The 72,089-nt window shown below is 33.4% G+C and overlaps 4 protein-coding genes and 1 non-coding gene across 10 annotated transcripts; 2 read left to right on the forward strand and 3 right to left on the reverse strand.

The window, feature by feature from the left end:
* The first annotated feature begins 1,607 nt into the window (after positions 1–1,607).
* On the forward strand, positions 1,608–16,109 carry LOC112798048 (isoflavone reductase homolog). Of its 2 annotated transcripts, none has more exons than XM_072237855.1 (4): positions 1,608–2,145; positions 15,066–15,306; positions 15,385–15,635; positions 15,748–16,109. In XM_072237855.1, exons 1-3 carry the CDS (start codon positions 1,714–1,716, stop codon positions 15,600–15,602), a joined length of 891 nt encoding a protein of 296 aa, XP_072093956.1. In that variant the 5' UTR covers positions 1,608–1,713; the 3' UTR covers positions 15,603–15,635; positions 15,748–16,109. The 2 variants fall into 2 exon arrangements, with proteins under 2 accessions (XP_072093956.1, XP_025696992.1); XM_025841207.3 differs by having other exon boundaries at positions 15,385–15,588.
* LOC112798037 (uncharacterized) lies at positions 16,057–19,860 on the reverse strand. Its single transcript, XM_025841196.3, has 9 exons — positions 19,369–19,860; positions 19,127–19,192; positions 18,801–18,981; positions 18,255–18,451; positions 18,070–18,120; positions 17,261–17,352; positions 16,989–17,053; positions 16,578–16,669; positions 16,057–16,459 (listed from the first exon to the last, which is right to left on the reverse strand). Exons 1-9 carry the CDS (start codon positions 19,585–19,587, stop codon positions 16,217–16,219), a joined length of 1,206 nt encoding a protein of 401 aa, XP_025696981.1. The 5' UTR covers positions 19,588–19,860; the 3' UTR covers positions 16,057–16,216.
* Positions 19,861–22,348: 2,488 nt separating this feature from the next.
* On the reverse strand, positions 22,349–33,477 carry LOC112798058 (DNA (cytosine-5)-methyltransferase CMT2). 5 transcript variants are annotated; one of them, XM_025841217.3, is made up of 23 exons: positions 33,039–33,474; positions 31,002–31,036; positions 30,214–30,901; positions 29,940–29,971; positions 29,734–29,836; positions 29,084–29,188; positions 28,884–29,003; positions 28,675–28,768; positions 28,254–28,396; positions 28,093–28,158; positions 27,763–28,008; positions 27,444–27,502; positions 27,300–27,366; positions 26,876–27,205; positions 26,670–26,738; positions 26,500–26,586; positions 26,344–26,431; positions 25,371–25,486; positions 25,193–25,294; positions 24,070–24,113; positions 23,244–23,313; positions 23,049–23,152; positions 22,349–22,893 (listed from the first exon to the last, which is right to left on the reverse strand). In XM_025841217.3, exons 1-23 carry the CDS (start codon positions 33,390–33,392, stop codon positions 22,707–22,709), a joined length of 3,309 nt encoding a protein of 1,102 aa, XP_025697002.1. In that variant the 5' UTR covers positions 33,393–33,474; the 3' UTR covers positions 22,349–22,706. The 5 variants fall into 5 exon arrangements, 4 of the variants coding, with proteins under 4 accessions (XP_025697002.1, XP_025697010.1, XP_072094045.1 ...); XM_025841225.3 differs by having other exon boundaries at positions 31,002–31,033; positions 33,039–33,467; XR_003199919.3 differs by lacking the exon at positions 23,244–23,313.
* Positions 33,478–35,976: 2,499 nt separating this feature from the next.
* Positions 35,977–39,475, forward strand: LOC112798092 (uncharacterized). The gene is made up of 2 exons (XM_025841267.3): positions 35,977–36,540; positions 37,947–39,475. Exons 1-2 carry the CDS (start codon positions 36,221–36,223, stop codon positions 39,256–39,258), a joined length of 1,632 nt encoding a protein of 543 aa, XP_025697052.1. The 5' UTR covers positions 35,977–36,220; the 3' UTR covers positions 39,259–39,475.
* Positions 39,476–49,374: 9,899 nt separating this feature from the next.
* On the reverse strand, positions 49,375–49,482 carry LOC112714514 (small nucleolar RNA R71). The gene has a single exon (XR_003159283.1). It is a non-coding gene; the product is annotated as a small nucleolar RNA R71 (small nucleolar RNA).
* Positions 49,483–72,089: the final 22,607 nt, after the last annotated feature.

Consider the following 72,089-nt stretch of genomic DNA (forward strand, 5'->3'; position numbering starts at 1 on the left):
ATTGAAAAAGTCTTCTTTTAGTATAATCAAAGAGAAAGTTCGAAAAAAATCTAAAGATAGAAGCACAATCTTCTATCATTAGGTGGTAGATAGGTATTGCTTAAAATAGTGAAAGAAGCTATTTTTATTTATACATTATTTTACTTCAAGTTGCCTGATATTTTAATTTCGAAAATTTACTCTCTACTTTCTTAGTTCTAGTGGAAAAAAAAAATTCTAAAAGACGGATGGCTTGAATTAGTTGGGACAATATGACCCACCCACAAAGAGAAGGAGGCCTTGTATTTAAAGATCTCAAAATTCAAAATATAGCGCTTTTAGGTAAATAATTTTGGTGGCCTGTAACACAACCTACTTCTTTATTATCTAAAATCTTAAGAGGTAAATAATTTGGTGATGGTAATGCTATACTGCAGAAATTGGAATCTTACCTTCTTGAAGATAAAGGAGCATACTAGAAGGCTGAAAGATTGTCGAAAAATGTCTTAACTAGACTGTGGGTACTGGAGAGAATATTCGAACCTTTGAGAATCCTTGGCTGCCTCTTTCGTATCCTTTAATGATTTCTAACATGCCAAACAAACATGATATTTATGAGTTAGTTCTAAGAGTTAAAAACTTAATTACTGAAAACAGAAATTGGAATTAGAATCTCATTTAAGAATTATTTTTCTAAGACGTTGCAGACATAATTTTATCAGTCAAAATTTAGCAAAATAGAGACAAATTACAATGGAATTTGAACAAATCCAAGCAATATAATACAGTTTTAGGTTCTAAAATTGGCTATTTATTTCACCATCCGTCTCTAAAACTTTACCCTAATTATATGCAGCAGAAAAGGCCATAGATTGATCTATGGAAGTTGAACTTACCTCACAAAATTAAGCTATTTATCTGAAAAGCTCTCCATGGTTGACTTCCGATGCTTTCTCAGATTCACCGCCACATCCCATTTATATCGCCAATATGCCCCTGCTATCATAAAGCAACAGAAACAATCACTCGTTGTTTGATCGATTACTCTAGAATTAAAAAAGTATGGTCTCAGAGTTATCTTCGGAATGTCAGAGCCCTAACGATTTTTGAACATAGTGGGCTGCATCAACAGAGATGCTTAACCCGTTGAAAAATTCTGACCGTAATTCTCAATTGTTAGCCATCATTTGCTGGAACTGCTGGAAAGCTCGCAACCATTTAATTTTTAAAGGTTCTACTTCAATAATGCCGTCTACCATTCTAGTAAACTCTGTTTAATTGTTCCGTGAAATCCAAAGAACTCACAGTTTAAATCGTCATCTCCATGAAACAAACTCTTAGTTTTATTCAATTTGACTTATTATTCTTTCTTTTCTAAGATTTTTCTTCATTTTTCGATCATGCACCGTTGGATGAATATCTTCAGTGTATTGTTTTGAGAAATTTCTATCTTTTATTATACTGTCTTGCTTTTGGACATTTTTATATTTCATTTTTCAATAATTAATGAAATATAATTTACTATTTTAAAAAAAATTTAAATACAAAAAACTTTACTTAAAATTGATATCTGAAAACTATTAAATAATTTGACTGGAGTTCCACCTTTTTATAATTAGCAATTGTAGTACACAAGTAAATAATTTATTAAAAGATGGCATTTTTTACAATAAATTTGCGAAATAACGACATATTGACACCCCCCCCCCCCCCCAAACAAAGGGTCAAAGAATAATGCTGATTTATTCGCCTGATATATATAAATTGGAAATATTGACTATAGGGTGGAAAGTAGAGAAGTTGGAAAACAGAATAGAAACGAAAATTGAAGGAGCAATGGAAAAGAGCAAGGTTCTGGTGGTGGGTGGGAGCGGCTACATAGGGAGGAGGTTAGTGAAGGCAAGCCTGGCAGAGGGGCATGAGACGTATGTGCTTCAGAGGACGGAGATAGGCCTCGATATTGACAAGCTGCAGATGCTCCTCTCCTTCAAGAAGCAGGGCGCCCATCTCGTCGAGGCCTCCTTCTCCGACCACCGAAGCCTCGTTGACGCCGTCAAGCTTGCAGATGTCGTCATCTGTGCCATGTCAGGTGTCCATTTCCGCTCTCACAACTTGCTCCTGCAGCTCAAACTTGTTGACGCCATTAAGGATGCTGGCAACGTTAAGGTACGAGTCAATTTTATACCAACTTAACACGTGTGTACTAGTTGGTTTTCATTTCTTTCATTTGATTTCCTTATTATAACTACTCTACGATCTGCATCATTATTTGACATGAGTAATGAACATAATTATTTTAAATGAGTTTTAAATGTGTTAAGAAGTTATTTAGTAAATAATATTATAATTTTAGATGTGTTTAATAATTATTTGTATTAAGAAAAATATAAACACAAATTTATAGGGATGAACACGGGTCGAATCAGATATGACTAAAATTTTGATTCTGATTCGGACTAAAATCATTAGATCGGATCGGATCCAATATCTGCAGTTTTTAAACTTGGATCTGATCCGATCTGCATATTTATAAATCGAATCGGATATATCTGTAAAACACAAAAATATTTTTAAAAGTTTATTTTTATTAAAAAAATATCAATAAAATTTATTTTTCTATTCTTTTAAATATGTTTATTCTTAAAATAATATTACACATACTTTTTTTAAATAATAAATTAAAATAATACAACATATATGATAATTATTGGTTGAAATAAAACATAAAAAGAATATTTACTTATTTATTTTTTTATTTTTGCGGATACGCGGATATCTATACAAAATCCGCAATGCGATCCTATTAGTGTGCAGATCGGATCGGATCCGATAGCTTGCGGATTGGATCTATATCCACAATTTTCGGATCGGATTCGGATAAAAATCGCGGATATGCGGATCGAATCTGATCCATGAACATCGCTACAAATTTAAACAATTTTTAAATGTGTATCAAAAATATTTTGTATGTTATCTTATTATTTTGAATGTGTTAAAAAATTATTTATATTAAGAAAAAGATAAACATAAATTTAAACGAATGTTGGATATATATCAAAAATATTTTATATGTTATCTTATTATTTAAAATGTGTTATATATATATATATATATATATATATATATATATATATATATAAAGTAACAAAAAATACCAACAAATTAATCACACAAGACAAAGTAAAGTTCAAATACAATATAACTTTTTATGACAAATGGTTAATAAAATTATTAAAAGAGATTTATCAAGTAATGCTTTGATACACGTTTTTTGGAAACAAAAGAAATTGAAGTAAACTTGTTGAAGTTATTTTTTTAGTTCACGTTATGTTGTTATTATGTAAAATTAGAAAATATTTTTCATAGATATACAAACAATGAATTATACGTTTTAGGAACTAATATGGTGGATTAAATTTTCATGGATATACAAAAAGAATTGAGAGAAGAGAAAATAGCTAAATTTGTGCATAAAAAAAGTATAAATAAGATTGAAATTAAACTGAACTCTTAAATATTAATTATCGAGAAATCAATTTAAATCACATTACGTCCTTGCATAAAATGTATTTAGTTACTTTAGGACATATAGAAAATTTGTAGAGTGGCACTTTTTTTTTCTTTTTAGTACAACTAGTTATATTACCATGATTTTTGTGAAAAAAACAGTATATTGGAGTTAGTTACAAATTTTAAGTGTTAAGTTTGAATAATTATAAATTTTAAATTAAATAAAATAATAATGGCTCCTTACAAATAAGGAACATGATTAATTAAAAAAATAAAATAATAAAATATTAAATTTAAAAGTTGAGTAAAAGATGAAATTTAAAATATGAGTAGTAATTTTGATATAACTAGTGTATGTTCCCGTGTCCTACACGGGATAATACATAAAATTATATAAATTTTTTATTAAATTTAAATAAAAAATGTACATAGTAATTATTATTATAAATATTTTACAACTTAAAAATATTAAAAATAATTAATATTTATTTTAATCAATTTAAATTTATTGAATGGTCATCTCATTGGCCCGCTTAAGTAAGTATTTGGAGTTTGAATTTCGCCTTGTGTGTATCACAATCCATTAGTTAGCGACAGACCCTTAATAAATAGAGTATTAATATGTGGTGGATTAATTCTCGACTTGCCAAGTTAGGAAATCCATAGAAAAAAATTGTATTTGTCTTTAAAATAGATTAATTTTTCATTAATAAAAATACTTATTTATTTTTGTCTTTGTTAAAATTTACTTGGGACAATTTTATTTATTGCTATCGTATTCATTCTTGAAATCAAAATAATATGATCAATATTATTACTTGTTAAAATTTTACATTTTATGAAATAATTTTTAAATTTTCAAATTCATAAACTTATGTCATTACAAAAGTTATTAGATCGATTAATATTTTTTGGTAATATGATGTATCGAAACACCATTCTTGAGTATTAGTTAGTGTGAAAAGAAATCGATAGCAACTTTTGTTATTCAATATATAATTTATTCTATTGAAAAATAAATTAATATGGTAATGAAGACTCAGGGCGTGAGAAACCCACTTTCCATTCCCATTCCTATTAAAAAAAATGTCCTTGTTCTTTCTCCATCATTGCAAGTTCCTGTTTAATCACCCCTTAGAGAACATAGATCTCTTCGGGTATCTACGAATATTCTTTGAAAATTTTTAAAAAAATTAACACAAAAAGACATAATATAATAAATCATAAAACAATCAATTCAATATAATTCAACACAATTTATAACATATTCGTTATGAAAAATAACATTTCAAAAGGAGAAAACATAAAAAAATAATCCAACATAATAATATAACATAATTTTTTAGGACGATACTGAGCGACATAGTGACGGACTTGATGAGAGGTAGAGAAAGTGAGTTAGAGAAAGAGAGGATAAAAGCTGAGAATGAGGCTGGAAGAAAAAGAAAAAATTCGAATTGGAGGCAGAAATTAGGATTACTAAATTCAAGAAATGGATTTACGTATATATAAATTAGGATAAATTAATAATTTTATATTCGCGTATATTTAATAAGTTTCATGGGACGAGTACTTATGTCCGTTCCCCTATTAGGAGTGGCAAACGGGAAAGTCCGTCCTGTCTCGTCAAAAGCCCGCCCCGCCTAGTAAGACGGTCCAAAATTTTTTCCCTGCCCGCCTAATGGTAGGCTGGCGGGATCTCCTTTTTTTTATAAGGCATTAAATATTAAACAATATATATAATTTCACAACAATTTCAATAAATTTATAATTTCTAAAAACATAAAAAATTATAATTTTTAAATTCATGTACATTAATGTCTTTATAATTCTAAATGTGTAATAAATATAATTATAAATATTTTTTTTGAACAAAATAATAAAACCAGCATTGTTCAAAGCAAAACAAATATTATCCAAAATATAACTTAAAACTTCTTTAATTATCATCTTCATCATTTTGTAGATCAATAACATCATAGAAATTTGTAAAAAAATGGCTCTACCAAAATAAAAGTTTGGCCCAGCGGGAAAGCCTGCCCCGCCCCGCTGAAACCCGCCAAATCCCGTGGATTAGGCGGTGCAGGATAGGCGGGATTTTTAAGTTTGGTGGCCATAAATTTCCGGCCCAACCCGCATTTTTTAGCGGGTTATACGACCAGCTCGACAGATTTTGACTCGTTTGTCACCCCTAGTCCCCATTCATTTTCACATGGGAGGATTTCAGGAGTTCCCATCTAGCTCCAAAACGCGAGTAATTCCTGCAAATATCTGTTTCGGCTGTTTTTGTGATCATCCTTATTGCTAGCATTCATTTGTTCGTGATGTGGAGCTATTCTAGCCACTCAATAAATTCTTAGATAATCAAAGTTTAGGTTATCTCATTTTTATAAAGTTACATGTATCATTGTTATAACAATATTAATAAAAGATAAATGGATAAACACTAAACTATTGTTTGGATATAAGATAAAAAAATAAGAGGAAAGAAAATGGAAAGAAAAGTATTTTTTTGTGTGCTGTTTAGATGAAAAAAGATGAATGAAAAGAAAATAGAGGAAAAAATTTCTTTTGCTTAAGTGGAAGGAAAAGTAAGAGGAGAAAAAATTATAATAGAGAAAATTATATTAATGTTTTTATATATTATATATAAATAACATTTCAAATGGTAACTCTGTATTTTTATCCATGTTTGCACTTTTGAATCAGTTTTCTTTGCAACTTCGAAGAAAAAAATTTACGTGAGTTTCATATACACTTTTATATTTTTCATTCAATTTCTTTGTTGAACCAAATAATGAAAAATTGATTTTTTCATCCATTTTCTTTCCCAGCATGTTATTTCTCTACAAATTCTTCTAATCTAAACAATACATAAATATGTCACATTTTTTATATATAACAATAATTAATATCACATATTAGACTAATTTACGTTGATAAATCAAAGTCACCTTAAAATTACCTGAATCCCCTAAATCCAATAACGTTGCCTAGTTGTCTCTGTTTAAATCGAATTTAATGAATTCAAATTAGGATAATAAGTAATAAATCTAATTTATATTTAATAATTTACCTCTAACTTATAGTAAAAATGTAAGATATGATACCAAAAAAAAAAGACTAAAGCGTCATAAATTTTTTACTAACAATTTTTTTTTTAATTTTTAGACACGTATCTATCTTTTTAAGTTATACATTTTGATTTATATAAATTAATGATAATTAAATGTAAAAAATACTAATTAATAAAGGAATAAAATTTAAGATAAACATGTCCTGAACAAATTGAAAAAAATAAAGATTTTTAATTATGATCATTAATTATAATTACATATATTTACTTCAAGATTTATACTTCGAAAACACAGTATATTAATATTTTGTATTTTTATTTTTTAATTTTATACTATCACAAATATTAGTTACTCTCCAATAATGACAATACTTTTAAAAAAATAAACATAACTAAATTATCTTAGAATTATATAATAATTTTTAACATAACAAAAAAAATATACAATTACCTAAAATATAATATTTGTGTAGTAACTGAAATTTAATTGTCAATATAAAGTAATATATAATATCATTTCATAATCAAATAAGTGTTTAATCGAAGAATTTAATATTTATATAATAATATGACAAAATAAATTAAAGTTTGAGTTTAATCATAGCAAGTGTTCAAGTTTAAATTTTTATAAATTAATTTATTTGTGTTAAAGTGAATTGCGCAATAAAAAATTCATAAAAATTTCATATATTGAAGTAGACAATAATTTATTTGTAAATACAAAAGGTGTATTGAATAAGTAAGAAATTATTTTATTTTAATTTGGTCCATAATTCACATGATTTGAATTTAGCTCAATATATATGATTTGATTTGATTTGATTTAATTATTAGTTGAAAATATCTCAATTATCTATTTTATTCATAGATTTATTATTTTAATGACTAATAAATTAATCAAATTAATTAATTAGTACACACAATAAATTTGGGTTAATAAATTTTAAAAAATAAATTAAAAATACTAACAGAATATTAAAATAAATAAATTAGAAAATACTACCAAATCAAGTTGATATAAATTACAATAAATTATATAATATTTAAATATTTAATCAAATTAATTAGTTGATATAGTTAATTTATCGTAATAACTTATAGTTAATGAGTTAAAAGAAATAAATCGAAAAATATTCTCAGAAGCATGCTACGTCAGGTTCATCATTAAGTACAAAAATTTAATTTTTATATAATAGAATATATAAATTTAAATGCGTAATATTATTCTTATTAAAATTATCTAATTATATTTATGAAACTTAAACTTTTAGAAAAGATTATTAATGACATCTTATTGGTCAAAAAACTTATTAATGACTCTAGAGTCTAGATAACTTGATGTGAATTTTTTTTATATTTTACATTAACTTTAGATAAAAAAAATTAATTCTGACATATAATTGAAAACTTAAAATGCAATTAATAAAAATTTTTTATCTATAATTATTAATAAGATATAATCTAGATATAATGAGAAATAAATCATATAAATAGAGATTTTGTATAATAGGTAGAGTTAAATTTAAGAATAACGATGTTTTTTAATTAATTTTTTTAATTTATTCAATAATAATAATAATAATAATAATAATAATAATAATATATTTGTCTAACTTAATTTAATTTTCTCGTAGACAATTCCTAATATATTTTATATTCATCTACATTAAAAAAAAAAAAGAAATGAAGGATATATAATCTTTAACACGGTGCTCTTTTAGGTATTTAGAAATCTGAAAAAAAAGCCTTGAAAAACCAAATAGCTACCTAACTTTTCTTGTCCTCAATTCTATGATCTCACTCCCAAAACCCCAGGAGAGTAGAATATTGCTTGACTTGCTTTCGAATGCAATAGAGAAGAATATGCAACTTCCATCTCGTCGCTGTTATTCTACCTGTCCAGTCACTACTGTTGTCGTGTCTGCTCTGTCGCCATGTGCGTTGCTATGTATCATCCAATTTAATAAATTTAATTAGAATAAATAATAAATTATTTATTTTATTTTAGATTTCATAAATGAAAAAAAAAACCAATTCACTGATATAATAAATTACAATTAACGTAGTCTAATTAATTAAGTAATATAAATTTTAATAAATTATATTAATATTTAAATATCCAATCAAATCAATTAGTTAATATAATTAAGTCATTGTAATAAATTGTATTTAATGAGTTAAAATAATTAAATCGAGAAACACTCTCTGGAGCATGCTACGTTAGTTCCATCATTAAGTGCAGAAACTCAATATTTATATAATAGAATAAATAAATAAAATAAATAAGTAAGTAAGTATTTTCACTATTATATTTATTGTTCTACATGATGACTTAAGATATTTGTTTTGTATGTTAAATAATATAAATAATATTTTGTATCTTATATTCATTAAATATTGATATTAAGATGAGAAAATTATGTAATAAATTTTATAAATAGTAATTATAAAAAATAAATAATTATTTATTATATATAATAATTCTTGGTATACATAGAATCGGATCATGTATATATTAGGATATCTATTTTAATTATGTGAGTAATTATTGTTATTTTTATTTTTTATATATTAGTAAATAATATTTAAAACTAAAAGAAAAAAATAACTAAAAATAAAATTTTCTTAATTTGAATAAAAATTCTCTTATAAATATAGTAAAAATATAAGATGTGATATAGAAAAAAAAGTTAAAGTGACATAAATTTTTACTAAAAATAAAAATATTTTTTTGTTCATTTTTTTAGACACATAATTATTTTATTCAAGGTATAAATTTTAATTGATATTTTATCAAAAAAAAAGCAATCAATACAAAAATAAAACTTAAATAAGACAAATATGTTCTGAAAAAAATTAGAATAAAATAAAAACTCTAATTATAACCATTAATCATAATTATATGTATTTATTTTAAGATTTATACTTCGAAAATTTAGAATATTAATATTTTATATTTTTTATTTTTTTCAATTTTAAACTATTATAAATATTCGTTATTCTCTAATAATAGTAATCCTTTTAAAAGAATAAACATAATTAAATAATTTTAAAAATATATAATGATTTTTAAAATAATAAAAAATGTACAATTATCTAAAATATATTATTTTTATGTAGCAATTGAAATTTAATTGTCAATATAAAAATTATATATAATATCCTATCATAAACAAATAAGTGTTTAATCAAAGAATTTAATATTTATATAATATAAAAAATAAATTAAAATTTAAGTTTAATCATAGTAAATGCTCAAATTTAAATTTTTATAAATCAAATTTTATCATTTTTTTTCTCGAAATAACGTATACAATAAAAATTTTCTAACGCATTATTGATACTCAAATAATAGAAATAATATATTAATAAATAAAAAATATTATTAAAAGTTAAATATACAGATAAAAAAATTATAACTTACAAAAATATCTCTAAAATTTATTACATAAATATTAAAAATCATGTATTTATATAAATTAAATTATATTAAATTGTAAGATATTTAGATATTTAATTAAATTTAAAAATAATTGGTATGCCAATTTAAATAATTTAGATTGAAGATAAAAAAAAACATATAATCAAATTATATCATATAACATAACATTTCTATAAGTTTATTTTATAAGAGATTTAATACAAAAATATTTATCTTCATCTGTTTAATATAACAATTTAAATTTAGGAGAATTATTTCAAAAAATATCTTTTTTGAATTATTTATTGTTAATATCATGTCAATTTCATAACATTCAATAATAACATAAATGATTATATTTGAACCACAAAGTTAACCTAAAATAAAATATAGAAATTGATGAGAACAAAATATTAAGACAAAAAATGATTAGAAGCGTAAAAATAGAAAAAAATATCAAATTTAAATAATGTCAAAAAGAATCTAATATATAAAGATGTGAATTGTAAAAATAGAGGATACATATATAAAGAAGAATAGCATGCATGCATAAACATTTTTTCACTATATCATAATTTGCTCAAACTATACGATGAATTCAGCGGCAGTCAGCAGCTCCAAAAGTTTGCATTGGTGCACCTCGAACATATGACCTGATTTCTTAAGCTGCAAGTATGCCGAGCACATTGTCGTCCAATTCTATTAGCAACGGTAATGCCTAAATTAAGACATTTTCGAGTTATAAACAAACAATCAACGAAATACTATTTATCCATACCTTTTCATTTATCCATAAAAGAAATTTTACATAAAAAAAAAAAAGAAAAAAGAAGAGTTAAAATAGCAAGAGCGATAAAAATGATGATTCTTATCATTTTGTTCGGCCGTCTATATATAGAAGACCATAAAATCATCATTATCTAACAAAATTAATTTGTATTTATTGCATTTAATTTGAATAAGTAAGAAATTATCATATTTTAGTTTAGTATTTAATTTACATGATTTAAATTTGACTTAATACATATAATTTAATTTGATTTAATTATTAGTTAAAAATATCTCAATTGCTTATTTTATTTATAGATTTATTATTTTAATTATTAATAATTTAATCAAATCAATTAATTAATATACATAATTTATACCTAATTTGATTTAATAAATTAAAAATACTACCAGAATATTAAAAGAAATAAATTAGGAAATACTATTAAAACAAATTGATATAAATTATATTATGTAATATTTAAATATCTAATCAAATCAATTAGTTGATATAATTAATCTCATAATAAATTGTATTTAATGAGTTAAAATAAATAAATCGAGAAACACTCTCAGAAGCATGCCACGTCAGCTCCATCATTAAGTGTAAAAATCTTATTTTTATATAATAGAATCGAATAGACGTTAATTCATATATAGTATATAAATTTAATTAGAATAAATAAGAATTTATTTATTTTATTTTAGACTTTATAAATGAAAAGACTAATTCACTAATATAACGAATTATAATTAATGTAGTATAATTAATTAAGTAATATAAATTATAATAAATTATATTAAGAAAAGAAATATTTAAATATCTAATCAAATTAATTAGTTAATATAATTAATTTAGTGCAATAAATTGTATTGAATGAATTAAAATAATTAAATTGGGAAACACTCTCCGAAACATGCCACGTCAGCTTTATCATTAAGTGCAGACATCTGATTTTTATATAATAGAATAGATTTATTCAAATTAAGAGAGGGAAGAAAGGTGAGTGTTGTGTTCAATAATTATAGCTTATAGCCTTAGGATGCTCTTATAAAAATGGATTTGGATCCTCTAAAGTTTGAATTTCATTTTAGAGAGTAAAGTGTGATCTCTCACCATTTATTTCATAGGTGGGACCAAGAATAAATATAAAAGAGAAATCATTCAAGGGTAGAAGATCACTTTTTATTCTCTAAAGTAAAATTTAAACTTTAGAGGATCCAAATCCTATAAAAACTCTTTAAAATGTCTTTTCGTAAAAACGCTTACGTTTTATATTATTATTGGACGTATTAATGAATCGGTTATTTTAAATTTCTTAATAAATTAGAATAAAATCAATTTTTTTATAACAATAACAATAAACCCATTTTTTTAGAGATTTAATTGTATTTTTAAATTTTTAGGGATTTAAATATCCACAAAACAAAAAATCAGAGATATATTTATCTTTTTATCAAAAAGTTTAAAGATATTCGGTTTAGATTGTATAATTCGATCGAATCAAATCGGATCTAATAATTATAATGCAAACAATTGAATTTATTATTATTGTTATAAAAAACCGATTTTATTCTGATTTATTGAAAAATAAATTATTAACCAATTTAATAAAAATGTCTAACGAACGTTATATCGGTATATAATGAGTAGAGCAATGCTAGGGGGACAGCAACTTTTGTGATTGTTAGTTATCAACTAGCCATCAATGATGATTTGATGGTGTGAGATTGGTATAAGATTTCATCCAATGACTCACATTTTTCTGCTGATTACATGCTGGCCAAAATTCAATAAAATTGCTGCCCCTAAACTTTCCCTAATGAGTAAGCACGCAACCCATATACTTCAGCTTAATAGGCATATAAGTCGTTTTTTCTAATTTTTTAAATTTATGGTTTTGAATAATGACTTTTGTAAACGTGAACAATGGACTTTAAAATTAACTCAATAAAATAAAAATATACTACATTTTTATAAAAATTACGAAAATTATATACGTAACTGCATTATTCACTAAATTTATTATTTCTTTATATTTTTTTTTAATATATTTAGGTAGCATAAGAAAAGAATGAGAATCAACATGATAAAAAGGGGAAAAAATCATTCCATGTATGTACCTGTTTCGCTTAATTTTGGTTTATATTTTATAGAAGGGTTGATTAAATTTGTATTTAAGATTTCAATTTAAATAGCAGATACAATTTTAAATACTGCACCAAATAAAACTTAAAAAATGTCATTAAAATATTTTTAAATAAATATGTAAATTAAATGAACAAAGCTGGATAAAAGAATATTAAGCAAAGGAAAAATCTGAAAAAACAAGACAATTAAAAGTAAACAATGAAAAAAAAATACTTAAAAAAAAAAGAAAAATAATAAAATAAATTGGCTTTAAACGTTTACATGCACTTGCATTTCTTGTGACCGGAAATTTGCAGGGTTTTATTCTAATATGAGGTTTTGAAAAATTCTCGTCTTTTTGAAATTCTGACTCTCTTGTTTATAGAAAAAGATTCTATTCTATGCTGCATGGTTACTAGTCTTCTACCCACCTTCTGGTTTTCTCACTCTCAATCCTAGATGTAATCTATGTAGACTGCATAAATCGCAATAGAGTATAACAGATACGTGTATATTTCAGTAGATCAAAACTACTTTAGGGTGTCGTTGTTTACAAATAAAAAAAAAAAAAACATAAATTGCTAGAGAATATAACCGTTTACGCACATAAAAAAGGAAATATAAAACTTAAACTGATTTTAGGGTTTATTAAGATTCGAATTTTTTTGACTTTTTGAATTTAGTGTTCTAACATAATGTCATGATACCACTCATTCTAAAAGTTTTAACTCATTAAAGAAAGTAACACTAATAATTATATCTCTAATACTCCATAAATCTCTATTGTATATATTGTACAAATATTCTATTAACTCTTCATTTTTCCATAATCATTTTGTAAAGAGTAATTCCTTAAATCAGTCCTAAGGATTTTAAAATTGGACATTTTAGTTCCTAAGAAAAATTAATACGCAGATCAATCTTTAAGATTTTATTGGCAGACAAATCAGTCTCTAATTCATTTTTCCAGCAAAGTGATTACCAGATCAGTTCTCAAGAATTTTAAAAATGGATATTTTAGTCTCCAAAAAAAATTAATGTACAAATTAATTCCCAATGTTTCTTTCCGTTAGAAAAATTATTATTATTAATTACATAATAATATTGTACTATAATTTTTTGTAATTTTTGAACAAAAATAATGATAAATTTATTCATTAGATTTTTATGTATATATATATATATTCACTTAATAATAATAATAATAATAATAATAATAATTATTATTATTAATTATTATTATTATTGTTGTTGTTGTTGTTGTTGTTGTTAGAGATTATTTTACAAGAAATTTAAAGTTAAAACTATTTGATATTTTTATATTTAATATAATAAAAAATTGTCCTATTTTAAAAAATATGTTTGTATTAAAAGAAACATGTATTTAGTATAAATCCAAATTAAAATATTTTCATATTATACATTTTTTTTAGTACAAACATATTTTTTTTTAAAATAAGACATCTTTTGATTATATTAAATACAAAAATATCAAATAGTTTTAACTTTGAATTTATTGTAGAATAATATCTAATAATTTTATTTATTATTATTATTATTATTGAGTGACTATATATATAATGAATAAATCCAAAAAATAGAAAAAAAATTATAGTACAATATTATTGTGCAATTAAGAATGATTTGTACATTAATTTTTTTTTATTTGGATAATCACTCTGCCGAAAAATGAACTAGTTCTGCCGGAATAAAATCTTAGAAATTGATATGGGTTGTTGCATGCATAAGGCAGGATTCGAATCCCCGACATTTGCTTAAGCAGACTAGTGAGCTAACTACTAGACCAATCCAGCTTGGTTGAATTAATCTACTATTTAAAGTGCTTGTTTGCACAATTGCACTATTATCTTGGAAAAAGATTTTTTTTTTAGCGTGTTTAATAAATTTTTAATAAGAAAAATAAAAGCACTAATAAAATTAAAAAAATATATATTTTTTAAAAAACTGTAATTTATATTTTTAATTTTTTTTTAAAAATATTTTTTATATAATAAATAAACTAAAAAAAGAAGCTGCATTTCGAGGGCACAAAAGCCCGGATTTTTGTAGAAGCATTAAAAGTCTAATTCATCGACTTTTCGTCTAAGGAATTTTCCACGTTGATAATAATATATTTCGAATAAAATTTAACTTGTATTGTTTTATAAATTTTCCTGTAGCGTTTTCTGCCTTCGGAATTCGGCACGGACCCAGCACGTATGAAAAATGCAATGGAACCAGGAAGAGTCTCTTTTGACGAAAAAATGACGGTGAGAAAAGCAATAGAGGATGCCAACATCCCTTTTACTTACATCTCTGCCAACTGTTTTGCGGGATATTTTGCTGGTAATCTCTCTCAGATGGGAACTCTTTTACCTCCAAAAGACAAGGTCCTTATCTATGGAGATGGCAATGTTAAAGGTAATCACTAACCACGACAGAAAAAGAACAACGACAAATACTCATCTATTTAATACTTGGTTCTATGTATGTTTGCAGTTGTTTATATGGATGAAGATGATATTGCGACATACACAATAAAGACAATTGATGATCCTCGAACATTGAATAAGACGGTGTACCTAAGGCCGCCAGAAAACATTCTCACCCAGAGAGAGCTCATTGAGATGTGGGAGAAACTCATACAAAGGAAACTAAACAAGTCTTTCTTATCCAAGCAAGAACTTCTTTCTTCTATGGAAGGTCAAATATATTAAAAAATCTCTTAATACCTTCGATACTAGAGGAAGGTGCATGACTCTTTGATCTTGACAAGAGTTGGTCCCTATAGGCTATAATAGTATAACACAACTCTTTCAAGAAATAACCTAGCTCACCATAGTTGATTGGCTAAAATTGCAGGTTTGGATTATGCAAGCCAAGTGGGAGTGGGCCATTACTACCACATATTCTATGAAGGGTGTTTGACAAACTTTGAAATAGGAGATGAGGGAGTAGAAGCCTCAGAGCTTTATCCAGAGGTGACATACACACGCATGAATGAATACCTAAAATTATACCTATAATAATAATTAAGGCCTCAAACATGGTATTCTTATTCCACGAGCAATAGTATGCAAAAAGTCCAATGAGGACCGCCTGTTGTATTGTAGGTGATTTTCATTTGTCTCAATTAAATAATGAGACATAAGCAGTGGTTACCAATAGAGATGGAACTAAAGCATCTTATGGTTTATTTTATGCAAAGAATACTACTTATCTAACTTTTGCTTTTACCTAAATATTCAAATATAAGATACAATATATATTTGTCTATCAAAAATCGTAAATCACAACATACACACAAAACATACACACAAAATAGACTAGACTATAGTAGACAACCTTTGAAGGCTTTTCTGAGGGCAGTTTCATCCAAGTTTCTTCCGATGAATACAAGCTTGTTAAGCCTCTTCTCATTTGGTTCCCATGTTTGTCCCGGGCAGCCATCCAACATGGAATGCACCCCCTGAAACACATATCGCTGATCAGAACCATCCACTGATAACACACCCTTCATTCTGTAAAGGTCCTCTCCTTTTTCTTCAATCAATCTCTCTAGCCAATCATCCACCTACGTCAACAAAGCATAAACTTGAAGCATTAACCGTGAAATCTACACAAAGCAATTCAGTAACTTTTGAGAACAAACACACAGTTCATGAAGAGTTTAAAACAATTTATTGACTCACCTCATCAAGATCAAGAGTTCCCTCAGCAACAATACTAATGCTAGAGACAGAAGAATCATGCACATGATCATCATGATGATGCCCTTTGTGATCTGTGGATAAATTTTAGAATCACGAAACAATGCAGAACCACAAGAGTAATGAGGGGGGAGGGGGGACTTTGGAAATACTTTCATCAATTAAGTCAGAGAGGCTTTGTTATTACTTCAAAATGGTAGAGTTTTTCAGACAAAAAAGAAATGTAAATATTTTAAGAATATAACGTTATGGAATAATGCAATTGCAACATTTGTCTACAACATAAAAAAAAGTAATGCCTCTGTTTTCCATTAGAAAATAATAGACCTTGTATTGCAGCAGACTCTGATAACCTCGTTTAAAAAATGATAATAAAGGGTTTAGAAAGAGTACCATGTCCAGAATCATTTTGATGGCATGCGGAAGAGGAACATTCTCCATGCACCGCAGAATCAATTCTGAAATATCAAGGCATTTTGATTGAAAAACAGATAAGGTTGCAGCTAATATGCATCTATAGATATTCATTATAACCATACCAATAGCCACATTATTTTGTAGGAAAAAGGGGAACAAGAAATGTATTAAGTACTAAAACAGGATCATAAAAGGGTAGATTTAAGTACCAATATTTCAAAGATACAAATTAACATGATACTTATTACCTCTCAAGATCATATCCTCCAACACCTAGAACAAAGTCAACATCCACAACTCCAAATGTAGCTTGCTTAATTTGTGCCATCCCATTGATGTGCTGGCAATAATTCACAAAAAGATATATGTATTTCCACGAGTATTACTTTTCTCATTGACCCAAGAACCTCTGTAAAAAAAATCTACAGAAGCTTATAAATGACAACAAAATTATTGGACAACAGTCTGATCTAATCATAGAAATTAAATGGAATCCCTTTATCATTAAAGCATTCATCATATCATGATAACAGCATGAAATCTCAATCATCTAGCACCAAATGTTAATTTGTTTTCGCCTTAGATCAAGATTCAAAAGTCAACACAGAACTACAGCTCTGCTCTACCCATATTCAACAAACCAAAAGGACAGGTGCAAACAGTATGATAAATGAGACATTCTATCCTCCTCCATGGAGTAAAAATCCTTATTCCATATCATTTCATGACCACTCACTTATCTCTCTATCTTTTTGTACTATATTTTCTCTCTCTTCTCTTAAATATTTGCGGTAATACATCAATGTTGACAAATCCAATCAACTATGAATCCATATCCATTCAGAAAAAGAAATTTTATTTAAAATAACAGAACACAGGGTCATCATCAGCATGGTATGCCTTAATAGGAAATTGTAGTAAAACTGACGTACATGTTCATTTCGTGGACTAAGATTGATGTTTGACCACATCATTATCTCTCCCTAGATTTCAATTACCATCCTAGTTCAATTAAGAAATAAAATATCTAGAGGATCCATACGTAACAAAAACATACCTTTATTTTCTTGGTCAGTATCTGTAACTCGGTTTCAGTAACCAAATCTATCTGCAAAAGCAATTAAATTTTATAAATAATCTCAATTCTCAATCCAGAAATAGAGCCACAACTATGTCATACTAAACAAAAGAAAAAGTAGATGAATGCAGATAAATAGGATCGCAGAATCTTAAGACAATAACCTTGTTCAAAATAATACGATCGGCGTATGCAACTTGCTCTACTGCCTCATTGACCACAAATCTTGGTTTCACTTCATTTAAGTGTCGCATAGCATGCTTGCAATCAACCAAAGTCACACATCCATCCAATTTCACATGCTGAGAAACCAGTTCATCCATGCAGAATGTTTCAATAACTGGAGCTGGCTTTGCAAGACCTGAGAAGGGTTTAAACTTGAAACAATATGCTCCATTCAACCTTTTCATACACCTAATAGATGCAGTTAAAAGAAACTGGGAAAAGATGTGGACTATAGAAGACTCATTGTGCTTCTCCAAACGTTCTCCATTTTGCAGAATCTCATTTACTGATTTTCTTTTACTTATTTTTTCCAACTATATCCTAGAAGTCACGAACAAAGAAAATTTGGTCTTTCTAGAATTATCTTTCTAGTAACTTAACGCATGGTGAATTTAGCTTTCACCTTGCAAGTAAATAGCGAGCCTCTAATGCCTCAATCCCCAGTGCTGCATAAGTCGTTCAAAAATCATGAACAATTTACATACCTGTGGTTTCAATTACGATATGATCAAAATTGTGTCGCTTTTTGGTGACCAACTCCAAGAGCATTTTAACCAGATCTCCTCGCACGGTGCAGCAGAGGCAGCCATTGTTAACCATGATAATGTCTTCGTTTGAGGAAGAATGACTAGCAACCAAGGATCCGTCAATATCCACCTCACCAAACTGCATTTTCAAGATGGTTTTCACAAATTAACAGCATAATCGATGATACATACAAGGGCAGCTTCTGTAAAGCTCATATCGATAAATTATAAATATCCAAGCAATTACTTGATTAGAAAATGATAAATATGTGGGAGGTGGATACCTCATTTTCAATGACGGCAATGCGCTTGCCATGTTGAGATGTGAGAATATGATTGAGAAGAGTAGTCTGCAAGCATTCCACATTCCACAAGTTATATATAATTTAAGTAGAAATTATTCATGCACAAAGCAGGTGCTGTCTCAAAGTGAAGAAATGATAGAGGTAACAGAGAATTCCAATTAGAAATTGTTTATTACGGTATTATATTGTACGAAGAGGGGGGAAAAAAGGAAGAGGGTTACCTTTCCAGAGCCAAGAAAACCAGTAATGACAGTAGCAGGAACGCGATGGTCAGGGGAGAGCGCAGAAGAAGACGAAGACGAAGAAAAGGAGGTCAGTCCAGTCCTCCTCCTACTCATGAGTGTCGCCAGATGAGAATTAGAATTAGAATTAGAACGGAGAAGCTGAAAAAGGGTGTTAGCAGATGATGTTAATACACTCTTCGCCCTCATCATGATCATGTATGTAACTGCCTTTCCTCGCCCTCGCTCACCTTCTTTAACCCCTAACACTTACCAAGGGTTTTAGTCTTATTTATCACTCCAAGTCCACCAACCGCATTCTCTTCTCTTCTGTTATGGCATGCCCTATGCACTTTCTTATTTATTTTTTATTTTTCAGGTTAAATTATTCTGTCAATGTCTCTAAGTTTTTCAAATTTATAATAAAATTTGAATTAAAAAAAAAAAACTAGAAGAGAGAGTGTATACGCAGGGGCGGAGCTTAGTTCAAACAAGGGGTGGCCATGGCCCCAAATTTTTATTAAAAAAATTAGTAATATTTTTTTAAAAAATAAAAAATAGTTCAGTTGACTCAAATATTTTATTATGACTTAAAATATCAAAGTTTAATCTCCATCTCTTGTTTTTATTGCACAATAATTTTTAATTTTAAACCTTCAAAACATATTGAATTTGGATTGAATTGAGTGTATTCGCATTTTGTAGCTCTCTATTCAATAAGCAACACTCCCTTTACCTTTGAGTTCAAATATAAAAAATTATGTATTTTTTATTTATGTAATTTAATATTATTTTATATTTTACCATTTATTTAATTTAATTTTTTATATGATAAAAAATATTAGAATATTCAATAAGTATTGATATTATTGTATGTGTATAAATTGATAAAAAAATTCAATAAATATTATAAATTTTAATATTTGTCCTTCTAATTTCTTTTTTACATATTTTACTGGATATATATTCAAATTTTTATATAAAATAGTCATAAAAAATCAAAGAGTTGATGCATTTTTCAAGAGGAAGGCTAATATTCAAGAAGGAAAATATATAACTTTTACAAATCAACACTTGTGGATAGTTCTTCTACTTTAATGAATCACGAAAAAAGTAAGATACAACCTTCAAAAGTTTAAAGAGTAGAACGATACCCTGAAAAATGGCTTTAAATTTGGCAATATTACCCAAATCAGAGAGATGAGGTTAGACGAGCTTATCTTAAATGAGATTCATATCAAAAACATATTGACAATTATCTTTCATCTAGCCTCCCAAAATTTCGTTTCAAGCTCTTGCCACTGTGCATACGTGCAGGTTCAATACAGCATTAGAGTGTCAACTCATTATTCCGTTTACCGACTTGTTGTTAAAAATGGGTTAATAAAGTATCTCTCCTAATTTAAATGACATAATTTTTCAATAATCATCATAGATCTCAGATTTGAATATCACTCGTAACTAAAAAAAAAAAAAAAAGGAGTTAATAGATCCCTATACTTCTATAGTATCTCATTAGTTCGTATCCAGTAAAAAAATTACTAATTAAGCAATTCCTTCTTTAAACGTATATAAAAATATTTCAATCCCGTTACCTCTACACCCTTTATAATTGGCGTTGTTTTGATACCAGAATTAATTAGTAACAACCGTATTTTTATACGGGTATCAAGAATATTTAGTATATAAATAGTTTTCTAAATATTTTAATGTTGTAAAAAAAAAACCTAACAAATATATATACCAAAAGATATTAGGATTATACTTCGTCGATAAATAAGTTGACAAGAAGGCAGTGAAATTAGGTGCTTTTGATCCGAAGTCACTCAAGACTTATTGATTAACGCCTGTGTATCTAAAGATTCAAATTACATGAAAAATGTAGTTTTATTCCAGGAAGAGGCACATCAGAGAGTATAATTCAATTCTAGCATTATCTTGCCTGACTTATCAAGAACAGTGTTGTATTCGATCATCATTATTGGAATATATTTGGGATAACAATCATCATTCTTCATAATGTGGAATGAAAATAGGCATTAAATTTCTGCGTGAGCAAGGCCTAACAATGTCTCCATACACCAGATTCTTTATGTTACTCTTAGCCCCTCGTGCAGATTAGAAAATTTCATGGACTGAAAATGTGAGTTTGACATGGATATGGAAATCCCCTGCTCTTTAGAAAATCAAACTCAGTACACAATAGGGGTGTGCATGGGTCGGGTGAAACCGGGTTTGATGTGATCCAAACTCGACCCAAAATATATACCGGGTCTATTTATGAAACTCGAATCCGACCATAGACCCGATAAAACATATACACTTTCGGGCCACAATTATATCGGGTAAAAACTAGGTGAAAACCAGGTCATCAACATTACATTAGGTTGATACCTTCTTATAAGCTAGCATGTGAAAATATCCAAATTTCCAAGACTCCAACTATTATTTGACATGGTAAAATTCACTTAGAAAAATATAACAAGAACTAACTCTTCTCTAAAATTAAAGCATAAACATAATCAATACTAATATTGTCTAATAACACCAAATATTTAAATCAATACAAATAACACAATATTATGCATTAATTAGTCTAAAATCTTATGCATTTTAAACATAAAACATTAACTTATAGTCTTATAATAACTAATAATACAAAATATTAGTTGTGTATGATGAGCAGACAACCGGGCCGATTTCGGGTGACTCGAGTCATGGCTCAAACCCGACCCGAAATAATAACCGGGTCAATTTTTGAGACCCTTATCCGGCTCTAGAACCGGTAAAATCACACCAAATTAGTCCCTAACATGTTCGGAGCCGGGTCGGGTTTCGAACCGGGCCGGATCATGCCCACCCCTGGTACACAACATGAAAAATATGTATACTCCACTTCACACATATACCAAGCACCCGAAGAGCATGCTCTGGGAAGAAAATATATTAAAAGAATAAAATAAACAGTGCTGGTTACGGGTTACCAATGAAAATCGAGTAGATAAAATACATAACACTCGTGATTTGTCTCACAAATCCATTATCGCGTGTCTACTTACATGAGATTAGATTTATTTTACTACTACAAAAGAAAAAGTTACTATTAATGACCTCAGGTTACATCCTGAATAAAGTTACTTAACAAATAGCTCATCAGCTATGCAAAATTAACGAGAATCTACTATGTAGCCAACTCAAGTGAATTTGCCGATATATCATACAAACAAAGATTGCTGAGCAAGGAGTTTTAAATATCAATGGCAATGGCAGCATGCCGCTCAATTACGGGAAACCAATCAATGAAGAAAAATAGTAACAGAACTACAGAAGGATGAATGCTAGTCAGTGTCAGTTTTGCCGAGTTGATCCTTTGATGATAACTGAAGATAATTGGAGAGAGAAAACTTGGGAGGAAGGGTCATAAGTGCCTCATTTCCACTGAGCTTCTTCATATATGCCATTCCAAGAGCATATCCTAAAGCCCTTCCAACAGGAACAGCAACCGCATTCCCAATTTGCCGGTACCTACATATAATAGTAATATCGTATCATATCATGATAATAATGCTTAGTGTGTGTCTGCTATCACAATGTATATGCTCCCTACAAAGTATAAACCCAGTAACCAATCATGAAAAAATGAATCCGTAATAATATTGATCAAAATAATAGTTTCAAACCTCTGTTTAACATTCCCGCAAAATCTATAATAATCAGGAAAACCCTGCAGCCTAGCAAATTCTCGTATACTTAGGACTCGGTCCTGCTCTGGATGTAGTATTTTCTGCAAGAGTTTAAAATGAATAAGAAATCAATTTATACACATACACATACACACACACATAAGAATATTAAAACTAAGACAAAGATAAGACCGTATTATGGCAACTTGGGAAGGTCAGTGCCGTAGGAACTGTCTCATCCCACCACAACCGTCCAAATGGCCTGCATATATACATACAAATTAAAATGTTTTTGGAAAAAGTTAAAAATTAAACTTATTTCAATAGTTACTAATTTGTACATTTGCTCTTTTATATATTCGATTGTGTGAAAATTAATTCATGTGAGAACAATGTTTGGATAGTTTGATTGAAATGTGATTTTAAAATAATCTGTTTAGATTGTGTGGAAAATGTTGCATTATGATAAAATTACTACAATGGATAGGGAATGATTGTTCTTATTGATACTTGTGGATAATTTAGTAAAATTATAACACCGCAAAAAATAACCAACGTCTAAATGATGTCAATTCTAAAAATAGTCAACTTCTAATTGTAACCATCTGTTTCAAAAAGTTGCTTAAAATTATTTCCGTCAAGACAACTTAAGTTATCATATTCTGGTTACAAAAAAATATTTTGCACATCAAAAGGTGGTACCCACTTAGTTACCCTTCAAAACCAAGCATGGAAAAAGGGGATGAGTGAGGAGTAGCAGAGTCCACAATTTAATCAAGGGCAGTACAATTAGTATCTAAATGGACACAGCTTTTAGTGAACAAATAACATTTTTGTCCAAAGTACAATTTTGATTGAAGCCACCCAAATGCATCTACTTTTTGAAAAACAATTTTGTTATTTTTTTGGATAATTTAAGCTGTTTTCCTTATCCATCCAAACCGGCTGTAAACATTCATGAAAATGTGAAGTAAGAAAATAAAAATATATACTACAGAGAACTGAACTGAATATATACCTCTTAGATCTCCCTTGTTCGAAAGTAAAGGCATAATCTGGAACCTGAAACCAAGAAAGATACCCAGCGAAGAATAGTTTTTAACTCTGTCTCACTATAAGCATGAATCAAGAACATGAAATATGAAAAATGGAACACAGATTGGCCTATTTTAAACCCAGCAACTTCTACTTGGAGATATCAAAAGCATCTAATTACTAAGCTAATTTTTTATTCACATGTGATATTATATGCGAGAATTTGTGATATATGCTGCAAATATTTCCATCCACTTCTTTTAAACTTCCATAGAAAAAGCATAACTAGGAGAATAACAATTCAAACATAACAAGCTACGAAGAACCAACACATTTAAAACATTTAAACAAAAAAGTTAGTTTATACCTTAATAACATTTAAAATTATAGCTAAAATAAATAATGTGACTATACATGCCATGCCGTCCCTAAGAATCAACCCCGGAATGTAACGCTTAAACAACTAATTAACTACCACTTGTACTAAGCTTCATGGTTATATATTGCACTGATCTATGAAACTAAATATGGTTCTGGGACAGACCAGGCCGTTGTATGACTTGGAGTGACATAAGGTTTTGTCATTATGCCTGAGTCTGAGGAGTTTGTGGGCCAGATCAAGCATCTGGGTTTGTTCCCTCTGACCTGCTTGTTGTTCACCCGACCTTCTCAGAGTAAAATGCTTAACTTTAATGTGGCGGTATAACCAGCTTGAGAGTCATGTTGTGGACCACATAATGGCCAATCAGGCCTGCTACGTCTATATATGTTCCCCCGGGGATCCAGGTCAAGCAGAATGAAGCTTGCCTAAAAATTAGCCTATATCCTATAGGCAGGAACATATACACTCATGTAATTTCCTTGTAGACGAACCATTTGATAATTAGAAACCACCTAATATCCTAATCTAAAATATGATTTGGAACTTGAAAGCTAATTCTTAACCAGTATAAAACAGATTAACTTAAGCATCAATAGTTCGTTATCATTTTATTTTAACCCGTAGTGAAAAACAAATTTGAAATGTTTATAATTTCAATGCAAATAGAAATAGCTGAAAAAGAATGTAGACCACTTTCTGCGTGAAGGCAACAAAAAGACCTTACCAAGGGCTTTCCAGATGGTAGTAGTGGTGGACTCTCAGTTGGATGCCGCCTAACCACATTGTCAATTACAACTAAACCCGGAAGATCACGGAAATTTGCTCCCTAAAGTAGCATCAAATTAAGGGTTGACAAGGAATCGATCAAAAGCATAATACTTTGACTTAATCAAGATTACAACCTTCCGTTTTGGAATTTGACAAACACGTAGGTAGTCATCTTCCCCCAAAATATAGGGTCGGTGATCATATAGTAAACCTTCCTCTGTTGTTCCATTCAATGTTGACCCAGTCATCTCTACTCAAAATGCATAATGAAAACAATATAGATGAGCTATTTTTGCTGCAGAGCTTTACAGGCCAAAAACACAAATATAATGATAAAACGAAGAAAAACGGCAGACAGCGAAAAAATGAAGTGATTATAAACAAAGCACAGGAGCCCTAACATTTAAGATGAACTGAATTCAGAAAAAGTTGGTTACTTAACATTACTCTTTCACAAATGAATAAGAATAAACTATCAACTACCATATGTTGCAGAATATACAAGTTTGTTATTATTTTAAATTTAAGTTGTTTTATTTAACCAGGACTAGGTTTAGGTTTTATCGTTTTTATTCAACCAGTAAGAATTGTAATCGATATGTCTATTCTATAATAAATTCTAGTGTAACTACTTGAGTTCAACCAATCTTTCATTCAAAACGTTTTTACCATATACATTTAACTTAAAAATTAAGACTAAAAAAAACCTCTTTGCTTTCGCCTTTGACACTTACCATTTAATAAAATAAAATAGCCAGGCCAACCGACTACACACAATTGGGTTTCATGACTGAAAAACCCAGGATCCATATAAGATCTAGAAACCCTAAACCCTAAACCCAGGATCCATATAAGATCTAGAAACCCCAGAGTTCAACTAGATTTTTCTACAATCCAACATATTACATGCAGTTTAAATATCCTACAAAATATCTAGATTATTTCATTCAGGAATTTTTTTGAAAACCTATTTCAAAAATTGACTCTGAGTGCACAGAAGGGAGTTCAGCATAAATCAACAACACAGAATGAAATGAAGAGGCAAGTGAAATTTTCAAGTCACTTTATGATTAGTCACAAAGTGTACAGAAGGGGTAGCATTATTACCATATTTAGTTGACCTTATATATCTCTGAAATTCTGTTTCTGGAGGATTTCTGTATGGCATTTCTTCACAAGTTTCGCGGTTTGTCACCTATATAACATTGAATTACGTTAAAACCATGCTAACATAGAAAAGCAAAAGCAAGTGAAGAACAGTACAGCAGGAAGATCAGAGATTGCATCTTGAAGAACAATAGCTTTCTCAAGTTCACGAGGTTGGCCTTCATCATAAGCAACAGTATTGCGCTGTAAATAAAAGTCAAAAGCCAGTGAAGAATAGACATGATGTCTGAAAGAACTATTTTACGATGAAGTGTGAGGATTAGTACCTCAAACTCTGTTGGAGGCCAATAGCTAACAATGACATCATGTGACGGCAATGGAAATTGAGGTAGAACCTGTTCAAGGATAACAGATCATCAATAAAATAAAACAAAAGTTCATCTTTCCAAGAATTTGAAGATAAAGAGACGGAAGATGAATGTTTTAGCAACAATCCCATCTTTCCAAACAAAATTCCAGATTCTTAAACGACCTCACTGGGATGAGCACCCCACAAGAAAACACGCAACCGGAATTGTGGAAGACCATAACATCCAGCAGCAACCATTCCCAATCTTGCTTGGTAATTCATATGTACCAAACGACTCAATGCGTATCTTCCAAGTGAGCCGTTGTCAAATTTCAATATGTCAACCACATTTTCCATTAAAACATACTTAGGCTTCAAATACTTTACTATATCCATGAAAACTACAATCTGACGATTTCTTTCATCATCCAATGGTGAAGCAACATTTCTAAAGCGATTATATCCACTAACTCCTTGGCAAGGAGGGCCCCCACAAATAACATCAACTTCACCCTGCAATAATTTCAAGCCACAAATTTCTATTTAAAAGTGCGAAAAAGTACCTTAAGAGTTTTATCAAATCTACATTATCAACTACACAACTTACAGGAAGAGGCAAGATTTTGGAGATCATCCCTTTTCTCACAAATTCCTGTATGCTTTCCTTACAATTACTAAGATATAAATAAGTGAGTACTAAGGCACCAACTATAGTAACATCACCTATCACAGAGAAAATCACGAGATATACCTTAAGTTTTCAAGTGGTTCCCATGTATCCTCACTTTCACTGTGACCCCTCCAACGCACCTATTGAACAACAATGAGAGAGCAATCACTACCAAATTATGATCCCTTACATTACTAGAGGCTTAACAAGCAACATGGATAAAAGATTAGATAGTAACGATTTTTCATTGCTAATGTAAAGGCATGAAGCATTATTAGGCTCTTTATAATTATCACCGTAGTGGGTGGTGATATCCGAAGCATGTTATTATTAATTTATTATTAATAAAAGAAAAAAAAAAGACAAAAGCACAAAATAATTTTGATATCGGATTCATTACCTTCAAATATAGATTACATTTCCCTGTTTCATTGGGATCACCATAGCATATATCAACTATCCTAGAAACTTCATATTCATCAGCAGGAAGATCATGAGCTAAAGAATCTACTTGTTTCTTTACTCCTTCTGAGCCTTTTGACCGTAATGGTAATATCCTTTCTGTATCATTTCCTTTAAACCGTTTGCATAGCTTTTCCCATTCCTTCAAAAGTTCCAGAAAATCCTCAGCCAATTCATTTCTCACCTATACAATGAAGAAAGCAATGTTGAATGTGAAAAGTTCACATCAAATATCTTTTTGTTGTAGCACGGGATAGTCATCACTCACATATGTATCTGGATGGTTTAGTTTCAAGCTTTCAGTTGCATACTTGTTGCTATCAACAGCCCATCTCTGACCAAAACAGAAAACAAGAGTAAAACCAGTGTGGCATGGATGAGTTCATGGATACTCAGAATTTCATTAAAGATAAGATTTCTTCACAGTACCGTCACAAGGTTAACTGATGAAACTTTGGCACCCAAGCACAATCCAGTTGACATGCCACCACAGCCAGAATAAAGATCTAGTAGTAATAATTCTGTCTTCCGCAACTCAGATTCGGGTGGACTTTTGGTAACTGCCAAGGCCTCTGTTGAGAGAATCTCAAGGCCAATAGGTGATGATAAATAATTATTCTTAATAGGATTACAAATCTACACAAAAAATAACATTTTGAAAAGCTGAGTGGGAATGAAATAAAAAAACTTTTAGCCAAAACTGGAGATCATTAACAAACATGGATCCTTGTATGCATGTGACAATTAAATAGCAGTAAGACTCTCCATCCTATATGCTTTTCCCTCTTTTCAGTAATATATGGAACAAAAAATAAAACCAAAATGCTTCCTAGGGTCAACTAAGACACACCTGCTGGTATGTTGCGGAATGTAGAATATTCCACACAATATTCCATATCGTAATAGAAGTCAGATGGTGAAACAGAAATCGACCTCCGATCAATCTGTAAGAACTCACATGCAGAAAATATTTGGTTATTAGTATGACTAAGGCAATAGCATATACGTCACAATCAATAAGAGAAATGCAATAGAGAAAGTCCCTTAAATGTGCCATACCCTAGGTGTTACAATTGTTACATTAGCTTTTGCTATAATGCAGTCTATTAAGTTGTCATTCATTATTGATGAATAGAATAAACGCCTCTTGTCATGGAAGCTGCCTTCATCTTGGATTACCTGAAAGGAAAATGGAAGCAACATTCATAGCGCATCCTTTGACATTACCAAATAAACTTCATGACATACTCTATACTCACTGTATCTTGAACTCTGTAAAACCATTGGACTCTAAAATAATCTTGATCATCAGTTGTTTGGAAAAATTCAATAATCTTGCCAACATGATTTTCTTCTCTGTCACCCTGCACAAGAATCATTTGAACATAAGTATAAATTCTTGTCTTGTCCACTTGAAATTTTAAGGTTCACCAGCTGTACAATGTACTGCTATAGAAAAACTACTATTAATAGCCATATGCAGAAGCAACCGTTTCATATGGTGTTATAATTAAGCAAACTATTTCCTCAGTGCAATATATCAGTAATTCAGATGTCAAAAGGTACACTTGTTATGTCCCAGCTAAATCCAAGTTATCAAAGGGGGAGATAACAGTATAAAAGGCTACTTACTTGACCATAATCTATTATGATGTAGTTAGAAATTAAATTTAGGGGAAATCAGGAAATATCCAGTTCAAAAAGAATAAGCACTGTACTTTATAAAATAAAGAAAGAAGTAATAAGATACAGATTTTAATGTGGTTCAGTCACATCTGACAAAATATCAGGTATGCAAATATGCCAATTAGAAAAAAAAGGATGTTACACAGTTCAATTAAAAGTCACAACAAATTTTAATAGGATAAAGATGGCAGGAATATGCATGTCTTCAACTCTATGCACTTACTTTTATAATTGCACAATCACCAAGACTGAAAATGCAATTACCAATTTCTGCTTGAGCATAGTGGCATTTCACATTTACAATGATCTCGTCTTCTTCATCCTCGCTACAAATCAGCAACATTGAAAGAAATAATTATATAATCTAATCTAAGTTACGAGTTTAAAAGGAGCAACATATAAGCTTGTGAATTAGTAGTTCAAACTTACTTCATTTTGAACTTTTGGCCTTTATTTTGGTTCTGCATGCTTGAGCAGAAAAAATTAGATAAAAAGGAAAGCTAAAGAATAACATTTTCTCAGACTAAAAGTAACAAAGTTTTCCATTTCATAAAAATTAAAAAAAAAAGGTGAAGAACAAAAAAGATGGACTCATGAACATGTTATGTGAAACAAAAATGGCTAACAATTTCTTTCTTTTATACCACAGCATACTGAAATTCTGATAGCATGAAAAGAATCTCAAAAACATTGGGTCATTAACCTTCAATTCGTAACGCCATCCCCATCTTTTCTGAGCTTCATCATCTGGTATTGGATTGCCAACAAATGAAGGAATGCTTTTATGGTCCATTATTTCAATCGTTGTAGAAGCCACTTTTTTATTTTTCTTTCTTGGTGGGCTGTCATCAAACTCTAGCAAGGCAAGGGAATCAGGACCCATTCTGCCATTTTCCACCACCTCTGAGGAACTTCTCAAGCAATCTGTATCATCAATTTCAAGAGAGATTCTTGTGATGGTTTTAACTTCAGAATTCTGTTTAACTAGTGAATCAGAATTAAATTCAATCGGAAGTTCGGTGTCCTTGTCCTTTTGGTGAACTACTTCAGAAATTTCTTTTTTTGGAAATGAAATGACGTCCATGTTTTCACTGCCACTTGAAGATGGAAGTATTGGAGATTTCCTAACGTTTCCACCAGACATTTTCACGTCTTGCAGTTGCAAACATGCCTCACCAGATGGATTTAATCTTGGAGACTGCCTCAATGGCTTCGCATGACACTGTTTGAAAAGCTTGACGAATTCCTTATTGCTTGATGCAGCTCCAAGTTTGTCCTTTGCCTTTGATGATTCAGAATGAGAAGTTGGTGTCAACCTTGGAGATCTCCTACAGCTCTTTTCCTGAATGCATTTTCCATCCAAAACTGATTTCTGGTCCTTCCTGTCAGCACTACAAAAAACAAGAAGCATAACGTGGCCTGGAATTGAAACCAAGAAAATACAATGATGGGAGAGTGAAGTACTAAACATGCTTTCTGGTTTTCACTCACATCGATAGTAATTGTGGACCCCTAGATCTTTGCTGCTGCATAACTCAAGAATCAAGCAACAATATTTTAAACCATGAGACACGATCACAAAACCAAAATAAGCTACGGTCAACATTGCTGTAAATTGTATTATTTGGTTATATCACAAGGAAAACATCAAGTTTGAAATTACCAAAACATAAATTAGAAATTCAAAAATCGGAGCATAAATGGCTGCAAAACCCACAATATACCAACCCAAATAATGGGGATGAAACTTCCTTGTGTCTGTCCTTGATGTGAAACTCTGCAGCCTAAATATGCAGTTAGGTTGGTTGTACGAAGTTAAAAGCTTCAACAACTCTCAGTTTTAAGTCAAATGCAATGCTTTAAATTCTGAAATATGCAGCTTAGTCAAAAAGGCATAGGCTTTTTCTTTACCAAAAAAATTTGTAAATAGACGCACATTACAATCAGCTACAGATATTAGTCCAAAATACAGATTAATGATTAAAGTAGTAAATGTTAAACGAAACTAAGATCAAGTCCCGAACAAGTGAAATATTAAATCAAAGTAGTATTTGAGTAGAGCTTTTGTGTTTGCTTTCATTTTTTCTTCATACTTTTAGCTAACATGTGAAAGTTTTATATATAAGAAAAGATTGTACATACCATGATTTTAGAACATATTACAAAATTATTTTTATTATTTCCTTTTTTTTCTTATATTACTCTATCTTTCCACTTATTTTTACACATTTATTTAATAGGATTGTTGATGATTAATATTGTCTAACATAGCACTTATTTAGGCCAAATAAAAATTAAACATAAACACTGAAAGGGTGTACATAGATATAATCGGATTTGGTCAAAATCTCAATCCGATTCACAAGAAAAGAAATCGGATAACACGTTTTTAACCTCCATCCTATCCCGAGAATTTTCTAATCAAACATGCGGATATAACAGGTATTTCAAAAAAAATCCTAGGCTTATATTCTTTCTTCATGAAATACTTCTTTTTTATTTCTCCTTTTTGAGCCTGTTTACTTCAAAACTATTATTCAATATAATTTTCTTAAATAATATAAATAAGACAATCAATACCAAAAAAATGAATAAATGATTAAGACAACCTAACAAATAATATTATTTTTTATTTTTTTTATCAGATTGGATTTGTAGATGTGATACCTATGTATCTGCGGGTAAGATAATATCCGATAGCCCAACAAATCAACAAATCTGGAGCAGATACATATTGGATATGGAGGTTGGGCAGATCGAACTTTTTTTTACACCCTTAAACACTTAACAGGGAGGAGACCCTTTTACATGCTCCCAGAGCACTTGCGATTCAAAAGCAATTATAGGTGCAGCCATTCATTCATATCATATTATTTAGAAGATATATGGAAAAAGAATTAAACATATTAAGTGATTATAATTATGTTTTTAATTTTTATATATTGTCAGTACAAAAAATATCTATACAAACAAACAATTATATATGATCACATCAAGAAAAATAATTACTTTTCATAATTCATATCAATCACATAAAGAATCAACTAAGAGAAAAAGCAAATAAAACTAAATTAGCTAAATGTGTAAAATATTTTATTGAGTACATAAAAAATAAACTCTATAATTATTCAAGAAATATGTATTAGATGTGTTTTAGGACATGAAAGTGATCGGAGTACATGAATCAATTGCACCCAAGACAGATACTAAGCACAGGTTGAAATCTTATAGTTAATAAAATCCAGACCCAAAATGAGAAAATCCTGTTCAGTCAAATTGAAAGTGGAAGAGTTAAGTACAGCTGCTGGATCTTCGTCGAATAGCAGACCCCACTTTGTTAATAACATTAATTAAGCATTATTATCTCTGAAGTCCGATCCAAACATGAGCATAAACAAGTAATCCTGCTATAATTTCTTACTAAGAAGAACATTACTACCAAAAAAAAAAAAGAAGGGTAAAAGGCAATTTGCATGGAATGGGGAAGAGGAGAGAGAGAGAGAGAGATTAGATTTGAGGGAGACAGACCTTAAGAAGGCGAGCATGAGATTGAGATTGAGAATGAGACCCCGGCTTTCTCTTTTTGCAGCCCCCAACGGCGACCGCGTTGAGCCTGGAAGAGCGCCGGAGTTCAGCCGCATGGGTGAGCCTCCGCATTCGAACACGTGGCACGGTGGCATTGAGAGCGGGGAACCTGGGAGATCTCCTCAGGTGTGTGCGGGGGGAGATGTCTGAAGGAGGCGGGGACGACATGTCCAAAGGAGCTAGCTCTCTGTTCGCGGACTCTGTGAAGGCTAAGCTTAAGCTTTCGGATTTTGACTTCAACAACGCCGCCGTCTCCATTGCGGATCTCATCTCATTCTGTTGCCTGCCATCTGCCATCCCATTTTGCTGAGCAGCTCACAAATCTCAAGTTCTCAACATAAATGCAGCCGCTACACTATTTCTTTTTAATGGATTACGCTCCTGATAAAAACAATTTTAAAGTTTTTTAACATTATTTTTATTGAAATCTTTTATTGCTAATTTTCATAATTTCTTTGTTGGCAAAATGCTATATTTAATTATTTAGTTTACTCATTTACATATTATTTTCCTGGTCAATAGCAGTTAGTGAGATGAAAATGTAAAAAGCGAGAGTGGCGTTGAGTTACCGCACAGAACTTTGTCCTTTTTCTACACTTGACACTCAGACAGTCAGACCTCAGTTCAGTTCACTGAGTCACACTCAATTTTTTCTGCCACAGTTTTCTCGCTTTTTTATTTGTTTAGATTTAACTAATAAAAGGTTTTTTTTTTAACCAAAAAATATAGAAACTTAAATTTGTGACTTCTTAGATGAATATCAGATTTGAACTATAATTATTGGCAACTAACAAAAGATTTTTTGTTCTAAAAAAAATATTTTTTTATATTTTTTATTCATTTAACAAATTAAAGGTGAATTCAAAATATATGAAATAAATTTAAACATTTTTTAATAAGAAAAGCTTTATTTTTACATTTTTAACAACTACTGCACCTATTAACCAAATTATTTTTTAAATACTAAATAATTTTAAAATTTCTTATATTTTTATTTCGTCTGTTATCTCATTTCTCATATTAAAATATTTTAATATTATTTCTACATGTACCAAAAGATATTTTTAAATATATTATCTATTATAATATACTTTATTTATATAGATAACTAATTATATTATCATATCAACAAAAATAATTAATTCTATATTTATTATTTAAAAATTATTAATTGATTGTATAATTTTTTTATATTTTTAGTACATTAAAATTAAATTCTTTAACTTGATTGTGTTTTTCTTTTTACTTTTTAACACACTAAAATATTTGTTTATATAATATCTGCATAGCATTATATTTCTCAGATTTTTTTTATCATTTGTTAATGGCATACGTTTATAAATTTGTACTACATAATAAATAGAGAAAAATAATAATAATTATACTTAGCATATACCTATATATAAGATAAAAAATTGTCCTTTGTAACCGTTATTAAGTAGGAAATCGATTCGGTTCTTTTATGCTATATAACGATTGCTTGGAGTTTAAACACAATGTTTATCTTTCTATATCCATGTCCGACAAAACAATAATTTTATTGATTCATAGTCCCATACAATATTCTAAGCACGTACATCGTTTAACAATTTTCTTAGAATTTTAATGTGTTATCTGGATTTTGACAAAAATTTAAAAGAAGACAAAATATATAGTATGATAATTATTTTCTCACTCAAATTTGTATTATAGATTGTTGCATTTTTGTTTTGTCCAAGACCATCCATCATCAATTGTTGTAACTAACTAGACTTACACCATAGCAATAAAGCTCGGATAATGGATGATGCATTTTTTTAAAAAGAAAACTTCTAGTTTATAATAGTTTTTTCTGCTTAAAAATAAAAGAAAAATAATATTGACTTAAAACGAATACAAACAAGTAAAAATAAATGCTGTTTGAAAAAAAAAAATGTATCAGCAACCAAATTGTTCCAATTCTAAGGGTGTGGTAGAAGACATTGATTACCAGGAACTACATGTTTTTGACAGAACTTAAAGAAAATTATTGGAACCACGGAAATGTTTACACTTCAAAATCAGGAATCCCCATACTGGTACCAGTCTACCAGACAAGAATTGTATTGGACGCTAAATGTACTCTCATTTATATGTTTCTTCTAGTAGTTGCGTTTAAAGGAAAAATAAACAAAATAAAACAAAATTGCTTTGAAGCTTATAAATAAATAATTAAAGACTATTTGTAACTAAATACATACATCAGTTTGGTTATTGAGGGAGGATCTTACGGTAACTCAAGTGAGAAATCATTCCTAGCTAGGAAAACAAATTAAATATGGATAATTATATACTGTGAAAATTCAGGTACAGTTCATTTTACGTAAAATTGATAGTTGAAAATTGTTAAATGATTTAATTAATTTGACTAATTTTCATTTAATATGTCTCAACTATCAACTTTACGTAAAATTAACTGGATCTAAATTTTTATCAATATATATATATATAACAAAACAAATGTATAATGCATCATATTAAAATAAAGGGAAAATAGACAAATAGTGAAGACCGGAAAGAGCATGGAACAATAAAAAAAGTCGGTAACCAATCACTTTTTTGAATAACATGAACAATAAGTCTTAAAATTAGTCCAATTCAAGTAAAACATACTTCACTCCAAATTTTTTACATAAATTTTAATATTAGAATAACTATTTACATATTTATTGAATTAAATATTTGTTATATCCATTATTTATATTATTTGATATTTTTATTGTTTATCTATATTTTTCGCAAGCAAAATTGATGAGTGCTGGTATCAGCTACAACACTATTGGCGGACATACTAACTTTTAATATGTATTATTATATAAATCGATCGAGGAAAGTTAGATAAAGAGAAAAAAACAAGGAGAAACGTAGGGCAGATGCGATGAGAATGATTCTTCCAATGAAGTGCTGTTTAGTTAACAAATGAAACAAGGCTCCTACTGGCTCTTGGCAGCCTCGAAAGTTTCGTTGACACAGCTGTGTTATTATTCTGACCTTTCTTCATAATAAGCACCCCACGTAGCTATGGACTGTATGTCATCATTGCTTTGCCTTTCCCTTTCTGATCTTGTTTTGCTTTTGTCAAGAACCTGAACCTGAACCTGAACCTGATGATGGAGAATGAAGTAGTGACGACAAGGGTGGAAGCGAATTCTCATCCTCATCACTATGGTGGAACCAAAAGCAGTTACGATGATGATGATGAGTATAATGAAGAAATAGTAGTAGGAGAGAAACCATCAAGATTGGAGGTATGGGGATGGTACGTGTACGAGTTGTGCTCCTACATGGTTCAGAGTGTTGTCATTCCTGTGGTGTTTCCCCTCATAATCAGTCAGCTACAGCAGCTCTCCACTGATGACCAAACCCTTCGCCACCAATGGATCAATAACCACCATGGCATGCCGTGTCCTCAAAAGCAAATTCTTCTGTAAGCTAATAAGTCTCTCTACTCTCTACATTAGATTTAGATCCTTTAAAGTTTGAATTTAACTTAAAGTTTGAATTTTACTTCAGAGAGAATAAAGTGTATCTCTTATCATTAATTTCATGGGTAGGACTAAGAATAAATATGAAAGAAAAATTATTCAATGGTAGAAGATCACACATTATTCTAAAGTAAAATTCAAACTTTAGAGGATTCAAATCTCTCTACACTATAACTCAACAATGTTATATGTATTATTTTTATAAACAGCCAAAATTTACCTTATTTAACATTAATTAATTGTTACAACAATTAATCAATACTAAATAAGCAACAATTAATTAATGCTAAATAAGATAAATTATGACTATTTTTACCTAATTTTCTTTAATTACCAAATATTTTCATATTTTTATATATATTTTTTAATGTATTTTTTATTTTTAATATTAAAAATAATTGATAAAATAAAAAAAATCAAAGATTATTTTTTATATCACAGGAATTTAAATCAAGTATGGTGTGTGTTACCATATCGAATTTGGGGAACAAGAGTAAACAAAAGGCTGAGTTGTAATTTCCAAAGGAAAGAAAAAACCAAGTCATTTTATTTAGTATAAAATATAATTTTTTTTATCTTTTTTTAAATAACTTTTAATATTAAAAATAAAATAGTACAAAAAATTCAATATTATAGTACTAATTTTAATTAATATTATAAAAAAAGGATAGTGCTAGGGAGTCAATGGCCTAAGCGTACAATGTGTACAATAGACTAAATATTTGGTCTATGAATAAAATAAACATCTACTATTCAGAATAACTATCCAGATACCATGTATTTAAAGTTGATTTTGGAGTTCACCAAGGATCGAACTCCTTAACCTTTTAGATCTAGAACTCTAATACCATGTCATGAACCCACTCATCCCAAAAGCATAACCTGACAGGACATTGTAACACTAATAGTCATATCTCTAATACTTTCTAAACCTCCATTATATACATTATACGTTTAAGCTATTGGCTCCTATACTTTCTCTATAAAAAATTATAAAACAAGTCCAATATAAAATCTACTAACAATGAACTTTTGTTAAATTTAAACTTTTAATATTTTTTTTCTTTGTTAAATGTACTTGGGGCAATATTAACTTTCAAAATTTTGTATATATATACAAAATTGTTTAATATTTTTATTATCTACCTATATTTTTTCTATACAAAAATTGTTGTATATAAAATTCTTGGCCGAACATTATGCTCTAGTGATTGAGAATTTAAATAGAAGATCTTGTCTACACTCTGAAGTCTGACCCAAAAGTCGATATGATAATATACGAGGTGAAAATAAACAGGCATGGAAGTTACTTTAAGTGTGTTGACAAAAATGATGAAATTGATTGCAGGTATAGCAAGCTCACAAAGCGGACAATAAACATCACAGGCTCACACTTATCTTCGTTGGAATGGACATCAATTGCTTGGGGTGGAGGCCTACTCCTAGCTGCTCCAATTCTCGGATTCATCTCCTTCCACCTGGATGCCAATCAGTTCTACGCAATCATCACAGCTGCAGCCACAGGGGTTGGTGTCTTCTTTTGCCTGCCTGCCGGATTCTTCAAGACCACCAAGATCTTCATTCCCTACATCGCTGGGATCGCTCTTGCCGCCACCGTCGCCAGCACAGCACACACCCATTATCTCGCTCTCATGCTTCGTCCCTATGGAAAACCAACACCCGCCCTTAGGAGAAGAACCAGGTTCTTCCCAAGATTAAGTATCTCCAGCTGGTTCTCCCTCTATGCCACGGCTTTCGGTTCATTGGGTGCAGCTATCGTCTCATCCTTAACCTACCACATGCTTAGAGAACCCAGCGACCGTAACCTCTTGAGCCTTTGGGTTGTCTCAATCTTCAGTGGCCTCATATGGCTCGCCGGGGTGGTGCATGTTGTCCTCATTTCTCCCAGCAGAAGTGCCACCACTTGCTCCGTCTCACCTCTCTCCTCAAGGCTCTATCACTCCCTTTCTTTGTTCAAATACCCGCATGCAATTGGAGGCCTCTTTGGGGTTTTTCTGTCTTCTTTTGCCACGATGAGCATATTCACCGGAGGGGTGCTATTTGTGGTGGGTCAACTCTGCATGAGGCCAGTGCACCTGCTTTATTTGTGGTTGGTGTATTTCCTCTTCCCTTTGTTTTCTCTGCCGTTGCTTCAGATCATGCAGCACTTTATGAGGGTGAATTCCGTTAAGATGCAAATACTGGGTTTTCTGCTGTCCATGTTCTCTTCCGGGTCAGGGTTCTACTTTTGGGAGAGCCGCTGGAGATGGAGCCACTTGCTGCTATTTGGGGCGGTTCAGGGCACCGCAACAGGGCTGCTTCACGCTTTTGGGAGGGTGTTGGTGCTAAACTGTGCACCTTGCGGGAAAGAAGGTGCGTTCTCGGCGTGGTACGGATGGGTGAGATCCGTGGGGCTCTGTGTGGGGTTCACGGTGGGGTCGGTGGCTGCAGGACGCATTAGGGCCTCTCTTGGGGCCGCGTTTTGCTCTGGTATTGCTGGTATTGTTGTTCTTCTGTTTGGGAATGTGAGTGATGTCGGAGGTGCTGTTGCTGCTGGCCATGTCGCTGAGGATAATAGTGGTGACATCAGCGAGAGACCTTCCCGTTCCCATGTCGTTGCATCAAGCGGCTTAGATTCAAAGGAATCTGTTAGTGTTTGAAACTCCTATATCATCCTTCCCCATTTATAAGACAAGCAGCTTACTTGCTTACACCCTCATGTTCTGCGTCTTATATATGTGACTATTACATGATTCTTTGCAAATTCCAATGTTCTTGTTAAATTGTTTTAGACGTATCTGTATTACCCAAGGTGCTTGTACTTGATTAATTTGAATGATATATATTGAGAAAAGGATGTGATTATTATTAGGTGGATTCTATGGTGTTTTTTATTGTTGTCCTTAAATTGATTAACTTGTTTTTATAAATAAAAAATAAAATGTATAAAATAAAAGTAAAATATTTAAAGTTTATTAAATATTATTCTTTACCTTTTTTAGTAAGTTAGGCACCATAACTTAGCCACGATAACATTCACCTTATTATTATATTTCTTTCATATATTTTATAATATAAAAAATAATTTTGTATTAATTGTTTCTAATAAAACATAGATATATACAAAACAATACATATATAATTATTTTATGAGCAATACTCTAAAATAGGTCTTCAAAAAATTTACGATCGGACAGATTTGTTTCCAATAAAATTTAACTAAGATTTTGATCCTGACATTTTTAGTTATACACCAGAAACGTTTCCATGACAATTTGACCCGGTCAGAACTAACGGTGATGTCCTACGTAAAGGTTAACGAACTGATGTATTAGGTTAACTGCGACATGTCACCTTCGCGACAATTTGGTCCCATCCAAGTTGAACAAAACGATGTCGTATTGAATCATGAGGCGAATGATGTTGTTTCGTGGAAGATAGATTCGTCCCCACCATGGAAAGTAGAGTTGTGAAATGGCACCATTTTAAATGGGGACCTATCTGCTTGATGATTGTGCTTCTATAGGGACCTGTTTGCCTGAGAAACTAATGTTGGGGACCTATCTGACCTATAATTGGTGACATTATCCTCAAATATATTTATTGTTCTTTTTTGGTTTCATTGAAAACAAAGGCTGGTGTATATGGACCTGGTAGTTTGCAAAATTTTAATCTTCCCTCTCATGACACTCAAATTGAAGATTCTTCTTCACATCTCACCAAAAATGTCTCAAGCAATTCCAATATATGCTAATTTTGAATGACTTAATGTATATGTTAAAATCTATATAAAATATTCTCATAATAATTTTGTTAATTTCAGGCTCAACAATCTTTTAGACGTCCAAAGCAAATAATAATCAGGCTCAAGGCTCAGGAGAGTGTTAGTGCTGAGACCATGGCAACTGCAACTAGTGGCACAACATCTAGGCTGCGTTTGTTTCTGAAAACAGGATGGGACAAGATACTGAGAACAGGACAGAATAAGACACTGATAGACAGACACAAAATTTTGTGTTCTTGTATTCTGTTTGGTGATCAACTAGAACAAATTATGAAAATCCAATTTATTTTCATTTTTTTCATTCAAAAAATTTGAGATAAAAAATATAATAATAAAAAATATAATTATGAAAAAATAACAAGAATAATGAAAGAAAAAATAAAAAATAAGTTGTGTCCTTTGTTACTATCTCTGTGTTCTTTCTGTCAGGATGGACACAAAATACACTAATTGTGTCTCTGGACACATTGTCTTTGTCCATGTCTCCTCTGTCAAACACGATTTTGTGTCTTTGTGTCCCTGTCTCAGTGTCCTATTTCTGTAAACAAACGTAACCCTAGATTTTTAAATTTATTCCAACACCGGGATTGAAGCAGTCTATGAAGAAATGATGCTTTTAAGGATTCCAACACCATATTTTGTTATGTTAGAGGAAATAAACATTTTGTTGTTTGGGTTGGTTTGTTTGGTTTAGTCTATATTGAAGGAAATAAACCTTCTTTTGTGTGATTTGGTTTATATTGCTACTGAACTTAGCTACTTGTGTGGTTACAATATTTTTATTATTAGTTATGTAATCATTTTGATAAATGGATGAAACAAATAAAAAATAATGTGTTTATTTTATACTATTTCACTACAATTGATTTCATGCATATCCATTGGTGCACGAAATTGCAATCACACTTTTGCAATTCCGCACAACTAACCAGCAAGTGCACTGGGTCGTCCAAGTAATACCTTACGTGAGTAAGGGTCGATCCCACGGAGATTGTCGGCTTGAAGCAAGCTATGGTTATCTTGTAAATCTTAGTCAGGATATCAATAATTATCAGGATTGATTGTGAAAAGTAAAAGAACATGAAATAAGTACTTGTTTTGCAGTAGTGGAGAATAAGTTGAGGTTTTGGAGATGCTCCATCCTCTGAATCTCTGCTTTCCTACTGTCTTCTTCTTCAAGCACGCAAGGCTCCTTCCATGGCAAGCTGTATGCAAGGGTTTCACCGTTGTCAGTGGCTACCTCCCATCCTCTCAGTGGAAATGTTCAACGCACCCTGTCACGGCACGGCTATCCATCTGTCGGTTCTCAATCAGGCCGGAATAGAATCCAGTGATTCTTTTGCGTCTGTCACTAACGCCCCGCCCTTCAGGAGTTTGAAGCTCGTCACAGTCATTCAATCATTGAATCCTACTCAGAATACCACAGACAATGTTTAGACCTTCCGGATTCTCTTGAATGCCGCCATCAGTTCTAGCTTATACCACGAAGATTCTGGTTAAGGAATCCAAGAGATATCTACTCAATCTAAGATAGAACGGAGGTGGTTGTCAGGCACACGTTCATAGTTGAGAATATGATGAGTGTCACGGATCATCACATTCATCCGGGTTAAGAACAAGTGATATCTTAGAATGGAAGCAAGCATGATTGAATGAAAAACAGTAGTAATTGCATTAATCCATCAAGACACAGCAGAGCTCCTCACCCCCAACCATGGGGTTTAGAGACTCATGCCATGGGAAGTACACAAAGAAACGTGTAAAGTGTCATGAGGTACAGATACAATGTCAAAAGATCCTATTAATAGTGAACTAGTAACCTAGGGTATACAGAAATGAGTAAATGACATAAAAATCCACTTCCGGGTCTACTTAGTGTGTGCTTGGGCTGAGAAATGAAGCATTTTCGTGTAGAGACCTTTTCTGGAGTTAAACGCCAGCTTTCATGCCAGTTTGGGCGTTTAACTCCAAGTTTTATGCCAGTTCCAGCGTTAAACACTGGAATTTCTGAGGCTGATTTGCCACGCCGGTTTGGGCCATCAAATCTCGGGCAAAGTATGGACTATTATACATTTCTGGAAAGCCCAGAATGTCTACTTTCCAATGCCGTTAAGAGCGCGCCAATTGGGCTTCTGTAACTCCAGAAAATCCACTTCGAGTGCAGGGATGTCAGAATCCAACAGCATCTGCAGTCCTTTTCAGTCTCTGAATCAGATTTTTCCTCAGGACCCTCAATTTCAGTCAGAAAATACCTGAAATCATAGAAAAACACACAAACTCATAGTAAAGTCCAGAAAAGTGAATTTTAACTAAAAACTAATAAAAATATACTAAAAACTAACTAGATTATACTAAAAACATACTAAAAACAATGCCAAAAAGCGTATAAATTATCCGCTCATCATCCATCTAAATATAATGAGCCATTTTAATCCAACAATTTGATAGTCAACATAGATTAAAACTTGTCTAAACAGTCACCACATACATATAAAACACAACTACAACTACCAATGCCCCAATTATTATACCCTTAAACAAATAGAAAAGTATATGAAACTAAAAGGTGACCAGCCAAAAAATAAACAAAACCATATTAATTTACATCTCAATCTTATTTGATCTATATTTTTAATTTTCAAAATTTATTATTAATTGGCGTGCTAATTAAAATCACCTTTTGACTAATATGTTTAAAAAACTACTCGTGGGATCACAGAGCTGAAAATCAAGCCTGATTCAAACTTCCTCTTCCCTTTGGTCAAGCCCGATTCAAACTTGCTCTTCCATTTGGTGGCTTAATACATGGTTCTCTCTAAATATCATTGACGGTGCCGACCTCCTCCGTCGGACCATCCAAGCGCCGCTCCAGTTCCAAGTGAATTATACGCTCCTGATTATTCATCCTATCACACCAGCTACGATGCATGGTTTGGTATTGGTTACATCAGCGATGCCAGCCTCATCCAGTCAAACAATCAAGAGAAGGCTGCATTGCAACACTTCCGAAAGAGAGCATCTTCCATGGCGTTTTCAACCCTGGAAGGCAGATCGATTAGTACATTGATCAATCCAACACAAGGCGATGAACAATTCAATGTGGGTGAATTAGACATTCAAGAGCAAGAAGGGTCATTGGTATGTTGCATAGGCTTATCCTTGGTTGTTAGAATTTTTTGCAACAATATGTTATTTGAAGCATTGTTATTCATGCTAATTAGATATTTTTTAGTTCAAAAAGTATATTTATTTGTAAAATTCTGCCACACAGTTATAATTTGAGCTTAGCAAAGTAATGCTTAAAAATTGCTTCCCAATACTTACCTAGCATGTTTGAATCATTAGAATTGCCATCACTTAAGTATGCTTGACTCCCAGATTTGTTTTGCAATTTTTTATGGTTTTTATTGGACTCATTCATTATATAGTAACGAATATTCTTACCTTGACAATGGTTTTTTCCGGTTTATATAATTGAAGGTCGACGAACATACCGATGTCGTTGTGACTAGAAAGGATGAGCTGGACGACGGACACGAAGTATGAATGTGCTATGTGAATGTTTCTAATTCATGCTAATTAGATATTTTTTAAGCCACATTAGACCTTTCACTGTGTTAATTTTGTATTATTGATTCTCTTTTTGGTAGTATTTATGCCTTGGCAAGATTTTTTATGAGAATATGCTTTGATTTTACCTTTCATTTACTTTCTTAGGGTAGGTTACATCAATTCGGCATATGCTTTTAATATAGTATAACTCTATTAGTGAGTGTTTTATGAATCCTCAATTGGTATTAGACAATATAATGACATAGAAGGAAAAAAAGTAGAGTTATGATTATACACTTTCCTAAAGTTCAAATATCATTTCTAGATTTATCATCATAGGATTTTACTGAAATTCTTCACAGGTTACTATATAAAGGTGTTTTGTGATTTGTAAACCTATCAAATGTATTGGTTCCTTATGTGATCAACTCCTTAACCATACAAATTCAAACCAATCCAACATTCAATATATTGGGTTGGGCTAAAGTTTGGTTAGTAATTATAGGGAAACAAATCTGTATAATATAGTTGTTTTTTTATAATTCAAAAAGCTCATTTATTTGGAAAATTCGGGTACAGTTACATATTTCTTTGAGATATTATTAAAGTATGCTAAGAATTTATATTAAATACTTACTGTGTTAGGGCTAGTTTTAATTCGTGTCTAATTTTGTATATTGACCTTACAATTGCCGGATCATAGTGGCGTAGCCGAAGAGAAAATTCCAGTCTTGGTTCGTTGCCTCTCGCACAGAAATTTTATGCAAACTATGCAAAAAAAGTTGGGTTCATTACTAAAATCAAGAACACAAATTTTGACAAGACGCAGAAGGAATCAAAGATACCAGTTAATCAATCTATCTACTGCACGCGAGAAAGTTATAGAGAGTCTAGGGTGAACACAGCAACTCGAGCAAATAGAATTACAGCCACGAGATGCAGAGCAAGGATGTATGTCGTGCTGGACAAGGAGAAGGAATGTTGAGTTGTGTCTAGATTAGAACTGAGGCATTCTCACCCCTATTCGGCTAAGAAAGTTGTCCACTATCATGAGTACTGAGAGCTAACCATGCATGCTAAGTGTGTTATTACGAATAACGACGAGGCTGGAATAAGACCCAACAAGACGTATCTAGTACTGGCAAATGAGGTTGTGGATCCGCAAACCTGGGTTTCTCAGAAAAAGATGTCAGAAATTACATCACATGCAATCTCGATGCTCCGATGACAATGAGGACTTCCAGGGGATGATGAATTATTTCGTTCGAATAAAGGAGATCAATCCCAACTTCTTTTATGCCATAGATGTTGACGATGCTAATAAATTTAGGAGTGCATTATGGATAGATGCAAGGTGTAGGGCTTCGTATGAATATTACAGAGATATGGTATCGTTTGACACCACATGCAGAAGAAACAGGTCTGTGTACGTATTAGTAAATTGCAAGAGCAGTTATTTCTTAAATTTGTCTTGTTGTCTCACAGTTGTTTTTTCTCTTTTCACAGGCATGGTCTGCCGTTTGCATCCTTTGTAGGTGTAAACCACCATGGGAAGTCTACTATTCTTGGCTGTGTTTTACTTGGGAGCGAGGAGATCCCTAATTTTGAGTGGGTGTTCACGCAGTGGGTGAGGTGTGTCAGGACTGCACCAAGGGGATTATCACTGACCACTGCAAGGCGATGACTGGTGCTATTAGGAAGGTCCTACTTGACATTCTCCACCGATGGTGCATGATGAGCGGATAATTTATACGCTTTTTGGCATTGTTTTTAGTATGTTTTAGTTAGTTTTTATTATATTTTTATTAGTTTTTAGTTAAAATTCACTTTTCTGGACTTTACTATGAGTTTGTGTCTTTTTCTATGATTTCAGGTATTTTCTGGCTGAAATTGAGGGACCTGAGCAAAAATCTGATTCAGAGGCTGAAAAGGACTGCAGATGCTGTTGGATTCTGACCTCCCTACACTCGAAGTGAATTTTCTGGAGCTACAGAAGCTCAATTGATGCACTCTCAATTGCGTTGGAAAGTAGATATCCTAGGCTTTCCAGCAATCTATAATAGTTCATACTTTGCTTGAGATTTGATGGCCCAAACCGGCGTTCCAAATCAGCTCAAGACTGCCCGGCGTTAAACGCCGGAACTGGCACAAGAATGGGAGTTAAACGCCCAAACTGGCACAAAAGCTGGCGTTTAACTCCAAGAAAAGTCTCTACACATGAAAGCTTCAATGCTCAGCCCAAGCACACACCAAGTGGGCCCGGAAGTGGATTTTTATGTCATTTACTCATTTTTGTAAACCCTAAGCTACTAGTTATCTACAAATAGGACCTTTTACTATTGTATTTGATATCCTAGAATCTTTTGATCACTTTAGATCTTAGGATCATCTTTGGATGTCTAGTTCTTAGATTATGGGAGGCTGGCCATTCGGCCATGCCTAGACCTTGTTCTTATATATTTTCAACGGTGGAGTTTTTACACACCATAGATTAAGGTGTGGAGCTCTGCTGTACCTCGAGTATTAATGCAATTACTATTGTTCTTCTATTCAATTCAGCTTATTCTTGTTCCATGATATTCATTCGCACTCAAGAACTTGATAAATGTGATGATTATGTGACGCTCATCATCATTCTCACTTATGAATGTGTGTCTGACAACCACTTCCGTTCTACAAGCAAACAAGGCTTGAATGTTTATCTCTTGGATTCCTTAATCAAAATCTTCGTGGTATAAGCTAGAATTGATGGCAGCATTCAAGAGAATCCGGAAGGTCTAAACCTTGTCTGTGGTATTCTGAGTAGGATTCGAGGATTGAATGACTGTGACGAGCTTCAAACTCCTGAAGACTGGGCGTTAGTGACAGACGCAAAAGAATCACTGGATTCTATTCCAACCTGATTGAAAACCGACAGATGATTAGCCGTGCTATGACAGAGCGCGTTGAACATTTTCACTGAGAGGACAGGACTGTAGCCATTGACAACGGTGATGCCCAACATACAGCTTTCCATGGAAAGGAGTAAGAAGGATTGGATGAAGACAGTAGGAAAGCAGAGAGACGGAAGGGACAAAGCATCTCCATACGCTTATCTAAAATTCTCACCAATGAATTGCATAAGTATCTCTATCTTTATTTTATGTTTTATTCATCTTTTAATCATTAATCCTCCATTACCATTTGAATCCGCCTGACTGAGATTTACAGGATGACCATAGCTTGCTTCATACCAACAATCTCCGTGGGATCGACCCTTACTCGCGTAAGGTTTATTACTTAGACGACCTAGTGCACTTGCTGGTTAGTTGTGTGAAGTTGTGATAAAGAGTTGAGATTGCAATTGAGCGTACCATGTTGATGGCGCCATTGATGATCACAATTTCGTGCACTAAATTTTTGGCGCCGTTGCCGGGGATTGTTCGAGTTTGGACAACTGACGGTTCATCTTGTTGCTTAGATTAGGTATTTTTCTTTAGAATTTTTAAGAATGAATTCTAGAGTTTCAAGGTGATGTTCTTATCATCACCAAAGCTGATTGATTTTTATCAATTTAGCTCTTGAATGTAATGTCCTGCTGAAGCTTGGCTAGCCATGTCTAATTTCTTTAGACTAAAGCTTTAGACTAACATTGCATGATTCCTGAAATTCTTATTAAAAATTTTGAATCTCTTTATTTTCTTTTCCATATAATTTTCAAAAAATCCAAAAAAATTACAAAATCATAAAAATAAAAAATATTTTATGTTTCTTGTTGAGTCTAGTGTCTCATTTTAAGTTTGGTGTCAATTGCATGTTTCTATTCTTCTTGCATTTTTTTTGAATTCAATCATGTGTCTTCATTGATCTTCAAGTTGTTCTTGATGATTTCCTTACTCTGATCTTTAAATTCTCTTGTCTTGAGTGTTTTGTTGTTTCTCATATGCATTCTCAATTTGTTAGTGTCAATAGTATACAAACTTCTAAGTTTGGTGTCTTGCATGCATTGTTTATTTGATCTTAGTTTCATTTTGATTATTTCTCATTATTAAAAATCCAAAAAAAATTTGTAATTTGTGTCTTTTCAAGTCAATAATACAGAGAATTGAAGATTCAGAACATTCAGCAGAGGAACTACACAGAAAAAGCTGGGCATTCAAAACGCCCAGTGAGGAAGGAAAACTGGCGTTAAACGCCCAGCCAGGTACACGCCAGCCAGGGTACCTGGCTGGGCGTTTAATGCCCAAAAGGGTAGAGTTTTGGGCGTTAAATGCCAGAATGGATACCATTCCAGGCGTTTAATGCCAGGATGGCACAAGAGGGAAGATTTTGTTTTTAATGCAAATTTTTTTCAAGTTTTCATAATTTTTCAAAATCAAATCTTTTCCAAATCATATCTTTTCAATCATATCTTTTCAAAATCAATTTCTTTCCATTTTCAAAAATACTTACTAACAATTAATGATTTGATTCAACATTTCAAGTATGTTGCCTTTTCTGTTGAGAAAGGTTTAATGTTTGAATCATATCTTTTCTTGTTAGCCAAGTCATTAATTTTAAAAATCAAATCTTTTTAAATATCTTTTCAATCATATCTTTTTAAAACCATAACTTTTCAATCATATCTTTTTAATCACATCTTTTTCAAAATAGTTTTCAATCATATCTTTTTTATTTCTAATTTCAAAATCTTTTTCAAAAATCACTTTATTTCTTTCCCAACTTTAATTTTCGAAAATCATTCTTCAGTTTTTCAAAATTTCTTCAAAATCTTTTAATTTATTCTTCCCCTCTTCTCACATCCTTCTATTTATGGACTAACACTCCTCCTTCTATTCTTCTTTTCCTCTGACACCTCAAGGAATCTCTATACTGTGACATAGAGGATTCCATACTTTTTTGTTCTCTTCTCTTTCATATGAGTAGGAGAAAAGACAAAAGCATTCTTGTTGAGGCTGACCCTGAACCTGAAAGGACCTTGAAGCGAAAGCTAAGAGAAGCTAAAGCACAACTCTCTGTAGAGGACCTAACAGAAATCTTCAAAGAAGAAGAACCCATGGCAGCCGAACACAACAACAATGCCAACAATGCAAGGAAGGTGCTGGGTGACTTTACTGCACCTACTCCCGACTTCTATGGGAGAAGCATCTCTATCCCTGCCATTGGAGCAAACAACTTTGAGCTTAAACCTCAATTAGTTTCTCTAATGCAACATAATTGCAAGTTCCATGGACTTCCATTGGAAGATCCTCATAAGTTTTTAGCTGAATTCTTGCAAATCTGTGACACTGTCAAGACTAAGGGGGTTGACCCTGAGGTCTACAGACTTATGCTATTCCCTTTTGCTGTAAGAGACAGAGCTAGGATATGGTTGGACTCACAACCTAAAAAAAGCCTGAACTCTTGGGAAAAGCTAGTCAATGCCTTCTTGGCAAAGTTCTTTCCACCTCAAAAATTGAGTAAGCTTAGAGTGGAAGTCCAAACCTTTAGACAGAAGGAAGGTGAACCCCTCTATGAAGCTTGGAAAAGATACAAACAATTGATTAGAAAATGTCCTTCTGACATGCTTTCTGAATGGAGCATCATAGGTATCTTCTATGATGGTTTGTCTGAACTGTCCAAGATGTCATTGGATAGCTCTGCTGGAAGATCTCTTCATCTGAAGAAGACGCCTGCAGAAGCTCAAAAACTCATTGAAATGGTTGCAAATAACCAATTCATGTACACTTCTGAAAGGAATCCGGTGAACAATGGGACGAATCAAAAGAAAGGAGTTCTTGAGATTGATACTCTGAATGCCATATTGGCTCAGAACAAAATATTGACTCAGTAAGTCAATATGATTTCTCAAAGTCTGTCTGGAATGCAAGCTGCACCAGGCAGTACTAAGAACGCTTCATCTAAAGAAGAAGCTTATGATCCTGAGAACCCATCAATGGAAGAGGTGAATTACATGGGAGAACCCTATGGAAACACCTATAATCCTTCATGAAGAAATCATCCAAATCTCTCATGGAAGGATCAACAGAGACCTCAACAAGGTTTCAACAACAATAATGGTGGAAGAAACAGGTTTAGCAATGGCAAGCCTTTTCCATCATCCTCTCAGCAACAGACAGAGAATTCTAAGCAGAGCCACTCTAACTTAGTAACCATGGTCTCTGATCTAATCAAAACCACTCAAAGTTTCATGATTGAAACAAGGTCCTCCATTAGAAACTTGGAGGCACAAGTGGGTCAGCTGAGTAAGAAAGTTACTGAACTCCCTCCTAGTACTCTTCCAAGCAATACAGAAGAAAATCCAAAAGGAGAGTGTAAGGCCATCAACATGACCGAGTTTGGAGAGGAGAAAGAGGCAGTGAGCGCCACTGAGGAAGGCCTCAATGGACGTCCACTGGCCTCCAATGAGTTCCCTAATGAGGAACCATGGGAATCTGAGGCTCACACTGAGACCATAGAGATTCCATTGGATTTACTTCTGCCATTCATGAGCTCTGATGAATATTCTTCCTCTGAAGAGGATGAAGATGTCACTGAAGAGCAAGTTGCTAAGTACCTTGGAGCAATCATAAAGCTAAATGACAAGTTATTTGGTAATGAGACTTGGGAGGATGAACCCCCTTTGCTCACCAAAGAACTGAATGACTTGACTAGGTAGAGATTACCTCAAAAGAGACAGGACCCTGGGAAGTTCTCAATCCCTTGTACAGTAGGCACCATGACCTTCGAGAAGGCTCTGTGTGACCTAGGATCAAGCATAAACCTCATACCTCTCTCTGTAATGGAGAAGCTAGGGATCTTTAAGGTACAAGCTGCAAGAATCTCACTAGAGATGGCAGACAACTCAAGAAAACAAGCTTATGGACTTGTAGAGGATGTTCTGGTACAAATTAAAGACCATTACATCCCTGCTGATTTCATAGTCCTAGAGACTGGGAAGTGTATGGATGAATCCATCATCCTTGGCAGGCCCTTCCTAGCCACAGCAAAGGCTGTTATTGATGTTGACAGAAGAGAATTGATTATTCAAGTGAATGAAGAATCCCTTGTGTTTAAGGCTCAAGGATATCCCTCTGTAACCATGGAGAGAAAGCATGAAGAACTTCTCTTAAAACAGAGTCAAACAGAGCCCCCACAGTCAAACTCTAAGTTTGGTGTTGGGAGGCCACAACCAAATTCTAAGTTTGGTGTTGAACCCCCACAGTCAAACTCTAAGTTTGGTGTTGGGAGGTTCCAACATTGCTCTGAGTATCTGTGAGGCTCCATGAGAGCCCACTGTCAAGCTACTGACATTAAAGAAGCGCTTGTTGGGAGGCAACCCAATGTTATATTTATCTATTTTTCATTGTTATTTTATGTTTTCTATAGGTTGATGATCATGGGTAGTCACAAAATCAATTGAAAAAGCAAAAACAGAATAAAAAATAGAAAGAAAAACAACACACCCTGGAGGAAGATTTGCTGGCGTTTAAACGCCAGTGAAGATAGCAAAATGGGCGTTTAACGCCCAGTCTGGCACCATTCTGGGTGTTTAACGCCAGAAAGGGGCACCAGACTGGCGTTTAATGCCAGGAATGGGCAAGAAGTTGGCGTTAAACGCCAAAAATGGGCACCAGCCTGGCATTTAACACCAGGATTGGCAGAAGGAGCATTTTTGCTCGCCACTTGGTGTAGGGATGAATTATCCTTGACACCTCAGGATCTGTGGACCCCACAGGATCCACACCTACCCCACCACTCTCTCTCTTCTTCACCCATTCACCAATCACATCAACACATCTTTCCCAAAAACCCCTCACCTATCAAATCCCACCATTCTCTTCACCACTCACATCCATCCTTCATAAAACCCCACCTACCTCACCATTCAAATTCAAACCACTTTCCCTCCCAAACCCACCCATATTGGCCAAACCCTACCCCTCTCTCCACCCCTATATAAACCCATCCTCACTCCTTCATTTTCACACAACCTACACACTACTTCTCCCCTTGGCCGAAAAATAAAGCCACCTCCATCTCCTCTATTTCTTCTTCTTCTACTCTCTTCTTTCTTCTTTTGCTCGAGAACGAGCAAACCTTCTAAGTTTGGTGTGGTAAAAACATTGCTTTTTGTTTTTCCATAACCATTTATGGCATCTAAGGCCGGAGAAACCTCTAGAAAGAGGAAAGGGAAGGCAAAAGATTCCACCTCCGAGTCATGGGAGATGGAGAGATTCATCTCAAGGGTGCATCAAGACCACTTCTATGAAGTTGTGGCCATGAAGAAGGTGATCCCCGAGGTCCCTTTCAAACTCAAAAAGAATGAATATCCGGAGATCCGACATGAGATCCGAAGAAGAGGTTGGGAAGTTCTTACCAACCCCATTCAACAAGTCAGAATCTTAATGGTTCAAGAGTTCTATGCCAATGCATGGATCACCAAGAACCATGATCAAAGTGTGAACCTGGACCCAAAGAATTGGCTTACAATGGTTTGGGGGAAATGCTTAGATTTTAGTCCGGAAAATGTAAGGTTGGTATTCAACTTGCCCATGATGCAAGGAGATGAACACCCCTACACTAGAAGGGTCAACTTTGATCAAAGGTTGGACCAAGTCCTCATAGACATTTATGAAGAGGGCGCTCAATGGAAGAGAGATTCAAGAGGGAAGCCGGTTCAACTGAGAAGGCATAACCTCAAGCCCGTGGCTAGGGGATGGTTGGAGTTTATCCAACGCTCAATCATTCCCACTAGCAACCGGTCTGAAGTTACTATAGACCGGGTTATCATGATTCATAGCATCATGATTGGAGAGGAAGTAGAAGTTCATGAGGTTATATCCCAAGAACTTTATAAGGTGGCGGACAAGTCCTCTACCTTGGCAAGGTTAGCCTTCCCTCATCTTATTTGTCACCTCTGTAATTTAGTTGGAGTTAACATAGAGGGAGACATCCTCATTGATGAGGACAAGCCCATCACTAAGAAAAGGATGGAGCAAACAAGAGATCCCACTCATCATGAAATCCCTGAGATGCCTCAAGGGATGCACTTTCCTCCACAAAACTATTGGGATCAAATCAACACCTCCCTAGGAGAATTGAGTTCCAACATGGGACAACTAAGGGTGGAGCACCAAGAACATTCCATCATCCTCCATGAAATTAGAGAAGATCAAAGAATCATGAGAGAGGAGCAACAAAGGCAAGGAAGAGACATTGAGGAGCTCAAGCACTCCATAAGATCTTCAATAGGAAGAACAAGCCGATATCACTAAGGTGGACCCGTTCTTTAATCTCCTTGTCCTTTATTTCTCTATTTTTCGAATTTTTATGCTTATGTTTATCTATGTTTGTGTCTTATGATCATTAGTGTCTTGGTGTCTATGCCTTAAAGTTATGAATGTCCTATGAATTCATCACATTTCTTAAATGAAAAATGTTCTTAATTGAAAAAGAGAAGAATTGCATGAATTTTGAATTTTATAACAGATTAATTATTTTGATGTGGTGGCAATACTTTGACTTCTGAATGTATGCTTGAACAGTGCATATGTCTTTCGAATTTGTTGTTCATGAATGTTGGCTCTTGAAAGAATGATGAAAAAGGAGACATGTTACTGAGGATCTGAAAAATCATAAAAGTGATTCTTGAAACAAGAAAAAGTAGTGATTCAAAAAAAAAAGAGATTGTGTGCGAAAAAAAAAGAGAGAGAAAGCAAGCAAAGAAAAAGCCAATAGCCCTTTAAACCAAAAGGCAAGGGTAAAAATAAAGTCGTGATCCAAGGCAAAAAGAGTGTGCTTAAGAACCCTGGACACCTCTAATTGGGGACTCTAGCAAAGCTGAGTCACAATTTGAAAAGGTTCACCCAGTTATGTGTCTGTGGCATGTATGTATCCGGTGGTAATACTGGAAGACAGAGTGCTTTGGGCCACGGCCAAGACTCATAAAGTAGCTGTGTTCAAGAATCATCATACTTAACTAGGAGAATCAATAACACTATCTGGATTCTGAGTTCCTATAGAAGCCAATCATTCTGAATTTCAAAGGATAGAGTGAGATGCCAAAACTGTTCAGAGGCAAAAAGTTAAAAGCCCCGCTCATCTAATTAATACTGATCTTCATAGATGTTTTTGGAATTCATTGTATATTCTCTTCTTTCTATCTTATTTGATTTTCAGTTGCTTGGGGACAAGCAACAATTTAAGTTTGGTGTTGTGATGAGCGGATAATTTATACGCTTTTTGGCATTATTTTTAGTATGTTTTAGTTAGTTTTTATTATATTTTTATTAGTTTTTAGTTAAAGTTCAGTTTTCTGGACTTTACTATGAGTTTGTGTATTTTTCTATGATTTCAGGTATTTTCTGGCTGAAATTGAGGGACCTGAGCAAAAATCTGATTCAGAGGCTGAAAAAGACTGCAGATGCTGTTGGATTCTGACCTCCCTGCACTCGAAGAAGATTTTCTGGAGCTATAGAAGCCCAATTGGTGCGCTCTCAATTGCTTTGGAAAGTAGAGATCCTGGGCTTTCCAGAAATATATAATAGTCCATACTTTGCCCGAGATTTGATGGCCCAAATCGGCGTTCCAAATCAGCTCAAGACTGCCCGACGTTAAACGCCGGAACTAGCACAAGAATGGGATACAATTTCTATTACAGTTTCAGTAGGAATATACCAGTAGTATACCAGTAGTATGTTCAGGACTCTTCAATTGGAGGTATGAAAAAAAACCGATTGTGTGGCGATCAATTGAACAAAAGGGAGATACAATTTCTATTACAGTGGACGAGCAGAAGGTATTCTGGGGGAAGCCTGTCTACCATACTTTCAGGGTTGAGTTTGACCCTTTGAGTCGAAAGGGTCAGTGCGAGTGCAACAAGTTTGAATCCGCTGGTATATTGTGTTGCCACACCCTTGCGGTCTGGTCATACTACAGAGTTGACACAGTACCAAGCTGCTATGTTCTTCTTCGATGGAGTAAGAATATCATCCGCAAGCACACTTACATCAAGAGTAGCCACGACGTGGCTCGGAGTGATGAAAGCAACAACTCGTTCAGGCATCTGTGTTCAGAGTTCTATACCGTTGCGCAGGAGTTTGTTGCTTGTGATGAGGAAGCAGTTATATTGCGAGCTGCCCTTTGGGATGCAAAGTCCAAGCTGACTGATTACTGTGCCAGCATGCATTCCACTACTATTGCTGCGTCTTAGAATACCATGCCCACACAGAGCACAGGCGGTGCGATTGTACATGACATACAGGGACCTCAAAAGTCAAAACCAAAGGACGGCCTAAGGGTAAAAGACTTGGAGCAGAGTTGGACAAGTCAATTAAGAAATCAATGCAAAAAAGGAAGAGGAAATCACATCCGGTATGTGTTAGAAGCGACGTATATTTTAAATTTTTATTACAAAATGGTGTTCTTGATTAATGTATGTTGTTCTGTTTGTGTTGTGCATCTTGTAGGATGAGGTTGACCTTCAGTCAGATAATGATCATCATGGGTCTCTTAATAAAAGATTTGAGGATTCTACTCTGTGGAATTCATTGGATGGTGGCGGATTCATGCACCTGTTGAATTCTTTTAGGCATATATAGATAGGTTTCTTGGTGTGAGTTTGGTGTCATTCTTTACATACAACTTAATAAACTATTCCCTTTTCTGTTTTGTCACCTGTAGTTATCCTGTTTTGGTATAATCTTTTCAAAGAAAGAAAAGGGAAGACAATAAAAAGCACGATTATTGTTATTTTTTCCCCGTTTATCGTTTATTAAGGTTTTAAATAAACGAATTGTCACAGTGTTGTTCGCAAAAATTAAATGGTTTAAATCCGCCGTGAAAATGGACCAAGAGAATTAAAAAAACAGAATAAAACGCATTGATATCTCAATAAAATGCACACAGTCGCTAATGTGTAACACATGAAACAAAGAAATCCTATACAAAACCATCCATTTTACAATTAGAAGAAACATCCGAGTCCCTACCAAAGACACCATCCACTTAAAATCCTACCTACTGTAGCCTAATCACGACCAAAGTCCGTGCAATGCGTTAATTTCCAGCAACTTCACAATTCCAGCATTAGAAAACAATGATAAAAAAATAAAGAACACCTCCATTTAGTTAACACCACGCTAGTTAATGGACAGAAGTGCCACTTAAGCATAGACATGACCAACAAGGTTATATACATCGATTATAGTTCACTCAATATTATCAACATGAAATGAATTGCTTAATGAACTAGTGACATCACTAACTTGGAAAATTATTGCTTGAGAATCCTGAAATAATTAATATATGAAATCTGCTGACGAGTATCTAACAAAACATGAGCCACTCACTCATCAACGAAGTACTAACAAGTTCAAATGCTTTAAACATGACAAAACATAAAACAGATCCAGAACCATCCAATTTACAAAGTAAAAGAAACATCCTAATTCCTAGCTCAAGCACCATCCACTCAGAGGTTTACGATTGATTGTCACCATCAACTTGAGAATATCAGCAACATGAAATGATAAACCTGCAGCAAAACAGGATTTATCAGGCTCACAAGAAACTAGTTTAAGCCGGAAAATGCCATATTAATCTACATAACTCTACCACAAGGGAAACATAGATGTAGTAACGCAGGTGTCTATATTGATGTTTTCCTACCTAGTCAAAAATTCTTCTTCCGTTGTCTTCCCCCCTTGTTTGGCTTTCTAGTGGGTAACTCCGCACACTGCAGCATGCTCTTCGTGCTCGGTGCTGTGAAAGGTGATCTCATAGCCTTAGACTTTTTTCTTGGCTCATTTTGGCGCACTTGATTGCTGACCAATGCCTTAGCGCCTTGCCAATTTTTGAATTATGAGGACCCATCACTATGGCTAGTATGATTTCCTTCCTAAACTCCTGTACAATGTCCTGCATGGCAATTACGTGTTGGAGGATAATTTTAAAAATGAGAAAGAAATTGACTACAAAAGGGTTCAACTTAATTGTTATAACATATTTAAATTCATCTCGTCCCAATGCTGCAATGGTTTATCTAAACTCCAAAACTGCATGAATTTGATGACGAATACACCACAATCACAACTATATGTACAAAGATAGAATATTATTTTCAACCATGATATCATTATCAAGTGAACTGCTATTAAGAATACTGTTAGGTGTTTTTTTAACTGACCCATTATCCTGTTGTGGGATGCTAGGATAAAAACGAGGTAGGCCGTTGGTGCACGAAATTGCAATCACACTTTTGCAATCCCGCACAACTAACCAGCAAGTGCACTGGGTCGTCCAAGTAATACCTTACGTGAGTAAGGGTCGATCCCACGGAGATTGTCGGCTTGAAGCAAGCTATGGTTATCTTATAAATCTTAGTCAGGATATCAGAAATTATCAGGATTGATTGTGAAAAGCAAAAGAACATGAATTAAGTACTTGTTTTGCAGTAATGGAGAATAGGTTGAGGTTTTGGAGATGCTCCATCTTCCGAATCTCTGCTTTCCTACTGTCTTCTTCTTCAAGCACGCAAGGCTCCTTCCATGGCAAGCTGTATGCAAGGGTTTCACCGTTGTCAATGGCTACCTCCCATCCTCTCAGTGGAAATGTTCAACGCACCCTGTCACGGCACGGCTATCCATCTGTCGGTTCTCAATCAGGCCGGAATAGAATCCAGTGATTCTTTTGCGTCTGTCACTAACGCCCCGCCCTTCAGGAGTTTGAAGCTCGTCACAGTCATTCAATCATTGAATCCTACTCAGAATACCACAGACAAGGTTTAGACCTTCCGGATTCTCTTGAATGCCGCCATCAGTTCTAGCTTATACCACGAAGATTCCGGTTAAAGAATCCAAGAGATATCTACTTAATCTAAGGTAGAACGGAGGTGGTTGTCAGGCACGCGTTCATAGTTGAGAATGATGATGAGTGTCACGGATCATCACATTCATCCGGGTTAAGAACAAGTGATATCTTAGAACGGAAGCAAGCATGATTGAATAAGAAACAGTAGTAATTGCATTAATCCATCAAGACACAGCAGAGCTCCTCACCCCCAACCATGGGGTTTAGAGACTCATGCTGTAGAAGATACAATGAAACGTGTAAAGTGTCATGAGGTACAGATACAATGTCAAAAGATCCTATTAATAGTAAACTAGTAACCTAGGGTATACAGAAATGAGTAAATGACATAAAAATCCACTTCTAGGTCCACTTAGTGTGTGCTTGGGCTGAGCAATGAAGCATTTTCGTGTAGAGACCTTTCTGGAGTTAAACGCCAGCTTTTATGCCAGTTTGGGCGTTTAACTCCAAGTTTTATGCCAGTTCCAGCGTTAAACGCTGGAAATTCTGAGGCTGATTTGCCACGCCGGTTTGGGCCATCAAATCTTGGGCAAAGTATGGACTATCATATATTGCTGGAAAGCCCAGGATGTCTAGTTTCCAACGCCGTTGAGAGCGCGCCAAGTGGGCTTCTGTAGCTCCAGAAAATCCACTTCGAGTGCAGAAAGGTCAGAATCCAACAGCATCTGCAGTCCTTTTCAGTCTCTGAATCAGATTTTTGCTCAGGACCCTCAATTTCAGCCAGAAAATACCTGAAATCACAGAAAAACACACAAACTCATAGTAAAGTCCAGAAAAGTGAATTTTAACTAAAAAATACTAAAAATATAATAAAAACTAATTAAATTATACTAAAAACATACTAAAAATAATGCCAAAAAGCGTACAAATTATCCGCTCATCAGCCGTTCTTCGTGTGCTCATATGCGGGCATAGAGACATTCGCCATGTCTTCAATGAGTCTCCCCTGGAAATCAGCAACACGTTAGGAATCATACAGTTTCAATTACTAAGTCTAACGGCAAACTAATTGGTTGTTGTATACCTACTGCATAAGCATGTATTTTTAATCTTTTATTGTTAGGCTCTCCTGTATTCATACTATTCAGCACCCATAGCCTTTTCTTAGCAATCTTGAAGGCATACAGCCAACAATGACGATCGATACAGACTGGGGCAAACCACTAGGATGGAAACAGAAATATAAATTTACATGATCAAGTTAGTCACCAAATAGATACGGTTGCGAAAAATCTAAAATATTTAACGTATTGCGGTACATCTAATGCAACGAAAGCCAACGACATCTCAATTAAGCACACACAATTTCAAGTGCCTGAGACATGAAAACTAAGAACCATATTCAGAACCATCCAAATGATAATTAAGGGGAACATCCAATTGCCCAACACAAGGAACATCCAAATAATAAACACGAGGTTGTAAGCATTTAAACCAAAACATAAACCTTCAAGCATTAGCTAATACAAGAACCATATAGTTTTTTTCATGTAGTGAATTAACTTACCCATTTTTGCATGGAAGCTGATATCTTGTCAAAAAATCTAGAATCATCAATGAAGTGAGGACCCAGCCCCACATAACTAACGGTGGGAACCTCCCTGAAGGAATCCAAGTTCCTCTTTTGCAACACAGTTTCCTCTTATAAAAGCACTATTTAGGTTCAGATCTCAAATTATTATCGATAAGAATTTGCAAAATTCGCGCTTACCAAAATTCCGGGAGGAATATAATAAAAGTCATCCTTAAACCGCAACTATTCTGAGTCATTAAAGGTTGAACACATCCACTGAACGATCTGCATAAAAAAGTTTAAATTGCGTTAAAGTCATCTGGTTTAGCCATGATATATATTAAGAAACATATTCATTATATCAATGTGTTAGTATGTTATACTTACGTTGCTGGTGACCCAATGCTGGGACAGCAGTGAGCAGATGTCCTCTCGCACCAATGATATATGCTGCCTTCCTTCATAGGAGGCCAAAACCTGACTTTGCTCCAACGATCCATTGGCCGCCCATCGTCGCAATCGCTCCTCATCATCCTCATCCAGCTTTCGCCCTTTTAGAAGTGGATGCACCTTTATAGGTGTACATTGGGTATACTTCTGTTCCGTCCCAGTATTGCCAAGTGAGATTTTCTTGCTTGGTGGGCTAGGAGTCATACAAGACGGATTGGCTGGCATCATGGTCTGCAGTGGCCTTGTGTTCTGTATTTGCTCAAAGTATTGCCATATTCGTTCACTCTCGGGATCTCTGTTCGATAGAAAATTGGGATTACTGCAAGAAACTCAAACGATGTTAGAGAAATGGCAGTTGTATACGGATACAATCCCTAATTCACTAACAAGCAAAATAGACCACAAAATGAAATAGTTTTTATTCGGAGACTTGCCCGTCAAACTCCCATTTTTCATGTTGCACTAGCGCAACGGAGAGTGTTCCTGCATCGGGAACTACAGAGACAGGTGTTTCATGGGTTCCCTTATCCTGATTGAGGTTGCCTTTTGTTAGTTCGGCACTTGGTTTTTGTTGGTCAACTCCCTGGTTATAGAGTCGGCACATCCGCTTGGCAAGAGGCTCATTCTCCTCATCATCATCTGTGCTAATTGGGAGATCCTTTTCCTCAGAAATTTTTGGGGATGGACCTACGTGATCGGTCCTTTTTAGCCCCCTTTTTTTGCGCTCCTCCCCTGCTAGGCTATTTTACGTACAACGAATAACTTGTGTAAAGAAACATCCAAGTACATTCAAATGAACCTAGTAAATTTAATCAAAGCTAGTCTATGATATAAACCGTAGACAACGGTAATCGTGAACTCACCCTCGGGCTAGTTTTTTATCGTTTGGCGTGCCGTGAACTTCTTGTTGTTGGAGGTGGAGATGTTGTGCGTCCCCTTGGTTATCTTTCCTTTGATACCTGCTTACTCTCTCCATCGACTGACCTCCCCTGTTTGAAGCAATAGCATGAACTAAATTAACAATGGTGAAGTAAGCTTGTTAACATGCTAAAGCCTTAAAACGTGATTTTACCCTTGGCGGCACCGAATCCTTTCGCCCACGCTTCTGTGGTTTTTTTTCCCGGATTTCCTCCTCACATCTTGTGGTGACCGGCCCTTTATGTCGTCACCTCCCTCATGTCTAGTCAAAAGGCGCCCCTGAATTAAGAAACGAAGAGAATCAATGATCTTGATCAAATCCTAAAGCACCACCAAACCACAACCAGAAACAGCAAAATAAAAAAAAGTAAAATAAAATCTCAAACACACGGGATCAGGGACATCTGCCTAGCACAATTGACAACAAAAAAGAAAATATAAAAAACATCTTGATTGGTCTAATAGGCAGCTCCGACTTACATAACGGCATAAATTAACCAATTATGAGATAGAAATGAGTACCTCGGCTAGAATATATTGCGCCTTCTTTTCAAGTCTCTCTGAGTTCCACGCATCGAGCCATGGCTCATACTCAAGACAGTTGTCAAGCACTCCGTATTGCAACCACTGAAAATAGAGTATCTACACAGAGGATGGGCCTAATTAAAGTTACACATGACGAAAAACCACGTTGAATATACTCTTAAGTTGAACAGTTAGCATCAGATATGGTTCAAGATTGTATAAGGCTCGCAAGCATTATGATCTTCATAAAAAAAAGTCAAACAGAATTTATTAATGGTCATTGTGTCCTACCAACATGACGAACATGCAGCCTTCACACGTTTTGTTCCATTTCAGCTTATACTTCTCGACTGCATTGTCGAACCACTTCAGAATTTTCAAAGGCCAGTTGAATCTCCATGGATCAGAAACATCTAACACGGGGGTAGATGTGCCATGGAGAAAGTACCTATTGAGTGGTGGGGCATAGGAACATCTTCATCACCACCAGTATGAAATATTTCTTGAATTCCATCCTATCTGATTATGTGGCCATTGGACAACTGTAAACTAAATCCCAAAGCTTGGTTGTTCTCCGTCTATGGAATCGATTTTTGATGGCGTCGTGGGACGGACTACTCTCATCCAGTGCTGAAAATGGATCCCCTAGAACATGTTTATGTGTTATCCATGTTAATATGTATGCATAAGCAGAGGTATTTACAAGAGCACGCCTACGCAAGACTAGGTAAACAAGATAGCAGAAGTTACCTCGGGACAGAATGCCGAAAACCTTCCCGATTAACTCAGCATTGAGGCGGATGTTGCCAATGTCGAGTATAAAAGTTCTAGGCTTAACTTGATATGACTCAGCTAGGTGAACCATGATGGCTTGCTTTACCGACCAATTTGGAACAAGTCTCAAGAATCCAAAATCAATCATATCAATCTCCACAAGCTTCTCAATGGAGTTGTTTTTTGACAGCGTGCTCATCATGTCATGTATGTAGCTGGGCGAGCACCGAGACTCTAATAATTTCTGGTAATTATTACACTAGTTGTAAGTCACGCATAAGATAATGCCCAAATGGTAAAATGTGAATGGTTGACATCATTTTACTTTTTTCCCCATGTTGGTTGGGTTTCACTTCAAATCAATCCTGCTGAGATCTCACACGAAACAGCCCCTCAAAACTGCATATAGAAAAATAGCAACCATTTCACCATCCAAATTACAGTCATTTCAAAAAATAAATGAAAAAAATAGTTACTTGAACAATGATTATTCAATTCTTAATTGAAGTTGATGTGCTTAGCATTATGGATATTCTCTAGTAATTAACAAGGCCTTCAAAGGCTGAAAAAGTAAGCAAAATTAAACCAATGATACATAAACAAGTAAATATGTAAACAAGAAAAACAAAGAAAAAGAGGAAGAAGAAGAAAATAGTAGTGCCAATTCCAAAACCGAACCCATCTGCAACCCCCAATCAAAGCATAAACATACAGAGATGTTGAGAAAGGAACTCTTTTTTCATTCCTTTGAAAATCGAAACATGACACAATATAACATCACCATCTTATGACAAAACAGAAAAAAATAATATAATTTCCATACTTTCAAGAACTTGTCAAAATCTGAATTAAAGAACAAACAGTCTATTTATAATAAAATTGATCTCATCTTATTAATTATCACTAATGTAAAATCAAATTTAAGATCATTTTATTCTATTTCAACAACCAACCCCACATTTAGTTTCACAATATATTTTTAGCATGCAAACCTTTTCAATCAATGTTACAGTTACGGCAAGGAAGTAGCATTGTAGTTTCTTATTTCTGTTCCCGCGTAGAGATGGATGGCATATACATAATGAACAAGCTGAAAGCTTCTTTTTATTTTTTCCCCAAAGAAGACTCAAGTCAAGTTGTGAACCTGTAAAAGGATGAGAAGCAGGAAATTACATTGCATAGATAGTTTGTGAGAAGTCAAAAAGACCAAATTAATGTTATTTCTTCTCTTTTTTTTCAAAGAAGCAGTGCATTTTTTTAGTAACAAATTATTCACACAAATAACCAAAATTATACACTCAAATATCCAAAATTATTCAATAAAAAGGTCTCGTAATTTAGCAATATCAGAGAATATCTCATATGAACACCATTTCTAGTCTCTAAATCATAGAGCAGAACAGAAATATCTAGCCTCTAACAACTACAATTACAATATCCAACTCAGATAAAAGCAACATCCAATCTCTACCAATTGCAACATCCGAGCAAAACATCAACAACATTCGATTTCTAATTGAAGTAATGATATAGTTTCATTATTCTTTTTCAAATGCTGGACATCGTGCCATTTCAGAAATGGCATGTTATAAGAGGATATATGGACCATTTTTATTTCAACACTAGTAATCCATTACTTCATCATACCATGACCCTTGCCCCTTTACTTTTGTATTTTCCTATCTTCCCTTTTTGAGAGTTTAATTACAGTCCACCCAAATTCAATTAGAAATCAATAAAATACTTACTTGTGATCAAGATTTTGTAACACTCTAGAAACATGAAAAACATGCAGTTGCTATATTTGCCAAGGACCAGTGATACCCCAAAATTGTGTTACCTGAGTTGTACAACCTGGAAAAGAACATCCATCGAATTAGAACTCACACGAACCACTACAATAAAATACTGTCCAATTCTCTTTTTAAAACATGCATGGGAAGTCAAAGGGAACATCTACCATACTTACCAATTAGTGAGACAAACGGGGGGATTCCATGCAGGAGAAGTGGCGGTCCACCGGCAGACGGTGCAGGTGCACCACATAGCTTCGGCGGCGCCGGAAAACTCCACATGCAACAGCAGAGTGGCGTCGCTCTTGTTCCGATTTTGGAGGCACGATGGTCGGGGAGGCTAGGCACGACGTCGAAGCGTCTGGAGAAGTGATGGAAGAGGGTTGCGCTCAGGTAGCTTTAGTGGAGTCGCGATGGCCAGAACCGCTAGGAACACCGTCGAGGTGTCCGGAGAAGAGAGAGAAGAGGGTTGTGCGATGGTTCCGGAGGCGTGGCACGGGTGTAGATGATTTTCAAATTTTGCGTGGTAAAACGGTGAAAGGAGGTAGGATTTTTGGGGAGGGTGAATATGGTTTACTCTAGGTCATTTTTGGATGGTGCTGATGTGCATTGGGCTATTGGGTCCCAGCCCAGACACATTTGACTGGGTTTTGGCTGATATGCTTTTGGTTCTCTAGAAATACTCTAAACAAATAGGTCCCCCAAACATTAGCTTATTAGGCAAATAGGTCCTTATAGAAGCACAATTATCAGGCAAATAGGTCCCGATTTAAAACGGCACCATTTTGCAACTCTGCCTTTCATGGTGGAGACGAAGTTGTCCTCCACGAAACGACGTCGTTTGCCTCATGATCTAAAACGATGTCGTTTTGTCCAACTTGGATGGGGACCAAATTGTCTTGGAGGTACATGTTGCAGTTAACCGGACACGTCAGTCCGTTAACCTCCACGTAGGACGTCATTGTTAGTCCTGATCGAGTAAAATTGTCATGAAAACGTATCTGGCGTATAACTAAAAACGTTAAGATCAAAATCTTAGTTAAATTTTGTTGAGGACAAATATGTCTGATCGTGAATTTTTTAAAGACGTATTTTTGGAGTATTACTCTTTTTTTATATATAATATACATAATTAATATGTAATTAGTTTCATTTTGGTACAGTAAAATGTAAGGAGTTTTGTATTAGAGTAAATTATTATTTTTATTTTTTATTCACGCATCTTCAAAATATTAACTCATAAAAATAAATTATTTTTATACCTATAAAAAATATATTTTTATTGATAAAATTACCTAAATTTTAGAAAATTAATTTTCCAAAATTTTCAAGTAATCTTTCTATTTTAACTTTTTCAATAACCATTTATGGATATTTTGGAAAAAAAATTTTAAAGAGATATATTAGTAATATTTATAGATAAAAAAAATTAAAATTAGGTAACATAACCAAGATCTTCTAAAAATATAATAGGTATTAAAGATTGTTAGATTGATTCAATATCAATGAACCTAAGAAAGAGAATTGATGTTTAGAATGATCATATAAACAAAATTTTTAACGTTTCTTAAAAAAATTTTATTTGTACTAAATCTTGTCCAAAATTTAAATTTTTTTGGTTAATAAAATCTAAAGAATTTATTGATCTCAAAGAGTGAAATTATTGTATGTCAAATAACATCAAAAATAATCACCAAAGAAAAAAGATAACATAAAAAATATTGGTTTAATAAAAAGATAAAAGGTCTAGCGTTTTTTCATCCTGCAAACCAATTTGATTGTTGTAAGTTAAAGGGATTATTTATTTTTTTTGTTATGGAAGCAAAAGTCGTGATATATCTTAACATTGTAATTTTTTATATTTATTAAAATTATGAAAAGTACACAAATTGGAGGGTCCGATTTTTGTATCTTAAATTTTTTAATTTTTCATAACATAAATTGGACGGTCCAATTTTTGTATCTCTACAAATCAGACAATGCGATTTGTGTACCTCTACAAATTGGATGGTTCGATTTATGTATCTCTAATAAATCGAATAGTTCAATTTCTATTTCTCTAATTAAACGGTTTCACATTTAAGAATAACATCTCAATAATCCACATTTTAAAAAAATACCATTACTATTCCAATATTCAAAATAAAATGTTCGAGTTAAAGGAGTGGAGCGTGTCTTAGAAAAAGTAACTTTTACCGATTCTATTATTGAAAATAACAAAAACATTTTTGAATGCTCAAAAGTTTATATCTAAAGCGAATTTTCAAAAACTATTAGAGTTTTAAATTGCTCTTTGAGACTGTCTTGATTATCACGACTCTAATCTTATGCTTTTTAATTTTCATATGGAGGTAAAGTATGGGTTGAACGTATGGACGGAGCTTAGTTGAGATAAGGGGGGCCAGGGCCCCCCAAACTTTTTATAAAAAAATTAGTAGTTCTTCTTCAAAAAATAAAAAATAGTTAAGTTAGTTTAAATACTTATTATGACTAAAAGTATTCAAATTCAATCTTCATCTCTTACTTTTATTGCTCAATAGTTTTTAGTTTAAAACATTTAAAATATGTTGGATTTGGACTGAACTGATTGTATTCGTATTTCACAGCTCTCTATTCAATAAGCAACACTCTCTCTATCTTTGAGTTCAAATATAAAAAATTAGGTATTTTTTATTTATTTAATTTAATATTATTTTATATTTTACTATTAATTTAATTTAATTTTTTATATGATAAAAAATATTAGAATATTCAATAAGTATTGATATTATTGTATTTGTATAAATTGATAAAAAAATAAATAAATATTATAAATTTTAATATTTGTCCTTCTAACTTTTTTTTTACATATTTTTACAGGATATATATTCAAATTTTTTATATAAAATAATCATGAAAAATTAAAAAATTAATGTATTTTTTAAGAGGAAGGCTAATATTCACTAAGGAGAACAAATAACTTTTACAATATCAACACCTGTAGATAGTTCTTCTACTTTAATGAATCACGGAGAAAGTGAGATACAACATTCAAAAGTTCAAAGAGTTACATCTGACGAGTTTGACCTTAATTCTTTAGAACGAGACTGACACGGGAGCAAATAATGTTAGTAGGTTAATTATATTAGTTAATTATAATAAGGGAATACAAGTCCCATATTGTTTAGGATAATGAACTTTATATTATGTATTAGTCCCACATCATCCAAGTTATGAAGGCTTTTTCGTTCTCCCACTAGTATAAATAACTCAATGTACCTTTTATTTATGAAATAGAGTTGAAGTTGATTTGAATATGAAATAAGTTGTGTGTTTATTTTTCTCTAGACTCTTTGAGAGTAAAAAGTGCATTCTTGGCTTAGCCAACCAATATAAGTTTACGACTATTTTCACCATAGTGGGGTTGCTAACTTCGCCAAGATTGGTGATCCAAGCTTCTAGAGACCCTGGAAAACGGCTTTAAATTTGGCAATATCATCCAAACTAGAGAAATGAGGTTAGACAAGCTTATTTTAAATGAGTTCATATCAAAAGCATCTTGGCAATTATCCTCTATTTGGCCCCCCAAAAATTTGTTTCAAACTCCGCCACTGGTTGAACGTGTTATGGAGAAGGAGATGCTCCACCTGAGTGTGGTGTCAAGGACACTACAAATCGGACCGTGCGTCTTCCATGAAGCTACTCAGACGGTCCGTGTTGTATGTGAGAAAACAGACCGTGCATGTTGTGCTACCCCTGCCATTTGTCGCGCGCAGAAGCCTCCCCCAACGGGGCCCTTGTATCCAACATTAACCCATGCTGAGACCCACACTCACCATCCATTTTCACTTTACTCTTTTCACCAAAGAACAGCCTTCGTCTTCTTCCTTTCTCCACCCTCCACTGGATCTTGGTTTGCATGTTGATAGAAAGCAGAAAATACTAAAGAAAAAAAATTTAGAGTTGTTGATCCTGCTGAACTCCATGTTATACATTATCTCAATCATTTAAAATATGTAAATTTTTTTATATTTTTTTTATATTTTATAACTATAATTATTATTGTTAAGAAGTTAATTATTATTGTTGTGGTTAGAAATTGAATTTAGGAATTATTATCATTTTTACCAGATTTAGGTTTTTTTGAATTTTTTTAATATTTTATAATTAAAATTATTATTGCTAGGAAGGTAATTATTATTGTTGTTATTGTTAGAAGCTAAATAGAAATGTGTATTATTTTGACGTGATTATGCTATTTTTTGTTTGAATTTTTTAAATATTTTATAATTATTATTGTTATTGTTAGGAAGTTAATTATTATTGTTATTGTTGTTAGAATTGAATTTAGAAGTGTAAATGATTGTTATTTTTTTGACGTGATTATGTTATTTTTTTTTGGAAATTTTTTTAGGTTTTTATAATTATAATTGTGTCAATGTACTGAAATAAATTAATTGATTGAATTCTTTATCTATATACATGATTTGGATACTGGTTACGTGCATGTGTATTTTTATTATTATGTAATCCGTGGGAGCTTACCACGGTTTTGAATTTTTACATAAACCGTTGGAAGCTAGGACATATTATAGGTGAAGTTTGGCATAAACCGTGGCTGCTTCCCACGGTTTATTAAGAAAAAAAAGCTAGCATAAACTGTGGTTGGTCCCCACAGTTTATGAAGAAGAAACCATGTACATAAACTTTCTCAGGCTACCACGGTTTACATGTTAGGTAGTATAAATATAGAATCCATGGGTAGTCATCGCGGATCATTTGTGCAAAAGTAAAGAGAGTGGCACCTTGTTATTTCAGAGAGTTTGAGAGAGAGGTTTGAAGGTTTAGGAGATATTTGGATGGTGGAGTCATGGAGGACGAAACTCGCTTGTACCGGCTAAATGGCATTGTTCACGTGGCTGGATATATCGATGAAGATGTTAGTTATTATTATTATTATTATTATTATTATTATTATTATGAGTTTCTAGTAGTAGTATCATTATTACTATTATTATTTTTATTATTATTATGATAATGGTAGTTATTATTATTATTTTTAATTTTATTAGTATTGGGAGCTGGTAGTATTATAATTATTGTTATTGTTAGTAGAATTATTGCTGTTGGTATTGTTATTATTCCTATTGTTTCTTTGTTGTTATTACTATCATTAGAGAAAATAGAAAATTAGAAAATTAATGTCGGTATGTAATAATTTTTTTAAATTATATTTGATGTTATTAGTATTGGACGTATGTTGAGGGATTTTGTTATCCACATTTTGCAGCCTACTAGGGTTATTAGCGGTGTTAGGAGACAACAGAATATGCCTTTACACAATCAGATTATACCGTATCTGGAGACAGCGGGTTTGTATCACTTGGCTAGGCTGAACAGTCAGTGGTTCTGGGTTGATGAGCCTCTACTTAGCGCATTCCTTGAGAGGTGGCATCCTGAGACGTATACCTTTCACATGCCCTTTGGGGAGTGCACTATCACTTTGCAAGATGTGGCTTATCAGCTGGGTTTGCCAATCGATGGGGTGCTTGTTAGTGGGTGCCTGAAAGTGGCCACAGTCGCAGGTGTGATCCTTGAGCGAAACTCGATAGCTACCTAGCGAGAAGTTCCCGGTCGGTGTTGTCTCAGCCACGGTGTACTCCGACTGGTGCCTGTCGTATAACGTCACGGTGAAGCACCTTGAGTCTCTTATGTTTCGCTCAATAGCCTTCACCAATGCCTGACAAAACTCATGCCCAGATCCAAGTTGTGCCTCGGTTGTTTGTCTGCGGACCACGAATAGCTCAGCAAGCCTCCCGTAAGTGGACTTAACCAATGATGTGACAGGGAGGTTGCGAGTTCCCTTTAACACGGAATTCACACATTCACTAATGTTGGTTGTCATGTGCCCGAACCGTCTGCCACTATCCTCATGTTGGGTCTATTTGTCGTATTCCATCCGGTTGGCCCAGTCACACATGACCGGATTCTCAGTTCGCATGATGTCAAACCAGTAATAAAACTCTGCTTCTGTTTTTACATATGCAGCATTCACCAGCATCCTCCTTGCATCTTTACCTTTGAAGCTAAGGGCAAAATTCGCAGCCACATGATGAATACAGTACGCTCAAAAAGCACGTGGAGGCAACCAACCATTCTCTGGGGCCTCAAGTGCAGCCTTGATGCCATTATGCATGTCAGAGATAACAAGAATACCCTCCTGTGGCGTCACATGCGATCGTAGGTTTGACAAGAAGAATGACCATGACTCTGCATTTTCTCCCTCCACAAGGGCGAAGGCTATCGGGAGGATGTTTGAGTTCCCATCTTGCGCTATCGCCAACAGCAGTGTGCCTACATACTTGCCATACAAGTGGGTACCGTCAATACTCATGAGGGGCTTACAATGCCGGAAGGCCTCAATGCAGGGTGGAAATGTCCAGAAATGTCAATGAAAGTACACTGTTGACTCATCGACCTCACCCCCAAGTCGAATAGGAGAGGTCTTCAACACAGTGACTGTGCCAGCCATAGTCGACTGTACCCCTAGCATCTAACGTGATAAATCCGCATATGACTCTTCCCAATCTCCATATATTTGGGCTACGGCCTTCTGTTTTGCCATCCAAACCTTTCTGTAACTAGGCCTGAACCCGTAATCGGCTTCTGTTGCTTGTTGCAAGACCTTTACCGTAACCGCAGCATCCGCCCTAACCAACGGAAGAATCCTTGCACAGATAACGTGGTAATTCAGCTGACGGTGATCACTGAAAATAGAGGTTACCAAGCTAGTGTGGGGACCATTGTACCTCCTAACCTCCCAAGTGCCCTTTCATGCACGCAGCGCTATGCGAATTAACCAACTACAACCCTTGCCGAACTCCTTGCATTTTCCATGATACTTCAGATGATCCGATTTGATGACTCAGTACTGAACACCTCGATGGATGCTATAGTCCTTCACGGTCAACACAGCCTCATCTTTATTCTGGAATGATTGCCCAATCTGAAATTCTGTAGAAGAACCCCTAACTGTTGCACCACCGTCCGCCTATTGACCCATAGCCTCCAAGTTTAGAGTGGAGAAGTGTGGAGGGTACTGCTGTGTGCCAGAACTTAAAGGCCCATGCTGTGTGTGTGGATTGGGACCTGTGTCATCATTGCTGTCTCCAATGATATCTACAGGCTCCTGGTCAGAGTCATCGTCCCGCATTGTATTCTCTACTCGATCAGGTTCTCCGAACCCTTGCACATCATGAATCAAGCCACCAGTGGCCACCTCAAATGCTTGCTGCCAGACCCCTGGATTCTCCAAAGGTATAGAACCAATAGCCTCTGTTCGATCTAAATCAGCCACGAATGAACGGGATGCGACCTGCGAAACAGATGGTCTGATCGCAGGCATCAAACTAGATGCACCGCCTGCGGCAGTCGAGCTATGAACTGGAGTTGATGTCCAGAACTATCGACACCAACCTCCAACTTCGCGAACAACTTGCGTATTCTAACCTCCGGAAAACTCCTAACACAATGAAACAGAACCCTAATATCTTCATCAGCTGCTAGCGCAAACGTATCATACTTAACACCGGTCGAGACAACTGCGATGGGAATCTTGTAGAATAACTTCTTCACCCACTTGCTCCCAAATACCCCAAACTTCTGCAAGATGCTGTTCTTCACATCTGACAAAGTACTTGATAAACTGATGAATACACTCAATGGTTCTCTATCAGTGAAATTCACACCGTATTTTTTGCTTCTTTGGATTTTGCCAGAACAATGCACTAAGACAAGAAAACTCTCTTCCTCACTTGCCATGGTGACAATGATCTCTTCAGCAGCTTGAATGTTACTCACATATATAGAATTTCTCTCCTCATAAATCGTTTCAGCTAACAACGGTTTATGCCTATTGATAGTCCTTCATAAATCGTTGTTGCTTCCCAGGTTTTACGTACGTTTGTCTTCCTTAGTAAACCATGGTAGCTTGCCACGGTTTATGATCCATCTTCTTTAAACGTAAACCGTGCCAGGTAGCCACGGTTTATGTATAAACTTGAAACTGTGGTTGGCTCCCACAGATTATATAATAGTAAATTTGCACATGCGTGTAACCAGTTTCCAAATCATGTATATAGGTAAAGGATTTACTCAATTAATTTATTTCAGTACATTTCTCTATAATTGTTATTGTTAGGAAGTTAATTATTATTGTTATTGTTGTTAGAATTGAATTTAGGAATGTAAATGATTATTATTTTTTGACTTGATTATGTTTTTTTTTTTGGAAATTTTTTTAGGTTTTTATAATTATAATTGTTATTGTTAGGAAGTTAATTATTATTATTATTGTTGTTGTTAGAATTGAAT

Source organism: Arachis hypogaea, chromosome 1, assembly GCF_003086295.3.
Source record: "Arachis hypogaea cultivar Tifrunner chromosome 1, arahy.Tifrunner.gnm2.J5K5, whole genome shotgun sequence".
NCBI lineage: Eukaryota > Viridiplantae > Streptophyta > Magnoliopsida > Fabales > Fabaceae > Arachis > Arachis hypogaea.

Bases quoted from the DNA above. Each gene is read 5' to 3' on its own strand.
- LOC112798048 (XM_025841207.3), top strand. From the start codon at position 1,714: ATGCTGATTTATTCGCCTGATATATATAAATTGGAAATATTGACTATA. The intron at 2,146-15,065 runs GTACGAGTCAAT...ATTTTCCTGTAG, and splicing joins AGGATGCTGGCAACGTTAAG to CGTTTTCTGCCTTCGGAATT. The intron at 15,589-15,747 runs GTCAAATATATT...CTAAAATTGCAG, and splicing joins ACTTCTTTCTTCTATGGAAG to GTTTGGATTATGCAAGCCAA.
- LOC112798058 (XM_025841217.3), bottom strand. From the start codon at position 33,392: ATGGCAGATGGCAGGCAACAGAATGAGATGAGATCCGCAATGGAGACG. The intron at 27,206-27,299 runs GTAAGTTGTGTA...AAATTATTGCAG, and splicing joins CCAAAATCTTGCCTCTTCCT to GGTGAAGTTGATGTTATTTG. The intron at 23,153-23,243 runs GTCTTATCTTTG...AAACTCTTGCAG, and splicing joins TCCCAAGTTGCCATAATACG to AAAATACTACATCCAGAGCA.
- LOC112798092 (XM_025841267.3), top strand. From the start codon at position 36,221: ATGATGGAGAATGAAGTAGTGACGACAAGGGTGGAAGCGAATTCTCAT. The intron at 36,541-37,946 runs GTAAGCTAATAA...AATTGATTGCAG, and splicing joins CCTCAAAAGCAAATTCTTCT to GTATAGCAAGCTCACAAAGC.
- LOC112798037 (XM_025841196.3), bottom strand. From the start codon at position 19,587: ATGATCATGATGAGGGCGAAGAGTGTATTAACATCATCTGCTAACACC. The intron at 18,982-19,126 runs GTATCCACCTCC...TTGAAAATGCAG, and splicing joins TTGCCGTCATTGAAAATGAG to TTTGGTGAGGTGGATATTGA. The intron at 16,460-16,577 runs GTGAGTCAATAA...TTGTTGACGTAG, and splicing joins GAACTCTTGATCTTGATGAG to GTGGATGATTGGCTAGAGAG.